The sequence below is a fragment of the Papaver somniferum genome, chromosome 2 (assembly GCF_003573695.1).
Source record: "Papaver somniferum cultivar HN1 chromosome 2, ASM357369v1, whole genome shotgun sequence".
NCBI classification, from domain to species: Eukaryota; Viridiplantae; Streptophyta; class Magnoliopsida; order Ranunculales; family Papaveraceae; genus Papaver; species Papaver somniferum.
Genome location: NC_039359.1, coordinates 62,589,406 through 62,661,494, shown reverse-complemented (window position 1 = coordinate 62,661,494; position 72,089 = coordinate 62,589,406). Strand labels below are relative to the sequence as shown.

General features: G+C 36.9%; 5 protein-coding genes, 1 long non-coding RNA gene and 1 other non-coding gene across 8 annotated transcripts; 4 read left to right on the top strand and 3 right to left on the bottom strand.

Annotated features, from left to right (window-relative positions):
* Positions 1-23,368: 23,368 nt before the first annotated feature.
* On the bottom strand, positions 23,369-25,803 carry LOC113353414 (LOB domain-containing protein 7-like). Of its 2 annotated transcripts, none has more exons than XM_026597020.1 (2): positions 24,797-25,803; positions 23,369-23,840 (listed from the first exon to the last, which is right to left on the bottom strand). In XM_026597020.1, the coding sequence occupies exon 1, from the start codon at positions 25,719-25,721 to the stop codon at positions 24,840-24,842; it is 882 nt and encodes a 293-aa protein (XP_026452805.1). In that variant the 5' UTR covers positions 25,722-25,803; the 3' UTR covers positions 23,369-23,840; positions 24,797-24,839. The 2 variants fall into 2 exon arrangements, with proteins under 2 accessions (XP_026452805.1, XP_026452806.1); XM_026597021.1 differs by having other exon boundaries at positions 24,802-25,803.
* A 6,591-nt stretch (positions 25,804-32,394) lies between these two features.
* LOC113347834 lies at positions 32,395-34,062 on the top strand. The gene is made up of 2 exons (XR_003359283.1): positions 32,395-32,589; positions 32,721-34,062. It is a non-coding gene; the product is annotated as an uncharacterized LOC113347834 (long non-coding RNA).
* A 6,199-nt stretch (positions 34,063-40,261) lies between these two features.
* TRNAL-UAG lies at positions 40,262-40,341 on the top strand. Its single transcript has one exon. It is a non-coding gene; the product is annotated as a tRNA-Leu (tRNA).
* A 470-nt stretch (positions 40,342-40,811) lies between these two features.
* Positions 40,812-41,735, bottom strand: LOC113351206 (probable ribose-5-phosphate isomerase 2; the record flags this gene model as incomplete). Its single annotated transcript, XM_026595235.1, has 1 exon — positions 40,812-41,735. A coding segment is annotated over one exon (849 nt), but the record flags the coding sequence as incomplete, so codon positions are not given.
* A 494-nt stretch (positions 41,736-42,229) lies between these two features.
* LOC113351205 lies at positions 42,230-45,861 on the top strand. Its single transcript, XM_026595234.1, has 4 exons — positions 42,230-42,260; positions 42,600-42,679; positions 44,477-44,825; positions 45,137-45,861. Exons 1-4 carry the CDS (start codon positions 42,230-42,232, stop codon positions 45,859-45,861), a joined length of 1,185 nt encoding a protein of 394 aa, XP_026451019.1.
* Positions 45,862-55,080: 9,219 nt separating this feature from the next.
* LOC113351204 lies at positions 55,081-55,659 on the top strand. Its single transcript, XM_026595233.1, has one exon. It carries the CDS (start codon positions 55,081-55,083, stop codon positions 55,657-55,659), a length of 579 nt encoding a protein of 192 aa, XP_026451018.1.
* Positions 55,660-62,761: 7,102 nt separating this feature from the next.
* On the bottom strand, positions 62,762-64,079 carry LOC113351203 (bromodomain-containing protein DDB_G0278469-like). The gene is made up of 3 exons (XM_026595232.1): positions 63,996-64,079; positions 63,211-63,757; positions 62,762-62,781 (listed from the first exon to the last, which is right to left on the bottom strand). The coding sequence occupies exons 1-3, from the start codon at positions 64,077-64,079 to the stop codon at positions 62,762-62,764; spliced, it is 651 nt and encodes a 216-aa protein (XP_026451017.1).
* Positions 64,080-72,089: the final 8,010 nt, after the last annotated feature.

The window sequence follows — 72,089 nt, the reverse complement described above, 5'->3', positions numbered from 1 at the left end:
CCACTCCCCTTGCTAAATATATGACACTTATGTAAGATGTTTGATTGGTGGGCTATGCCTCTGAGTTAGGTCTCAGTAGAATGGTGTGATCCAAAATTCTTGGCTGAGTTAAAGTGTTAAACAGGCACCTACAATTTCTCCTTTACATCAATTTTTTTTCTTTCTATATTCTGAGTTAAACATCACCTATAATCTGTTTTTTGAACGCTAATAAATTCGACTATATTTATAATATTGTATCACAATTATTGAAAATTAAACTCAAAGCTACTTCCGAGTATAATTTGTTAAAACCATCGAGAGCTTGACTCAGCATAATATCAATTTACTCCATCATCCCAGATATTTATAACAATATCATTAATTTATTAGCTTTTATCTAGGAAATTGACCTTTAAGGAGCAATTCAACGAACAAAAATATGATACTTAAGTTGATCTTCATTCTGTCCAAGCTCAATTAGAAGACGTGGCCTTTATATAATTATTGAGAAGGGGAATAAAACATTAATAAGATGAGCTCTCCATGAAATGTTCATGCTAAATAAAATTTTGTGATTGATTGTCAGTGGTTTAAGTAATTTGATTATTGTGAATTTTGGCATTCAAATTTCAAAACGAAAAAAGAAACCCTGCTTTGGCATAGTAATAATTAGTTCGCAATAGATGTTAGGTTTTGGGTATCCAGACCAATTCAGGAATTGATAAAAATCAAGTCATGTATCGGCTTAAATCGGAATGGAACAAAAGTCCGTTGTCTGAGACTATTCTTCGCAATCTCAAACTTGTTTTTCATTTCAGCTTTATTTTATTAATATTCATCCTGTAAATCACCTCGTACACAAAGCTTTTTCCATTAAGAGTTTACTTGGGTAACTTTCTTTTTGAAGCATGTTACTGGGGTAACCGATTAACATTCACTATTTTAATGCTTCAAAGAAAAGAAACAAAAGCATTCATTATCTTCTACACAAAATTGGTTAAAAAGACAAAAATCAATAATTCCTGGGTGAAATGGACAGTTAGATTTTGATACTGTTTAAATGTAAAAATAGGCAGGATGTAACCAGTTTCATCGTGCCCATTTTCAAATATTTTTTTTCTTATTTTTAATTTACACAGGATGTATCAAGTTTCATCCTTACTATTTTTTAAATTTAAGCTAAGATGATTTATATTTTTTTTTTGCCATTTCACCCAAACTATTTTTTACTCGTCCATTTAAACCGTGATTTAAAAATATTTGGAAAAATGACCCATTTTCGGTTTCTTCTATGACGTCCGTAATCAACATTTAAATAAATAGTTAATTCCGATGTCTTCTCCGATATGAGAACGAGTAATATTTATTAGTCATTATGTAGAGATTGTCTTGCACCCACGGGTTGACCTAGTCAAAGATTAGTGCAAACATTATAATATGGATTAGATATTAACATGACACAACTTAACTTTGTACAATGCCATCTGGGAAGTTCGTGAAACTTATTGAAAAAGCGGGGGTCTAACAACATCACCCAATATTTCGCTTAGCAATTTATATAGACTAACTTCGAAATACTTTCTAGAGAATCAACTAGACAGTCAGACTCAATCTAGGTAAAAGTATCTCAAGGAGTTAATATCTCTCTCTTGTTTTGATTTACTCGAGCTAATAGAAATCAACGAGTCTTTAATCAAACACAAGGAATAACTTGGATGGTACCAAAGACCAATATCCAAGGATCAATCAATGAAAATCAACAACCAAAGGTTGGATTACTCTAATTGATGATCTAACGCACAACCTGTATTATTTTAATTATAAAGATAAAACAATACAATGCGGAAACTGAAATAACACAGACACCAGAAATTTTGTTAACGAGGAAACCTCAAATGCAGAAAAACCCCTGGACCTAGTCCAGATTACGCACACTGTATTAAGCCGCTACAGACACTAGCTTACTCCAAGCTAACTTTCATGACTAGAAAAATATATTTAATTACACAAGTTTAATGAAGTAGATGTACAAACTTGCTTCGTATTCTAAAGGAAATCAAAAAGATTATGGTCTCGGTTTTCATTGAATATCTTAAGTATGGACGGATTTTAACATATATAAGGAATCAAGGTGGAACCGATCCTAGCTTACGTTGAGAGTCAATGTGGAAATGATCCCTACATATATTGGTAGTCAAGGTAGAACCAATCCTAACTTGGTTTAGGTATCATGGTAGAGCCGGTCCCAAACGGCAAAATAGATTTCTATAAGTCACGTACACTTTAGGGTTTGTGTGATTTGGAAACTGAGTTTGCAAAATAGGTGATGTAGTTTTGATTGTGGTAGTAAGGATTCGATTCTCGGACTCTTTTGAAGATTTGGTTTCAGAATAACTAAAGAAAATACTAAGACAAACTAATTACTTTTGAATTTTTTTTTTTATCAAGGAGAGAAGATTCTAGGGTTTTGGATTCCAGTACTTCCAATATTTGTAAACTCAATAATAATTTCTTTGACAAAATACTCCTACTTTACTCAAAACAATTTTGAACCCAATCTTATGCTTTGGAAGACATAACGTTACAAGCTCTTTTGGTGACTCTTGTCACTATTCTAAGGCCTAATTCTCCTTCGCGTATAAAAGATCGGTAGAAACTACCCAAAACAATTATTATGAAGCATGTAAAGAAGAGAGAATTTTTAATCAATTAAAAGCACAACAATGGAGTATTTATTATCAAAGAAAATAATTACTAAAATTCACTCATGAAAATAGTTTCCTCCAAACCCTAAAAAAGAAATTTAGCTACTCGTAGATCGAATATTGAAGAAGATTTGATTAATCATTGTATTAAAAGTAACAGAAATTTGCTTACAATGATCTCCAGTCGCTAAAGGTCTTTAGCCACTGTATTAAGCAGCTTAGCTACTAAACGGCTGTGGATGAAGGTCTTTTTGCTACTGAATTAAGTAGCTTAGCTACTACACGGCAGTGGCTGAAGGTCTTTTTTCTACTGAATGAAGCAGCTTAGCTACTACACGGAAGTGGCTGAAGGTCTTCTGCTGTTGATTAACGATATGTTTCTGCGACTGTATATAGCAGGCGATGTTCTTCGTGATCTTCAAGTTGTAGCAGCAGGTGAACTTTCTATGGTTTTTTATTTCTCGGAGTCTAGCTACCTATTCTTCTCAGGCTCTCCGTATATCCCCCAAGGTCTCGATCAACCTCTATTTATATAGACAGCAACCCTAAAATCCCCGAAAATATAATTATTCTTTCCTTTGGGAATAATTCTCGGACTTTCCATGTTATTCTCCTCTACGCGGTTGCTCCATCTATCTCTTTCCTTCAAAATTATCTTCATGACGTAACAAAATCCTAAAGAGAGTAAGTCTTCCATATAATCCCACGTAACTTCCATATACAGCCGTAACTTACCTGTTTCAAGAAAATCTTCCTTCTTCTTCGAAAACAAGACTGTTACCGTATCTGTTTGATCCTAACATGCTTAAATAAACCCAGTTCCATAAGAAAATCCGATGAAATTCCGGCCAAATCCAACCCAGAAGATCTCAACAGCCTGTAAAGCTTTCCACACCTCTGTTTTCTTCTCCCGGCTTATCTATCCCAACTGGATCAAATCCATCGAACATACACAACCTATTTGTCCAAAACAGGTCCATTACAATCGATTCCAGTGATTGAATCTTTTAGAATCACGACTGAAAATTCAACCCTAATTATGTACCGTGAAGAACACTTTTCCCGCCAAAATTCATTTCCATCTGTTTGCTTCAAATCATCATGCTAGCCAATTTTGATTGCTTCTAAGGCCATTACCATCCATGTTTAGTCCTTAGGAATAAACCCATTCAATTCCAGCGATTTAATCTCAATGTAACATCATCAATTCTTAAACCCTAAATTTGTTCCTCTATTCTCGCCAAAATTCGAAATTCAAATAGAGAAGATGACCTTCCCCTTATCCAACAGCGGTGTCCCTTTAGCAATTTGGGCTACATTAAGCAATTTCTGGGGGTGCGAATAGCAATTTTTGGGGTACAAAGATGATTTTTGGGCTGTAAATAGTGAAAACTCCTGGGTGCCTTTATCAACTCCTCTGGACCACTTCTGGGGGTGCCCTTAATACTTTTCTGGGTGCTTTTAGTAGTTTCTCGAGCAGCCATCTCTTACCTCTCATACTCACTTCTTTTCTCCAATTTTTATACATCACTAAGGTTGTCATGCTTTTCAGACAAAACTTGCATCACTTAAGCAGACATGCCTTTCAGATAGAGATGAAGAAATAATAGTAAATAATGAGAAATAAGTTGCCTCTAACAGCAGTTGCACATGGAATGACACCTTAGCCCCTTTTAAGAGACGTTTCTTATTCTTTTGCTCCTAGTACCTAAAACTCAAAATCAAACATAAAATACATAATTTACAAGAAAACTTAGCAAAAACAGCATAAGTATAGATAAATATTAAGGTGTTTTATACACCTATCAATAGGAAAGTTCAAGATGTTGACATAATGAGTGATTTCAACATGTGATGAAATATTATTTCTTAATTGTTCAAAGATATTCCTTGATACTCAAGATGAGATCCCAAACCGAAATAGTAGAGAATCTTTTTAAGATTCTCGAAATTAATATGTTTTACCAGCAATCAAAACATATATATGGAAATATATATTAGTTAAGTGCTAGTTAATATTGAGTTTTCCATGGAGATTTCGGTTATACAGATGAATATTGGTTGGAATTCATAAAACCGAATTTAGGTGTTTTATTGCATATTTTTTGAATATCTTCTGTTATGGAAATTCCTTGGTGTCCAAATCACCTTGGTCTATATATAGTGAAGTTTGTTCTTCTTACAAACTTATCTTGAGCCATGAAAAATTCATTTTTCTTGTTTACAGTTTTTCCGACTAATAACATTCTCGTAATACTATCTTGGAGAGTAGAGTAACCTAATTAACTAGGCGAAATCTCTTACGTCCGCTAGTTTAAAGATGTATTTGGGATCATGAAGTGTAAATTAGTACTATTGGTGGGAAACTCGAATTGTATTGTTATTTTAGCTTTTGATTATTAATTTGATTAACTAATGATAGTTATCTCTTGATTTCCACCTGGTTTGATTATTCTTGAGATCCTTTTCTTCTGACATAAAGTCAATAAAATTAGATCAAGAGTATATCACTTACTTATGATCATCCATTGTTAATAGACTCTGATCTGTGTGTTATCATTCATAAGTCAAGAATCAAGTTTGTTATTTCGCAGGTACAGAAGATTATTGAAGATTGAAGACAAGAAGACTTTTTCTTATTGGTTTTGTATCTTCATGATTTTCTTTGTGCATGAACTTGATCGTCTAGGATCCGTCTAGATCATGTTATCCTTTGATAAACTGATTATTTACTAGTTCTATTTAGATCGAAAAGCTATCATTTGAGTGTGCTCTTCAGTACACAAATCTGGTAGTTTTGTTTGACTTGGTCTGGTTAACTTGTTTAACCCGGATCATGGAAGATCTAATACTCAACAAATAAATTTAATCCATTTTAAACAAAAAAGCCTTTGTCACACTCAAAAAAATATATCTCTGATTGATTTCTTGAGATAAAAGAGTGGTTACCAAACATATTAGTCCTTTATTGTTTGGAGGACGATCTAAATGGTTGAGTGCTTAAAGTATTCAGATAGACTGAAGAAACTTAAGATAGTGGACTCTATCTTAAGATTCTTGTGCATTGTCTAGATTGGTTTTAGGTGCAGGTGTACTGAGGAAACTAGGTAACTAGGGGTTCTTTACTTGGTCTCAACTATACGAAGTTGGTAGTGTCTTTGTATATCGACTTTATTCTGAGAGTATTCAAAAATGGACTAGGTCCCGGGATTTTTCTGCATTTGCGGTTTCCTCGTTAACGAAATCTTGCAGTGTCTTTACTTTTATTTTCCGCAACTATAATTCTTAGCTTAGTTATAATTAAAAGTAAATACACTGTACGTTAATTCAAGCACTTGATATTGATCTTATAGTTGAATTGGTCTTGTACCTTGGTCTCGTACTTTCTCCATAACCTTGGGTCTTAAGTCCACGTCATCATTTGTTTTTAAATATAAGCAAAATTCGTTAGATAAGAGCTTCTCCAATGGAATGTATGTGAAGATAAAAGTATAAATCAACATAAGATAGACATTCATTTTTCTTAAACTTCTTCTCCAACCCCAACTTCTCAAATCAATGCGAAGATGACATGGCTTATTTTTTTAAGACATCCTAGTAAGCCTTTTCTTAACTAAATTAATTACAATATATTAAATAATCATTTTTTAGCTCTAATAAAATATTAAAATCACTAAAAATAAAATTTACATTTAATCAAAAGAAGATAAAAAACAACACCGTTGGAGATTTAAAAAAAAAGTCACCCTAAATTTAAGAAAAAATTGGAATGAGGATGTCTTATTTATGTTGTTGGAAAATTAGGCTAAAAGAGAGGATGAAACACTAAGATAAATATTGTAGTTCCCACTTCAAGGCTTGATTAATTAAGATTCGTTTAGAAAATTATTTAGACCGTCCCAATAAATTGGCGATTACAAACGGGTATATGAATTGTTATCGTTAGGATACAATGAAGCCCTGTAACAATATCATTGGATTCAAGGTTTGTACCCTTTGAGCAAACCAAGAACACAATATTATAATAGGATTATGATGATGCTTAGAAGAGAGAAAACAGAAAGTATTTGATGTTCTTCGTTCTTGAATGAAAATCAATCATCACTAATAGGGGACTTATGCCTCGTCATTTCCCATAGAAATCAATAGTGCATAATGGGAATGAACATGTCTTATGTGAACCATCACGCCCTTTGGATATGCCTCTTCATCTCCAACTAACATCCAATGTGTCTATTCGACACAGGACGCTCCCCAGTCGTTATGGCAAACCAAAACCAAAAACTATTTTATTTTCTATGTTATTGAAATTATCCAATATGTGTTGCCACTTCGAAAACACACACAACGACCATCGGAGAAGCTCTAAGACCATGGAGATTGGAGATGAACTTTAGGTGAATTTATCAATATTATTATTTTATTTTATTTCTATCTTTTTAAAATTTAAGTTTATAAAATTTAGAGAAATGAAAAATATATATATTATATTAATTGAAAAAGTTCTATATGATCCTATCCACTGATTTATATCAAATCCACATGTTATAAAATTGATAAAAAGATCATAAATATAACGAAATAAACCTTGAGAGCTAAACAGTAAGCATTGAATCTTGAACATTAAATCCGAAACCTAAATTTTAAAGGGTATTTTTTTCACACGTGTAACGTAACTGAGTTGGATGGAAAAAGTGATGGAGTGAAGTATTTTCCAAACCTATCCACGATGGGGCGTTTCTTCAAAATTTCCATTGATTTTGGGCATTTTTCTTAGTTTAAATTTGCCGAACATTATTAAAGAGACAAAAGAGAAAAAAAAAAAAGTAAAATACAAAGAAAGCCTAAGAATGAAGGCACAAGCTCCAATGAACTTTTATCGATTTATCATCAAAATAAGAGATAATATGTATCCCCAGATATCTTCATACGAAGGTATGAAAAAACTTCTACAAGAGCCCACAAACTTTAGGTGGCGGAGTCACCAATCATTTAGTGAAATTTCATTGAAGTTGTTTTTGTACTCTCTCCGTACCTATTATATAGGCGGAGAAGTAGTATTCTCTTATAATAAGAAAATGTTTAGTTTTCATAAATTTTTTTCTATTTTTCAAATTTATCCTTACTTTGTTCCACTACAAATATTATTTTATATATCTTTATCTCACATTTAAAACTAGATCATATGATACTCATACATCATTAATAGGGGTGTATGTGAAAAAAACAATTTTGAAAGTGGAGTTCCGCCTATCTAATGGTACTACAAAAATTTTAAACTCCGCCTATATAATAGGTACGGAGGGAGTACTATTTTTGCAATTTCCTCCAACATTTTGAACATTCAAAGTTTAATTAACTGATTCCAATGAATGGTCTTGAGGCAAAGCTTTCTTATGGAACTGATATATTGGTCGACCAAATTTATAAATGGGATAACAAGAGAAAATTTTACGGAAACTGGATCATTTGTCCAAATATTTTTAAAACATGGTTCAAATGGACGAGTAAAAATTAGTATGGGTGAAATGGATAAAAAAGATTTAGCAAGGATGAAACTGGATTCATCCTTGCTTAAACTCAAAAAATAGCTAGGATGAAACTGGATGCATCCTGTGTAAATTAAAAAATAAAAAAAAATATTTGAAAATTGATAGGATGAAACTGTTTACATCCTGGTTATTTTTATATTTTATCCATTTAAACAGTATCAAAATCTAAGTGTCCTTTTCACCCAGGAATTATTGATTTTGGTCTTTTTAACCAATTTTGTGAAAATTCTACAAGTTCAGCTTTCCATAAAATGTTCGTGAAGAATAAAATTTGTGCCTAAAACTAATGTGGCCCTTATATACTGGAGTTTCGACTCCATAACCTATCTTCCTGGGTGCACAATAAAATAAAGTAATTTTTGTGTGTGGTCTATTGGGTACGATTTTAACATGTAAAGTAAAAATCCGGAAATATCCATGGATCCCTATTCTGCGTGTTTAATTTCAACTTAACCACAGAAAATGACTATTTAGTGTTGTTAAATCGTGATTGGCGTCGTGTATTGTTTTTCATTTTCAAGAATCAGAGTTGTATGTTGAATCGAATTGGAAATTCATGATATATCTCTGAACACACATATATATACATGTTTGAGTTATAGATTAATAAATTTAAACATATGTTATTAGTATTGTAGTTGTGAATAATGAAGAACACACGACACAATTTAACGTCCAGATCAGTGGCTAGGCACTTGATTAGGTAGGCATGACTCTTGAGTTTTGTGTTCTTCTACAGGCCAAAATGTTTCCAAAATATTTGTTTTTGATAAAAATTATTTGAAAGCACATATTTGAACTTGTCTGATCAAATGGTTGTGGCTCCGCATGCAGTATTTGGTCAACTCCTCTAGTTGCGAGGGAATTTATTTCTGCTTCGAAATCCCAGTGGTTAGTTCGCAATAGATGTTAGTTTTTTGGTCTCAAGACCTACCCTGGCAAGTGGAAATGGTAAATATTGAGCCATGTGTCTGCTTAACTCAAATTTGAACAGTGGTTGTCAATTTCTGTCATTTTCGCGCTATCACACATGTAGTCAACATAGGCATAGTAGATAATTCTGATTTTTTATCTATTAATGTGATAAAAAAATTTTTTTTGAGGATAATCGAGTAGTCTGATGGTGTTCATGCTCCCTCCCACTGCGAAGATCAGGATTCGAACCCTTATAATTGCTGAAATTCTTAAATGAATGGGATTTAGGAGTAGTCTAGGGACCACTGTACCAAACTATAAAAAAAATGTGATAATTTTTATTAATATTTATTTATGGGCATGTGTCAATGTCCATGTTTTTCCTATCCATACTTATTCTCTAGTCCCTAAGAGCAATAGCAGTGATGCGAGTATAACCAAAGAGCAAAAGCTAAAAAAAAAAAAAAAATGTTGGTTTACTCCGTGATTCCACGTTACGGTGTAGGAGTAAAATTTGGTCGACCGCATGTTTAATCAACGCCTGAAACCAAGCGAAAATATAATCTGCGTCTTATATATATTCGGGCGAACATATTCCACATTTGAGTTGGGCATACATAATATTAACGCCTTGTGTGGAGTGGAAGGTTAAAGTTATCATACGACTTTATAGATTATGCGCACACTTATATCACCGTATGATGATGGGGCACACATTATATCACCGCCTGACGATGGGGCACACATTATATCACCGCCGGATAGAGGATTTAACGTTTTTCTGAATCAAACGAACTTTTAAAGTTCATCTTTGATCTGGCGAACATTATATTCACGTCTAATGGGGTGTAGTTTATATGTTTGTCTCCCTTGAACGTAACTTATATCTGCGCCTCACCAACTTGCGGATGTATAAGATCCGCCTCATCTCGAACGTTATTTATATCTACGCCTGATATCGGACGTACTTTTTAACTCCGCCTGACCAAATATAATTTTGGTCCAGATTTTAATCCAAACATACTCCGAAACGGTAAAAAACTCGACTATATTTAATTTTAGTCGATCCATTATGATTGGTTTCTCGATCAAAATTATAGTTTTGGTCATCTATTATGGACGCTCTAAGACCTGCTCCAGTCTCAAACCAATGAGCCTCGTAAGAGATGTTTTTCCTTTATGGTCGTCAAAGGCTATAAGTGAAATGATTTTTTGACATTTGTCCGAAATAAGAAAAACAAACAAATAACAACAACTGAATAAAGAATTTGTCAAAGAACTCGATTTTTAATTTTTCATTAATTATAAATGAATGAAAAATAAACACATGCCCAGGTACCTTATTTTAGGTTTGAATCAATTTCCGAGAACGATTTTTTTTGGCACCACTCTATTTTTGAGAGGGACCATTTTCAAAAGTTGGCATATCTTGGCCCATAGGAGTCACTCATCATCTCGGTAAAAGCAGTTCAAAGTGCGGTTTATAATATCTGGCGGTTTCCTCGGACATTCCAAATATCGAGTGTTTAATTACTTCAAAGAAACTAATCCCAATAAATTCAATTGAAATCGAGTATCTACCATATAAGAACTTTTTTTCTTCCAAATTAATATATAACAAGCACGACCGTTGCCACGGTAGGAGTGCCGACCGAAGAAGAATCTGGAAATAGGATTTGTCTGCGACTACTTTCGTCCTGTTTAAGAAAAGATGATATTTTCACCTCGTTTCAGAAAAAGTGATACTTTCTCTCCGTTTCGGAAAAATTGATACTTTCGCCCCGTTTCGGAAAAAGTGATATTTTTTCTGAAACGAAGCGAAAGTATCATTTTTTCCGAAACGGAGCGAAAGTATCACTTTTCCCGAAAAAGAACGAAAGTATCACTTTTCCCGAAACGGAGTGAAAGTATCACTTTTCCTGTAACGGGATGTGAAAGTATCACTTTTTCTGAAACGGAAAATTAGTCGATCCATAAATTAAAATATGGTTTGCATGATGTGTTATGCATCCTTTGTGGTGGTTTGCATAATGACTATGCATTCAATTTTCGAGAATTGTGCCTAAAAAGAAAGTATCATATTTCTTGAAAGGGAGGGAGTACATCGTTTTATTAGTTGCAACGGAAAATTAGTTGATGCATAAACCAAAATTTTGATACCTAAAGTATTATGTATCCTTTGTGGTGGTTTGCATAATGGATATACATTTAATTTTCTAAAATATGCCTAAAATGATAAATACCTCCAAATTTTTCATAAAAACTCTAAATTTGATATTGTTGTTTGTACTTGTTGCTTAGAGTTTTTTTATAACCTTTCCAACGAGATAAAATTTGTAAATTTCCAAAGCACGGATTTTTAGATATGTTATATTAAAGTTTGCTTTCCAATTATACCCCTGAAAAAATAGGGTACACAAGGAGTTATAGTAATTGGACAAAAAGGGAGGGACATTTTTGGTTTTTCGGCCCTAACCATTTCCAATCTTTTTGTGTCAATTGATCACTTACATTTTCCTGTAATGGGATGTGAAAGTATCACTTTTTCTGAAACGGAAAATTAGTTGATCCATAAATCAAAATATGGTTTGCATGATGTGTTATGCATCCTTTGTGGTGGTTTGTGTAATGATTGTGCATTCAATTTTCGAGAATTGTGCCTAAAAAGAAAGTATCATTTTTCTTGAAACGGAGGGAGTACATCGTTTTATTAGTTGCAACGGAAAATTAGTTGATGCATAAACCAAAATTTTGATACATAAAGTATTATGTATCCTTTGTGGTGGTTTGCATAATGGATATACATTTAATTTTCTAAAATTGTGCCTAAAATGATAAATACCTCCAAATTTTTCATAAAAACTCTAAATTTGATATTGTTGTTTGTAGTTGTTGCGTAGAGTTTTTTTATAACCTTTCCAACGAGATAAAATTTGTAAAATTCCAAAGCACGGATTTTTAGATATGTTATATTAAAGTTTGCTTTCCAATTATACCCCTGAAAAAATAGGATACACAAGGAGTTATAATAATTGGACAAAAAGGGAGGGACATTTTTGGTTTTTCGGCCTTAACCATTTTCAATGTTTTTGTGTCAATTGATCACTTACATTTTACAAACAAGTGACCATATAAAGATTTTCCCTCGCTTCGCTCGGTCGGCCAAAAAGGAAAAAAATAACATATTTTCTGCGAAAATAAAATGAAAAAGTAAATAAAATATACATATATATTCTCCACCTATTTAATGTGTTTGCCCGCCACACCAAATCAAAAATACATCGCCGCGGGGGGGAGCCCCACTTCGCTCCGGGCACAGCAAGTACAAAATGCATCGTCACAGAAAGGAACGCAGCCCCGCGCACACCAAATAAAAAATGCATCTCCACGGGGCAGGGCGAAGCCCCGCCACACCAAATAAAAAATGCATCTCTACGTGATGGGGCGAAGGCCCGCACACACCAAATAAAAAATGTATCTCCACTGGGCGGGGCGAAGCCTAGCGCACACCAAATAAAAAATGCATCTCCACTGGACGGGGCGAAGCCTAGCATACACCAAATAAAAAATGCATCTCCACGGAAAGGGGCGAAGACCCGCGCATACCAAATCAAAGATACATACCCAAGGGGCGTGGCAAAGCCCCGACGGGGCAGGGCGAAGCCTTGCTCACACCAAATCAAAAATGCATCTCCACGGGACTGGGCGGGGCGAAACCCCATGTACACCAAATTAAAAGAAATGAAATGTCCGGTGCGTAGAACGGGTACAAATCTAGTAAAACTAATATACCGATCAAGACCGTACATGTATCCTTATTCAACCCTTAGTTAAAAGAAAGGCTGAATTGGGGGCCCTGGAAAAATAATTGGGGACTCCTAGCTACAGGACAATAAAGGTCATGAAATAGTAATTGGGAGTTATTCCTTATCCCCAACTTTTTTAAATGGCTAAAATACCCCAAATCACTAGTGGTAATTAAGTTAATTAATTGTTAATTAGTTTAATTAGATTAAAATCAGATTTAGGGATAAAATTTTGATAAAAGAAAAATTGTATTTTTGTATTGTGGAGAGGAAGAAGTTGAGTTTTTGGGGGATTCCAGTAGAGGAATCATATTGCTCAAAATGAAGGAATCAATCTTCAAAATGAAGAACCCGAAGCTCAAAACAATCAGGTAAACTTCCTATACTCTTCAAATTGTATGAATGATGCCCCAAGTGGTCGATTCATGTACACTATGAGAGTGAGGGTCGTTAAGTCGACAAGGTATTAAACGAACGAATCTAAGGAGTCGTCAATTACTTCACACAACCTTTGACGACTCAAACCTGCAACTTTTGCAGGTTATGAAAAATCATCAACCAAGTGTAATATAATTGACGACTCCAGCTAGTTAGGTCATATAGAGTCGTTAACTTAACATGTTTAGAACCCAACGACTCTAAAACTTTTTACTCTTTGAAGATGTTACTTTTAGGGTCGTTAATTAGGCATTCCTATATACTGACGACCCTAGCGAGTCATTTTATAGATCAAGAGTTGGCAAGCAAAATTTATAAAACCAAAAAAGACCCTTCAACATCGTTAACGACTATACATGACGACCCTTCAACATAGTCAACGATTACAACCATTTGACATGACGACCCTTTCTATTTTTTGAACAGGGAACAAATTTTGTATCATATAGAATCGTTAGCGATTTAGAAATCTCTAGACGACACTATTCTAGGGCAGAAAACCAAGTTTAGGGTCGTTATCTACAACACCCTAATGGTTAACGATTTTTTATCAATTCAACATGCATATCAAAAATCGTTAAGCAATAAAAAACCGTGGTTAACGATCCTGGAACTGTAACTGCAATTTTGCAGTTGAAAAGCTAATTTTTTTAGTTCACTTACGACGATGAATAGGTGAGAATTTTTTTTTCTCAGAAGTCATTAATGGAATGGGAAACAGTGGGAGAGATGGAGCTGAGGAGAAGAAGAATGAGAGGAGAAGAAGTTATTAGAGAAGGGTAAAATAGTTATTTCACCATCATTTTGGAAGCCCCATATATCTTTTGGTGTGGGTATAAAATGTGTCCTGGCCCCCAATTCAGTCTTGGTTAAAAGGTCTCGTGGTGTTGTTATATGAATGTAGGAATTGGAAAAGAAAAGATAAATTTATAATATCGACTTTCCATGAAATGCTCATGCTGGATAAAAATTTTGTGACTGAAACTAATGTGACTCTTGCACAATGAGAGTTTCGATTTGTCAATAACTTGTAGCAAAATTCGGGTAATGTTTCATCCAATCTTTACAACCTAAGCAAGAAACATGTATACTCAAATACAGACACCGTAAAATTGTCTTTGCAATATTCACGCAGGGGTGAAAAAAGTCATTGACTTGTTCTCTCCTTCTCTTTCCGCTCTTTCCAAAACCTCAGATCCGAACAAGGATCTCATTCGTCTTGCTTTTTAGTTTAGTTATTTGCTAGGGTTTTCAGATTTTTCTCTTTTTCTTTTTATTAGATTTTTTTTTTAAAAAACCTGCTGAACTTAATGGAGTAATAATTTTTATAAGAGATGGAAATCATGCATTGATGGTGGTAATGTTGTTTTTGGGGTTAATGGTATACAGTTCCGTGTTTTGATGTCAAATTTTTCAAAAACATCAACTGAAATGAATGCTTAAATACCTAATCTTTAATATGTTTTGTTTCCGTTGTGATGTTTTGGTGTTGGGATGGTAATGGTATTTTGGGATTGATAATAATGGTGGTAATGGTATTTTTTTGGGTTTAATGATATACGTTAAAAGATCATTCTGACCTTGTTGAGTGTGGTCAAGAGATGGATGTTGATGGTTTTCAGGGGATGGTAATGGTATTTATTGGGGTTAGGGGTATTCAGTAAAAGACCATTCTGATTTTGGCGATAATAATCAAGATAGATTCATTTATTGTGGTAATTTTGAATCTGAGTGAATTTGTTTTATGGTAATTTTGAATCTGAGTGAATTTGTTTAAGGCCCAAAGCATGCCAAATCCCATTCTATTAACCAAGTCAGGTCAAGCCGGCCAAATGTGCTACGAGCTTTTTCTATTTTGAAGTTATGTAATAACTAATTTAATTCCTGTTTTTAATTTGGAGACTAAATGATATAGTTTGAAAAAATCTTAAGCAATTAGTCTTCTAAGTGTACGTATGATAGAAATGAAAATAATAATTTTAATCCAATATATAAGCAAAATACACAATAATACGAATTGAAAACTCTTAAAAGGAGTATGGGTACTAGCGGGGTTATTTAGATAGATACTAGGACGGGGTATTAAATTTTAGGGAAAGCCCTGATTAAGCTAAGCAGGCCATGCGGCTCATAACGAGCTGTATGTGTATAGGTAAATTCGAAAGCATACAAGCAGGATGACTAGTTTTGGGGTATTACAGCCGGTTATTATTTACAGCCCTAATTCAATTAAGGTAAAAATCTGGAAAACCTATTGATTTTCTATGTGCCTGAATTCTGTTTTAACCTAGCGAAGGGAATGATCTGGTAGTCTAGATTCACTATTTTGGAGTCCTGAACTTAGTCAACATATTTGACTTTAACTGTTACTCCCTCCGTCCCACTCCTAAGTGACCTATTTGATTTTAGATTTTGTCCCAATGATAAGTGACCTATATCACTAAACAATGAGATATTCCGGAATTATCCTTTTAGTTAATTATAAATAATATATGAAATATGTATAATTTGATAGGCATGTTTATATTCGTTACGTAGGTGTTTTAAAATGCTTTTCAATTGTATGAAATTTGCGAACATCCGTGGAGTATTTTGAGAGATAAACCATTTTTAAATTTCACTAGTTATTATTCATAAGGGTATAATTGTAAAAAATGATTAAAAATACAATTTTCCTTGCTTACCTTAAAAATTGTGCAAATTTCAAATAGGTCACTTAGGAGTGGGACGGAGGGAGTACTACATAATATGAATTTCAAATAATACTGGATACTAAAAGCCAAAAGATATGACGAATTCATCTAGATAATAGATATTCTCCACTGATGGCAACTTCATTAGCAAATAATCCAAATTCTAGAGATCCATACTATTATTTATTTTATTGAACCGGAGAGAATTATGAATAATATACAAGCTTTTTAAGCAGGGCTGAATTGAGGGCCTTGAAAAATAATTGGAGGCCTCATCAAATTTATACACACTCCATTTATTTTAAGGGGTTCCAAAATGTAGTGAAAACACTATTTTGCCCTTCATTAATAATAAAACTTAAAATTCTATTCATCCTTAACCCTACGTATCCATTTCATTTCCATATTCTAACAAAAAAATTGGAGTCTCATCCACTCTCCCTCTCCCTCTCTCTTACCTATCTTTTCTTCCATTATCGGCACGAAAAAAAAAATCAATCATAGTTAAAGGATCGTCAATCCGAAAATCATGAAACCTAACAATTTTTATATTCCTGTAGAGACAATGAAAAATCGTTAGGGCATATGAGGAGGAAGATAACGATCCAAATTCTGATTTTTTTTTTTTTAAAATTAGAGTCGTTAGCGTAATATAGAAACATATGAGGATACTTTGAGAACGAACCTTTTTTAAAAGTTAACGACACTATGCAAAAAAAACAAATAGTCTCTCTATCATAAAAATGGAAAGAGTCGTCAATTTACTCGCACTCTCCTGGAAGGGTCGTGAACTTACACCTTTTTAAAAGTTAACGATTCTAAAAAAAAGTTTGCCTCCACCGTTGTTCTCCGTCCTCCTAATCCAGCACTCTCTCCCACCCAATGTTCTACCACCCATACGTGGCTTTATTAACAACTTGAAAGAACAAGCAAATAAGGAATTATTGGAGCAATTAGAAGGGAGGGTCCCATTTAACTAGTTTGAGTGAAACTAATTGATTTTATTAGCAAAATGATGGTTGTTCATTTTGAACAATCTGACACGTGCTTAGATTGTGTTTTGAATTGGTCTTAAAATAAATGAGTCGTCATTTCAAACTTGAGCATCGTTACGAACTATGATGGAGTCGCCATTTGAAATTTGAGGATCGTTTAGGTGCAAAAATTTTGGATGACGACCCTTATTTGAGTCATCGGGATTTATCATATGGATTTGCGAATCTGTCCATTAAGTTAACGATTCTAAATGACCTAAAAGATGAAGTCGTCATCTTTTTCAAATTTGGTTAACGATTTTTCATAAATGCATATTGGAGTCGTCAATCTTTGCAAACTTGATTGATGATTTTTAATAACTGAATATTGGAGTCGTTTATTTCTGTGCCAATTCACTGACGACTCTCAAGGGTCGTTAGTTTATTATACTCCCGACCTAACGACCCTCACTCTGAGCAGTTCCATATCGACCATGAATCGACCACTTGGACCACCATTCAGATAATTTGAAGAGTATAGGAAGTTTACCTGATTGTTTTGAGCTTCGGGTTCTTCATTTTGAGTATTGGTTCCTTCATTTTGAGCAAAAGGATCTTCATTTCCACCATTATTCAATGCTTTCTCTATTAACATGTCTTCCTCTCTCTCCAACACAAAAACATAATTTTTCTACTATCAAAATTTAATCCTTAAATCTAATTTTAATCTAACAAAATTAATTAACTTAACTTAATTACTAACTACCACTAATGATTTTGGGTAGGGGTGGTTTAGCCATTTAAAAAAATTGGGGATAAGGGATAACTCCGAATTAATATTTCATGACCTTTTTTGTCCCGTAGCTAAGAGTCCCCAATTATTTTCCAGGACCTCCAATTCAGCCCTGTTTTTAAGATACTCATTTTTATTTATCATTCTTTTTTCAAGTAATCATCCCAAAAAGCACCTCACGCACTTTTCTTTTCCATTAAGAATTTTTCCGAATAACCAAATTAATACTCATTGTTTGTTGTTGACTCAAAGTGACTAACATATGGGTAATTACAATGTCTTTCTTCTCTAGTTTTTAATCATGTGATTATAAGCATATAGTCTCTTATAAACGCCCTGAATGGAGAAAAGGGAAAAGGGCCTTAAATGGTAAGGGAAAAGCCTAGACAGAGTCGGGCCCTGTGCAGTGCACACTCTACACCGTCTCAGGCCCAGCTCTGAAAAAAAGACAGGATATTTTATAACATCTACAACTTTGCCATGAAATTCTGAATTCAACAACTTATTTGTTGTTCAGGTCTGGTAGATGTAACCAAAATTGTGTTTGGTCCCGAAAGTAACAGTTCATTTTGGAGTTCTTGACTTTGACCACGTATCTGACTTTGACACAAAATCTAAATTTCAAATACTACTCTTTATCAAAAAGTGTGACAAAGTCATCTTGATATTCACACACCTTCAATGTGTGCCGCGATGTGCACCATGAAGAAATCCAAGGGCTATTAGAATAGTCGTGGAGGAGATTAGCAGGGAAGGTGGGGTCCATCACCTTTTTTTCTCTTACACCAAAATCACGGTGTACCTTTTCGGTATACCAAACATTTTCGTAGAAAGAAATGTTTTGTTTTGTTTTTTTGGTTTCTTCAGTAGATTGGATTGACGAATATAGCCCCAGATTATTTTTATTTTGGTCACACATTAGGGCACATTGCAGTAAAAGGGACTCAGATGACCTCTTTGCTTTATAATAATAAAGATATAGGGGAGAAGCAATATATTTTATTTATTTATTTATTTACTTGGTGAAACAGATAGATTTAATTGATTATATGTTGCTAGGAGGATCAGAAAATCCGACTCCACTTAGTCTATCAACTCTTGCAGACTTAGATAAAATATCTGCGACTTTATTTTTCTTATTCGGCATATAGATACATTGCCAAAAAGTAAGCTTTAGTCACTGCATCAATAACTATCTTTGAGTCCAGTTCGAATTCTACCTTCTCGAGATTTAATTCCTTCGTCCATTGACATGCTTCCCAAAAACCTCTGCATTCTGCTCGGTCTGGACCTGATGAGTCTACTAGATAAATGCATTTGGAGCCCTGTGACAACCTGCAAGTAACCCGCAATTCATTTTGTTTTTTTATCATTCATTTTGTTAATAATCATCTCAACGAGTAACCCACAAACTTTTTTTTTGTTGTTGTTGAAATATGTGATGTATTAAAAAAGAAAGGAGAACTGTATAATATAAGATACAAGAATCTAAAAAACTCCATGTTCAGGAAACTTAGAGAGAAAAGACCAAGAGAGACTCTAAGCATATATTCATCAAACGAAAAGAAAGGCCTAATGTGGCCGTCAAACAAAATAAAATAAAATTAACCAATCAAACATTTAGCTATCCTTTTTCATCGAGTTTTTTTTTTTTGATACAATGTTTGCACATAACTCAATAACTTTGGTCATTCGAGGGAAATAAACTCCTTAAATGTCAGCAAAAATATTAAAAATAAATAAAAAATCATCGAGATTTCATTCGAGTTATTGATTAACATTCATTGTTTGCTATGTTAAAATAAAATAATAATTAAATTAATTAATATTATCTCAAATTAGTGATCAACATTTTAAGCAAATACGTAATTCCAATGTCTATCCGAATGAATAATCATGTAATAAAGTCAATTAAACAACTCAATATGCCCATATGAATATTTATGTTTTTCCCAACTTATATATATGTTTTGATGGGTAAAGATAATTTTATAAAATGAATGTTATCGTTTAGTATCTATTGTACACAACCCATACAAAAAAACCTACCAAAATGAATCAATTTTACCCAATTTATTTTTATAAATGAAACCAAAGTAGCTTCACTGGCTTCCCACTAACCATTTTTACAAAATTGCTCTCAAACTTTGGCTGTGGAAATGCCCATGAAATAATTTTCATGTGAAATAAATCCTTTAATCTTATTCTTACTCTTCTTCATCAGTAGAACCAAATTGGATTGATATTTGTTTGGTTTTCGTATTATTTCTTACAGCTTCCTCCAACATTTCCCCAAATGAGTTATCAGGAAAAAAGGCTTTCATTTTGACTAATATAGTGATTGATCAATCAAATGATCTTTCTATATATCTTCCGTGTTCAACCAATCGAATGATCTTTCCACATGACTTACATAACAGGAAAATTTAAGAGATAAATTTATAAAATAGGCTTCCCATGAAATGTTCATGACGAGTAAATTAATTTTATGTGACTGAAAATTGATAATAAAATTTATGGGACCTCAATGTAGTTGACATCCCCTATCTCCTTACCTATTTATTCTTGCAATGAAGGCTTTCTCAAGACAAATGAATCATTGTGAAAACATTAATATGTTAACTGATATGAAAATATCTATAAAAAGATTAATCACTTATTGTTTGCAGATGACTGCTTACTCTTCTGTAAAGCTAATCAGGTGCAAACAAACAAGCCGCTTCAGTTGATAGAAGACTTCTGTGCCTATTCAGGTCAACTTATAAATTTTCACAAATCTGCAGTTTACTTCAGCAACAATATGACTCCTCATTCTTGTAGGAAGAAACAAGAAGATTCTCTTTTCCACCCTCATTACTAAGATGGAAAACATACTTTCAAGATGAAATGGTTTAAACATGTCTGAAGCTGGAAGATCAGTCATGATAAAAAAAAAATGTGACAAATGCAGTACCAGTACACCATATGATCAGTTTCAAGTTACTAGATAGCAAAATTTCAATTAAACTCTACTCAGCAAAAAATTTGGAGAAAAAAGAAGACTAATAGAGGAAAGCACTTCATTAGTTGGAGGAATTTTAATAATCCAAAAGAAGGAGGACTGAGTTTCAGAGATTTGCATTTATTCAACAGAGCTCTTTTGCAAAATCTGCATGGAAATTATGTTCTGATAATACTTCTAATACTTTCAAAATGGTCAAATTTTCAATGTTTCAGATAATTATAATTCAACCTGGTCCTGGAAAAGTATCAGCTCTGAACTGGATTTCATCCAGAAATTTAGCTACTGGAGTGTAGGAAATGGGAAAAAATAATGATATGGCACCATAGATGGATACCTGAACTGGATAACCCTCTTATGCCTAAGGCTGGAGATTCTCACTCTCAAAGTTATACGTATGTCCATCAACTATTCTCTGCAAATAATGATAGTTGGGATATAAATTTAATTCTATCACTATTTGATTCTCAACCTGCTGCTTTAATCCTTAATATCTCTATTCACAATCAACAAGAAGACAGGTTATTCTAGAATGTTCGTTATCCAAGGAAGTTTGGTTTGCAGTCCTGGGAATTCATATTTCGCAAGTGAGTAATCTAGCAACTTGGTTTTCCGGTTGGTTCGATAATCTCATAGCCAGACAGATTCAAGAAGCTGAAGTTTGCAAATTAGAAATTGTAGCTTGGTGTATATGGACTGCTCGGTGTGAAAAGATCTTCGATGGAGCTACCTTAACCCTTGAAAGCATCATCCAGAAATACAGAAGAGAATTTGAAGTCTTAGAAAACAAACTAGTTGCAAATCATAGACTTCTTGTTCCTCAAAACAAGATTAATCTTCATTGGCAACCAACTTTTACTGGATTTTTCAAAATTAACTATGATTTCCCATATCTTGCAGATAATAAAACTGGAGGCATTGGACTGATTTGTCGTGATTTTTCAGGTAGGCACCATGGCTCAAAATGCATCTACTAAGCTGGAGCAGCTAGTCCAGATCAATCTGAGAGTAAAGCTTTATGGGAGGCAACGCAATTGGTAATAGAAAAGAAGCTGGAAAAGGTGGTTTTTGAGCTGGATATAAAGCTTGTAGTGGACGCAGTTCTGGGTGTTTCTCTTAACATCGACTGGAGATTACACAACTTAACCTTAGACATAAAATATTTATTACGCATTCATACCTCTTAGAAATGTTTCTATGTGCCCAAAGAGATAAATAAGTAGCAGATTCTCTTTCTAAATTTGCTAGAGCTCAACGTATTGGTGGTGTTTGGCTTTTGGCTCCTCCAGATGAAATTCTTAATCAACTTCACGAGGATGCAAGCACTATTTGATTATCAATTCAATTTTAGTTTCAAAAATAAATAATATATGATTCCCATTGTGCTCGACTTCAATCTCAACTCAATGAAGGTAACTTTAACAGACCATTAACGAATTAACTAAGGATATGTTTCTCCACTCAGTTAACAATATTAAGATTATGTTTTTAAGTTTGAAGCATGATATTGTATCAAATCATCAATGAAATAAAGTTTTACAACTTTCCAATAGTAACTTTTTGTTTAATCATAGAATTACAACTTATTCAGTCCTCAATTTGTCAACTCAAACTATATGATTTGGGATTTTCAAAGAAGAAACCATCTATATAGATGTTGAATTATTGAGTGAAAAACAAGACTGAATTAAAGAGATACGAGTTCTGCGAGTATGCAAGTACAATACATTTCACAGAAATGGTGTTCATGTTGAGATTATTAGTCCCATATTATATGGGTAATCTAAGATCCTGCAATTTATAATTTATAGGGCCTCTCCACTCATTGCCAATTGATTTTGAGTTGGACGCCCGTATTCTAACATGGTATCAGAACAGGCTATTTGCAACGAGTCATTAACCACGCCTTTACTCCGCGTCATCTGATTTATTGTCCACGTGTTAGACCCAACGAGGCTACACGTGAGGGGCGTGTTGAGATTATTAGTCCTATATTGTATGGACAATCTAAGATCCTGCCGTTTATAATCTGTAGGGCCTCTCCACTCATTTCCAATTGGTTTTGAGTTGGATGCCTGTATTCTAACAGCTCACATGGATATTCTTCTTTCGGTCCATTTATATTAACCCAATACAGACTGATTCAGAAGAATACCGAGACATTAAGGATCTTGTATAGTACCTACTATTAATACACATACATGTATAAACTGATACAGATGCATAATATATACGAGTATTTGTTTGCTTTGCAGTCGTGGAGTATTTTGTAAAGGATAATATAATAATAAAACTTCTCGGAATCAGAGAATATTTGAACAAAGGTCAAAGAATTAAGAACAACAATGTCAGAAATGGAAAAGCTTTATTACTCTCAAAGCATTTCTCTTTAACTGGAATGTAATTTTTCTTTACTTTAGTTTTATTTCTCTTTGCTTTTTGTTTTGCTTCTTACTCCTTGTAAGTAGCTACTATGTACATTCTCCCCTCTTCTAATAAATTCTCCTTCTTCATCAACAAAATAAAATAAAATAGTAAAACTTCTCGCGTTCTAAGATATTGCAATATGCATAGTACAAAAATCCCCTGAAACTCGATAGAATTATAACATAAACAATAACATCGAGGAAAATGATTATACAAGCAATTAAACATAAAATAATTACTATTTTTTTCTCAAAATAACAAGACATATATCCTATGTTTGATTAAGCTTTATTATGAGTACAAAGAGGTAATAAAAAGGCATTATCTGGTGAAACCTTCCTTCTTCAATTCCAAACACTGATGCTAACGTTCATTGTTCATCTCTAACATGCTAAGTGTACAGCTTTTAAGAGTAAATCAAAACAAAAGGTGAAAGAAAAATGTCATCACTGCTTGAATCGCGACACCATTACTTCCCTTAGTAAGGCTTTTCTCCACTTGTTATCGCTTCTGCCAAGTGACTGCTCTCTTCTCCGCTTGTTCAAAAATGTTCACTGCGAATTATCATATCATCACAATTAGAACAACTTCATTTTGCACATAAGAACTTCATTTTGAACAAGTCAGTTTAGAATGAGAAATTCTCTGATTTAGTCCAACAAAATTCATGATGAGTAAATAAATAGGATGTAAAATTTTTTAATCTAAGAATCATCCAGATTACAACAATAATTAATCACTCGGCATGCATCACCACTACCACCACCATAATATACACCACTACCACCACCATAATATACACCACTTTCTTGCTAGCTATAGTCCCACCTCGGGACCATGCTTCCGTTTTGAGCAATATCCCACTTCATAAATAGAGGCGGTGCTACGTAAGGCCTAACTGGATCAGTTTCCTCACTTACCAATTGTTCTTTTTTTTTCTTTTTCTTTTTTGGACTAGTTTTTTTTTAGTGAGTATATGTTGGCCACTCTGCTGACAGTGGTAAAGAAAATAATCTCCATACCTAAGATCCTGGTTCAGCCCCTCCTGACATTGACTTTACCAAGTTACCGTCCATCTTCGAATTTCCCACCGTGCACAACCATGCATACAAATAAACAATAATGGGGCCTATATTGTTACCACCACTTCCATTATATGCACATTCAACAACACTAGATAAACTGTAGAACAAAACATTTGTCACAGAAATAACCCACATTGCCATTATGAATTTGCATTAAAGATGCAAAAAATAATGAAAAGATAATTGTGTTTTCTTCTCAAGTTTCAATTAAAAGCATGAATATGCTTAAAAGCTCCTCAATTTACTTCTTAATTAAGAAGATTCATATTTTCCTATATTGGTAACAATCTTTATTCTATTACTATGATTAACTCTCGAAAATCCTAATGTTATCATAGTATAATTCTCAATTTAATGAAGATATATAGCATTTAAGTAATCTCTTAAAATAAATGATTTTCACAAAAAGAAAATGTAAAACTTACCGTACCAATTTGCTCCTTGGAGGTACAATCTAAACCAAGCCATTCATTGAACATCAGGATCTTCAATGGACGATTGTTGTTCCTGATTATGATCATCCATTACGGGAGACGAACTGAAAATCGAAGACGGGGTATGTTTGCTTTCGATCATATTCAAAGCATCATTTTGATTAGCTAATGACTCCATACTCCATATCTGATTAAGAACAGCTACATCGTCATAATCCTGAATTACCACTTGATTTTCTGGAATAACATTGTAAGGCTGCCGTTGATGTTGCATATCTTGAAACTGCTGCAACATATTTTGATGATTATAACCATCTAAAAGATTTTGATTATTAATAATTCCTCTGTCCTCCTCATTATCGCTTGGAAGAGGAGGAACAACATTAACATTAACGTCAATAACGGATTGAGCTTGAGCTGCTGCTCGGCACATAGCGATTTGATGATGAACAAGATCGAGTTCCTCTTTGCAACGAGCAATCTGAAATTGAAGATCACGAATTAAATGAGCACAACCACCAACAGGATCTCTAGCGCGAGCCTCAGCTTGAAAAATCATTGAACGCATCGCTGTTTCTTTCTCTACCGGATTATCTAAGCTTTTAATAATCTTACAAATATTACTAACACCAAATAGTTTATGAGTATTAAGAAATTCTGTTTGATGTGTTGGTGGGAAATAAGGTGCTAATAAACAATCAGAACTGCATTTTTTCCTCTGGTATTTACAAGCGGCGCAAGCTGAGGAAGAGGAAGAAGAATGGGTTGTGGTTGTTGGTGATGGTGTTGATGAAGAAGAAGCAGAGATTTTCGTGGTTAATTTTTGTGAACAAGTATTTAGTGATGCTTGAGATTGGAGGTTTCTCGGCATCATTTCTGGCGGAGGGAATATTGTTAGTTGTTGTTTTTGAGGCATGTTTTTTGGGGGATTATGATGATTATTGATCAAAGTTTTACTGCGAAGAATAAGATTAGGGTATTCTTTTATTGATTAGGAACAGAGATTAAAAGAGAAGGAATTGATTAGTTGCTATTTTTGAGATTTTGAGAGAGAATTGATTTGTGTTTAACAGATTCTGTTACGTGTGAACCGATATTAAGGGGGTTTGGGTTCATCTGGAACGTGTTTTACTGCTTCTGATTTTCTATATTTACCCTTACGATATATTTTTTTACTTTCCTTTCATTGTGAAATTTGACAGATCATTGTTGCATGTGAAAAAAATCAACAAATATATATACATACGCGGTACAGAATAAATAGAGAGAAGTTCACAAATTTGGTGCACTTTGAATCCAAGAGTTTGGGAATTCAAAACAAAATCTTTGCTTGAATGTCACAGCTAAAATGGATCGTGCGAGGATTTTCGAATCAAGGTGCAGCATTAATAGTGCTCCCAAAGATGAAACTTCGGGTGCAGAATTAAGAGTGCTGCCATAATGGTTATATGTGACAATTTTAAATGGGTTTGTTTGGAGTGTGATATCATTATGGACAAAATTAATACCTATGTCATCTTTATTGGTCATTGTGTTGCAATTGATTATAGGTGAGATTTGATGTTGCCAATTTAAATCTGAAATTATGTCTTCGATTCTAGGATCAAAAAGACTTGGTAATTTTTAGTTTTAATTTGTAAGGGGAATTCCCGGTGGAGTGGCAAAAATTCAAGAGAGCTCATAGTTGCACCTTCTCTTCATCTGAATGTTAATTTAATCTGAGATTAATGCCAAGGCTATCCACATTGTGCATGCAATATCATTGCTCGAGAGATAGAAGATCACAAGAGGTATATATTTAATAGCTAAACTTCTCTCTGACTGAAAAGTGTGGGATATATACATTTAGGAAATGCCTCCATGCTAAGGCCAAAATCATGTTCATTATCAAGGATTCAAGTGTGTCTTCTGTTAATTAAGTTCTTAATGAAGTCTCCAACTAGTTTCCGCAGTGCCATCTCAACATCAGGTCCAACGTTGGAATTAGATTGACATGTGCAGCCTTACAGCTTAAACTTAACTTAATTGCATCACTTGGAAATCAACTTTTCTTGGTCGAACGAATCCGGCTAACTTTCTACATAGCCTTTATAATATAATTGTACAAACTTTCGGAGGGTAAAATTTGCGGCCAAAGTGCCGGATCGGCAAGATGATCATCAAAGTTCTCTAGATTTTCCCAATTGCTTGAATAAAGCATCCAAACACGGAAAACATAGCTAATTACCTTCAACGAAGGTATATCCTCTTGATTGTCGGCAGGTTATCTTTTACCTTCAAAGAAGCGATAACCTCTTGATTCGGCAACTTTAAGTTGGTCAATGCTGCCACCAGATTTTAGAAGAACAGGAGTACAGGACAATCCGATATAGCCTAAATATGATCAAGACATGTGATACATAAGCCAGCAAATGCAAACATACACCATAATGTTGACATGTTTGTGGAATTTGTTCCATCCCACAAACAAAAACAAATCTTTCTTTGAAACCAACAAAAGCAATTGTTAATTGCTAGCTAGCTAAAAAATGAGCTCCTAGTTGCACGTCACTTCAGAAGATCTGAAAACTATGGGAAACCTATCCACATCGTGCTTGTTATATCATTTGCTCGATAATGAGTTTTCACTATACGAGATACTTAAAGAGTTAAACATTTCTCTGTATGAAAATGTGGGACTATGCTCCCAGCCTCAACCTCAAACCTATCTACTGCAAATGGGCTTTGCTTGTTTTTCAGGTTTGAGTTCTCAAAGTCTTTTGTGCTGGTTGGCTGGTGTTAGTTTACTTTGCTAATTGCTATCATCTTGTTTTCTAAGAAAGTTAAAAGAAGCACAGGGAGCTTGCATTAAATCTTTGACACCTTCGAGAAGAGCAAGGCCGGCTTTAGTATGGCCATCCCGCTAATGCTAATATTTCCCGTCGAAAAACTGGTGTGTAGTATTTGGTATATTCTCCTCTCGAATTATTGCATCAAAATACTTGGTCTTCCAGCTAGAGTAATATATAGTCTTAACATGTTAAGATCATTAAAATCTTATCAAATCAACACAAAACCAGAAATTAATCATCCACATCACGAAGACACTGCAAAAAGCAAAAATGAGCTCATAAGTGCACATTTTCTTCAGAATCAGAAGATCTGAAAGTTATGGGAACCCTATCCACATTGTGCTTGAATATCATTGCTCGATGGTATCTACACTCCAGGAGGTACTTAAAGGTTTACAGTTTTCTCTACACCAGCATTATGGGACTATACATTTTTGTCAGGCTTCACAAGTTTTGCTTATGTATCACTAATGGGCTCTGATTAGAGGTCTAAGATTCCAGGTTAGTGTCACCAGAACAAGGAAAAGAAACACCAAGGCAACCCACAATTTTAACACGGTATGACAAATAATGTTGGTGATCAGTATCATATATTAAAATTTCATACACATCTTCACAATTTACAAAAGTCTTAAATGAATCTAGGTAACTTTCAACATATCCTCCACACTCACTTTCCGGGGGCACATTTTTTTGGCGAAAGCTCAAGCGTTTTGGCTAATAGGATCATACAAGTTCATCTAACCTCTACCTGTCACAATTACTAACTTGAACCAAGTATATGAACACGGAAAACATCGGTAATCTTCAATTCTTTATATTACCTTCAACCTTTTAACTAGTAGTATATCTGTATGAAGTAATATTTGGTGTAGTTGAGTGCTTATATTGCTCGCACATTATAACACAAACAGGACATGTTGGTAAATAAAAAGTTTGCATCATTTGCCAGATAAACAACCACGCTCTGGACCAACTAGCTAAATAAGGGCCCTTTCCTTTGTACATGCAGTTCATTTCATTGCATCAAGCCTCCAGTCTCTGGCCTATGTGCTTAACTAGGTGATCTCTTACAAAGCTTTTTTCTCATTTAATTCTGAATTTCTGACGACTTTTATTCAAAACCTGTAATCAGGTAGTAGTCTGACAATTAAATTAAAGATGCAGATGAGCTTGCATTAAATCTTCTACACTTTTGGGAAGAGCAAGCCAGCACAGTGCCATGGTATAATGCTGCATTATAGTAGTTGTCCCCCCAGCCAATTCTTTCTGCCTCCGCCACTGAATCTATTGATTGATTGATAATTTTGTGTGGCTCCTGTAAGCTATTGTAGCATAACCAATGCCAAGAATACTCCAAATACTCCAAGGATCCTATGTCTGACAACAAGGAAGCAAGCATTTACCCACCAAGTTGTATTCCGAGGGATGTTTAGTTTTGTTATTGAGTTGTTGCTTTCTCGGTGATGTGATTCAAATCAAATAAATTGGTCTGTTTTCATTGCAGTCTCTCGGGATCTCATGTACAATAGGAATGATCTAGGAGAGGGATCTTCTTGGTCATTTTCAACCCAAGTAGCTGTAGCTCTTCTAAATGGGTTCTCCACTCAAGAGTGCGTGAATTATTGGGATCAAGATGGGCTGCATCATTGTTCACCACAACAGGACAGTTTTTTGGCCGAGTGGTCTAAGGCGCCAGATTTAGGCTCTGGTCCGAAAGGGCGTGGGTTCAAATCCCACAGCTGTCATTCTCTTCAATCTTCTTATTGATTCTTTTTATTTTTCTTCGCAGCTCCATCATAACATGCTACACAATACACGCGCAAAAACCATCTCCTCATGCTTGGGCTGGAATTGCCGGGTACACCGCAGTTATATAATTCTTTCAACAACTTGACGCCTGCTTATGTCCCCTGCAAGTCAGAAACCACCTGTGTGTATGTATGTGTCGACATATTCCTTCCTGTTGCCGTTACTTCTGCTGAATAATTCCTACGTTCACTACATCTCTGGAGATGAATATTTCGGATCATAACGATATGTAGTTTATTATGTGCTGCTCCCTAGTTACACAGAGCTGCAACATTCTCATAACATAAAAGCAAATTGTTTGAGCCTATATTTTATTATATGTCGGCAATTTCCCGTCTTTTTCATGGGGTGCTAAACAGTTACCATACTTCCCGGCCAAAATCTTTAGGTGCAGTTTCAGCTTTCCCATTTAAACAAGAGAAAGAAACTTTATTTACCAGTATTATCTGTTACATGAAATGGATGAGCTCATCTTACCAAAAAAGGATGCATAATCCTCACTGCCGCAAAATAATCTGTCATACAAATGTTAACAAAGTGCGTAGGAAATGGGATTAGATTGATCAAGAAACTGAGAGAGATACAGACACAGTATTAATACTGTCTGACATAAGCTAAGACAGGACATCTAAGATACAGCTAAGAATACACCTGACCACACAATATGTGACACATGTCACAATGTTACAGGACGGATATATAACAGAAGTTACTGTCTCTAACACTCCCCCACAAATGATGCACTATCACTTCTCAAACTGGGCACTAACATAGTGCATCATTTGACCTTGTAGCCTGAAAAACAGATCCTTTGGCAAGCCTTTTGTAAACAGATCAGCAATTTGATAAAGAGTAGGAACATGTTGAACCTGTACAAAACCTTCAGCTACTAAATCTCTAATTTTATGAAAATCCACCTTAATGTGCTTGGTTCTGGCATGGAACACTGGATTTGCTACAAGACTTCTGGCTCCAAGATTATCACAATATAAAGTACATGGAGTAGAAACTTTAAATCCCAACTCATTTAGCACATAAGAGACTCATTGAACTTCAGTAGAAGTAACTGATAAGGCCTTATATTATGCTTCACTACTAGACCTAGAGACAGTAGGTTGCTTCTAAGAAGACCAAGCAACTAAATTAGGCCCCATAAAAACACAATATCCAGCAGTGGATTTCCTTGTATCTGGACAGCCAGCCCAGTCACTTTCACTGTAAGCAGAGAGGATTGAACAATCTCCATGTAGAAATTTAATACCATAACCCAAAGACCCCTTCACATATCTCAATATTCTCTAGACCAACTGCAAATGAACATCAGTTGGTTGATGCATAAATTGAGACACATAGTTAACTGCAAAACTCAAGTCAGGTCTTGACATAGTAAGATACTGAAGACCCCCAACTAGAGACCTGTAACTAGCATCATCAGATAGAAGAGTGCCATCATATAAGGAAACTCTCTTGCCTGGAACCACTGGAGTTTTACAAGGCTTACACTCCAGCATATCATGTTTCTTTAAAAGTTCCAGAGAGTACTTATTTTGTGTCAGTAAGAGAGAATGAGTAGCAGAATCCCAAGTTGCTTCAATGCCCAAAAAATAGTTCAATGATCCCAAATCTTTCATAGCAAACTCAGCCTGTAAGACTTGAATAAACTTTTGAATCTGAATATCAGACACACCTACCAGAATTATGTCATCTACATATACCAGAAGGACCATCTTCAAACCATCTTGAAGAAAATAAAACATAGAATTATCATTAACAGATTGGATGAAGCCTTGTTTTAACATGAAAGTATTAAATCTGGAAAACCATGTTCTTAGGGCCTGTTTAAGTCCATAAAGAGATCTTTTTAACTTACACACATATTCTGGATGGTATGGATTCACAAATCTAGGTGGTTGTTTCAAGTACACATCCTCTGAGAGAAAACCGTGAAGAAAAGCATTGGATACATCCAATTGCCTCATGAACCAACCATTACTAACAGCCAAACTGAGAACACATCTAACAGTAGAAAATTTCACAACATGACTAAAGGTCTCTTCATAATCAATGCCATCAATTTGTCTATATACTTGAGCTACTAATCTAGACTTGAATTTATCCTAAGTGCCATCAACTTTTAGTTTAGTTTGATATACCCATTTACAGCCCAATACATTCATACAAGGAACAAAAGGAACTTCCTCATAGGTGTCATTAAAAATTAATGCTTCATGTTCAGATTTCATAGATTTAACCCATCTTGGATCCTTCATTGCTTGAGCAAAAGATTTAGGTTCAACTAAAGAATCAACAAGAGCAGTAAAGACAGTTGGAATTGGATGTTTTAGATCAGTTCTGTGAACCCAAGCCACCCATTTATCATCTAATCCTTTCTTCTTACTAATATAAGATTTAGATCTTGTATGCATAGAAGTAGAAGGAGAATTGGTAAGTACTTGTACTGAGGAAGAAGATGAAGTATCTGAAGGAGCATGTAAAGCAGAATCAGCAGTTGAAGTAGCAGGTGGCAAGGCAGGAAGAAATGAAGTATCACAAACAGGAGTTGTAGTTGTTAAAGAAGTATTCTTGCTTGCAAAAGGAAAAACACTTGTAATGAGCCTCAAGCTCGTCAACGCTATTAGACCACTCAGAAGACGACTAAGCCGTTATTGACCCGATTAATTAAAGATGGATGTTAATTAATAGAAATTAACATAACAACGATCTAGTTACGAAATTAGTATCAGTAAATAGTTCTCAAAAAGTTATGCGCAATAGACTACTCGAACATGTCATTCGGATACCGGACGAAGAAGATATCATCAAAATAGTCGAAGAACAAAATAATCGTTTTACCACTAAACCGCCCGGCTGCCCTTATCCATTTTTGGACGCCTCAGTAACTTTCTTGGTCTTATCCCTAGACCGATCGTAAGGAAACTCATTTCTCTTTTCTCTTTATCTTTCCTTCTTCTTTCTTCTTCTTCTTCTCTGTTCTTCATCTTCACTTCTCTGTTTAATCCGACCTCAGAGATTTGAGTGTTTATTTGTACGAGAATTCTTGTAGATATTTTTATCCTTATCGGTTGAAGACGAAGGTGATGGTTCTGAGGTTGTTTAGTCACAGGAAGAAGCAGCAAAAGGGTAAGATATTTAGGGTTTCTGTTTTGATTGAATTTCTTTATGAAATTAAGTTTGTTTGGTGTTGTGTTTCATGGTTTTGCTGTTAATTAGAGTAGGAAGAGTTTGATAAGGTTTAATTTTGGTTTCTTTAGGAAATTAAGATTAGGGTTCCCGAGTTTGAATTATTGATGAAGAAGGTGGGTTTAACAGTGATGAATCGAAGAAGAACTGATGTTGTTTCAAGCTTGTGTTTGTGATTGAAATTGGGTTTTGATTCAGGGCTTTGTAAAGAGGAAATAAGAATTTAGGGATTTGAAAAGGGTCTAAGATTGGGGGTTTTCCCTGATTCGGAATCTACTATGAATTGGGTTGACATAGGAGAAGATTCAGTGAAGAATTGGTGTTGTTGGAATTGGAGTTATCATGGTTTGGTCTTTGGTGATAGGACTGTGTGGTTGTTACAGGGAATTATTGGTTGGTATCGGGAGGAAGATTGAATCGGTGTACTTGAACGATTATGTATGTGTGTTATTTTGGAGATACTATGGCTTAATAATGGAGCTAATTATGAACTGCCTGAGTTGGTAATGATGTTGCTGATGAAGCTCAAGTGACAGGTGAAGTTGAGTTAGTGGATTTGATTTATGAGATTGCTGACTTGAGGATTTTGGTAATGAAACTGAGACTTTGGTGGTAGTGATATTGATTTAGTATGTGTTGGGCTGGTGCAAGTATAATCTGGAGATGAAGTCAGTTAATGAAGATGAAGATGATGTTGAAGATACTTTGAGGATGTGTTTGTTAAGTTGAGCCTAACTGAGATGTTGATGGTTGGTAACTGTAGTTGTAAATTGATTTATAGGGTGTGAAGATGAATTAGATACTAGAGTTGTAAATGGTGCTTTGCAGCGGCAGTAGAGGTGAAGATGAGTTTGGAACTGGAGTTGTTGAAGTTGCAAGAACGGTATTGATGACGCTGTTCTGAAAATAAGAGGTTCTGAAAATAAGAGGTATGGATGGATATTGAGTTGGTAACACAAGTGAAGCTGTTGATGATGAACTGGTGAGAGCAATGAGGAGCCGAGAGTGAGGTGTTGTGAACTGAGTTAATGATGGACTGTGGTAGCTGCAAATGAAGTTATAAGTTATAATGAAGGTGTTGGCTTGGGAAGCTAGTTTGGTTGGTGTTAAAAGAGATATGTAAATCTCAGTTTAGGAAGTGGATTGTGTTGTTTGGAATGAAACTTATGAAGAGGCCTGAAGAGTATGTGGATGAGCTTTAGATGATGGCATTGATGATATAAAGATTGTTTGGTGTTAGAATTACAGTTAGAACAAATTGTATGATTGAAAATGTATTAGATTTCTGTTGTATTTAAATTATAAAGTTTTGTTAGAAGGAATAGATTGAATTTAAGCTAGGATTAGAGTCCCAGCTGTATGTGAACCTTAAGCATGTCTGACTGGACTTATTCAGTTTGTTTTAGTTTTGTATAGCTGACTCAGTGTCTGACTGATTTGGATCGTTGACTGAGTTAACCCTAGAGTTAACCTGACTTGACCTGACCTTGACTAGACTCTGACCTAGACTTAGATGTTGACTGTCAGGTTGACCTTGGACTGTCAGTTTGACCGTTAGTGACTGTTAGTTGACTAGGATGACTCTATTTTCCTAAATTGATATTGTGGACCTCTTATGGTCCGAATTAGCCTTTGGAGTCTTCTATAAAGTTGTGGGCGTTCTTGAGACTTAGCTAATGGACTATAGAACCAACCTAATTGGATTGGTAAACTCTTAATTACGTTCAAGGTAGAGAATGAGATACCATAATGGGCTTACAACCATTAGATGGTTCACTAAACTTATAACTAGATTATTGTATGAGATTGATAGGAGCCTTGTATGATCCTTAGAGTGATTGTGTGATTAACAGTTAATCTTTATTAACAACGATCAAATCAAAGGTTGAACCGGTGGATTGAGGATCTCAAGGTAGGCGAGGCTTGTCATCAAAAGAGGTGGGAATACTTTAAATCTTTTGCAACCATTGTTGTTGTTTCTTTTATAAAAGTCCTTGTTTAACAAACTCATGCATTGCCTGATTGTGTAATCCATGCATTGTTTATTTTAAATTCCGGAAGTACTGTTGGTTCTTTTAATTTTTCCATTGCCTGGAAAGGAATTGTAATGCTTTGTTGGTCTTTATGATTGTCTTTGGGAAATGAGAATTTCCAACTTTGGTATATCGGATACGCTCCTTCGTTATTTTACTTTTGTGCTTTATTCGGTGTGGAATTGGCATCAATATTACGGGTGTGTACATTCACCCACAGACTATATAGGTGGTACGAACATCAATATTACGGCGTGTAAATGTCGCCACAGAAAGTTATCAGGTGTGTAAATGTCACCGCAGAAACTAAAGAAGGAGTTTAGGTCCATATAAATGATTGTTTATTTCAGTGGTTTGGTTGTCTTCTAATGTTTGGGAAAACATGTATTGTTTTCCAAATCATGTCAATGATTACTTGAAAGTTAAATGTTATTCCTATGGGGCACCCCTTTTAGGGATAATATGCTCTCCCATTCTCACTTTCAGTTTCAGAGACAGATCAGAGTTGCGCAGCGGAAGCTTCGAGGAGTTGACTTCGTTAATTAGTTAACTTCTGCTATATTTATTATGTTTGCAAACCAAATGATTATTGTATATGTATCATTTGAGAGAAGTTCTTGTACATGTATATTTCTGAGCGGGGCTAGTTTTGGGTTAAGTTTTGTAGCAGATTTCTTAATTGAATGTTTAAGTAAATGATTTAGATTTTTAGTGCCTCTTATTTATCTAATTTAATGGATTAGTCAGCTGCTAGCTTAGGGGGCGCTACAACACTCTCATTGAACTTAACATTAGTATTAGTATAAACTCTATGAGTCGGTAATCAAAGCATCTATATCCTTTATGGAAAGGACTGTAACCAATGAAAACACAAATAACAGATTTTGGGCTCAACTTATCCTTTATGTAAGGATTCAAATTTGGGAAACATAGACATCCAAAAATTCTTAAAAATGAGTAATCTGGAAGTTTGTTGAATAAACCTTTTTAAGGACACTTGTAATTCAACAACGTAGTAGGAGTCATGTTGATCAAATATGTTTCACTGAGAAAGGCATCAAACCAGAAGGACTTGGGCATAGAAGCATGAATCAAAAGAGTATTGCCTATTTCAGTTATATGCCTATGTTTTCTTTCAGCAGCTCCATTCTGCTGGTGTAAGTGAGGACAAGAAATTATAATAGAAATGCCATTTGTATCAACAAATTCTCTAAACACTCCCTTCGTTAATTCTAAAGCTCCATCACACTGATTTTTTTTGATCTTAGTACTCAAAATATTTTCCATTAAATTTTTGAATAAAATGAAACAAGAAACTGTTTGACTTCAACTTCATTGGATAAATCTAGTGAAACTTACTGTAATCATCCAAAAACATAATGAAAAATCTATATCCCAAAGTGGAAGAAACAGGGGAAGCACCCCATATATCACAGTGAACTTAGGTTAAAAGACAAGTTGAAGTAGATTGAGTACTAACAAAAGGTAAACAAACACTTTTACCCAGCTGACAAGAGGTACACACAGACTCAAAAGGACTATTTATGAGTTGTATAGTTGATGAAGAAGCTAATTTCTTGACAATATTGGAAGAAAGATGACCAAGCCTGTGATGCAAAACAACAGGAGAAACCAAAATAGCAGCAGCAGCAGCAGTGTGATGAACAGGTATCAAAGGAAAAGTTTTGGGAGGATACAAATTGTTTTGCATAAGTCCTTGAGCCAGAATCTGATTACTCTGTAAAGATTTGATGTGATAACCCCAAGGAAAGAATTCAAAAGAAACTTGATTATCAACAGTAAATTTTGCTATAGATAAAAGATTGTGCTTAATGGAAGGCACAAATAGCACATTATGCAAATCAAAAGAAGTAGTCTAAGTAGCAGAAGAAGATGAAGAAGTAGTTAATTTACTAGAGCCTATTAATGTAATAGGAATGAGCTTACCATCCCCTAACATAACTTGATCTGCACCCTCATATTCTTCAGCATTATCAAGAATACCATAATCATTTGTCATATGTCCAGTTGCTCCAGAATCTGGTATCCAAATAGGACCAGTAGGACTAACACTCCATTGGCCACCAGTGTAGAGAAAGCATTTTGAGTTGCCATATTATATTTTTCAGTAAGATGCCATGGATTTGATGAAGTAGAAGCTCCTTGAGACATTGCAATACTAGGAAAAACATTATGACTAGGACCCGCAGCTTTATTACTAGGACCTGCAGCTTTACTACTAGAACCTGCAGAATATATTGGTGGAGACTTTGGAGGATGTGCCACTGCAGCATACCTATATCTACACCTATTTGCAAAATTTCCTATTTGACTACAAATCTGACAAGGAATTTCATTACAGTCCAACTGCTGATGAATATGGGGATTAAATTCACCCTTCTTGAAAGTAAAACCAGGACCAGGACTTGGTGAACTCATCTTTGGAGGATAACCAGATTTCTTGAGAGTAAAATCATGTTCTTTATACTTTTTAACAAAGAAAGCGGAATTTGTTGGATCTTTAGTCAAGAATGAAGATGATTCATCATCTTGATCTTTCATCCACTGCTCATGTGTAACTAGTCTAGATCGTAATTCAGAGAATGAAAGAGGTGTTTCTCTATTTTGAATAGTAATAAAAAAGTGAGAGTACTCACGACCTAATCCAGAAAAGGCATACATCACAAGATCGGAATCCGGCACCGGTTCACCAATTTCAGCCAGAGAATCAGAGATCGACTTAATTTATTGTAGAAAATCAAAGATAGTAGAATTACCTCTCTGAATCGAATGTAGTTGCGATCTCAGCATGTTCTTTCTAGCAAAGAATTGCTCACTGAAAATTTTAGCAAGATGATTCCATTTTTCTCTAGCAGAAGCTTTTCCCAGCAATTCAGTGGCTAATGAAGGAACAACATTAGCACTAATGCAAGAACCAACAAAGTGATCTAAAGATCTCCAATCTGTAAATTTTGGATTTAACATTGGAACATTATTTTGAATCAAAAACGGAGACTCAGAAGGTATAGATCCATCAACAAAACCGAACAAGTTGGTACTGATCAAGATCAAGGAGAGTTGATCTTTCCAGACCAAAAAATTGCATCCATCTAGCTTTGTAGACACAAAGTTAGAAATATTAGGAAAAGGTAAAGGATTTACATGAAAATTAGATTGAGGAAAATTATAAAACGAAGAATGTTAAATGGTGGTGGTGGTGGTCGTGGATTCAGAGACGATTGCAGAAGAACTGGTGTTGGGAGACCGGATTAATTTGTCATCGAGGATAAATTGATTTGTATTGTTGGTGTTGTTGTTGATGTTATTGTTGTTGTTGTTGTTGGTTGAAGAATTCATTGAATTTAGGTTTTTCGCACCATTAATGGTGGTTCTGAGTTTGGGTTTTGATTTTAGGTTTAAGAGGATCGATTGGTATCTGATACCATGTAGGAAATGGGATTAGATTGATCAAAAAACTGAGAGAGATACAGACACAATATTAATATTGTCTGACATAATCTAAGACAGGACAGCTAAGATACAACTAAGAATACACCCGACCACACAATATGTGACACATGTCACAATGTTACAGGACAGATATATAACAGAAGTAACTATCTCTAACAAAGTGAGAGGTATCTTTCCTGAAATATACTGAGCTCAATGGTTAAACTTCATTGTGAAAGTTTCTTTCTCTTTCTGAACACCATCACCCCCTTTGCATACCCTCACAAGGTACTTCAGATTTACCGACTAATGAACACAACTTTTCTCTTGTTTCCTATGAATCTTATTCCTACCGAAAACATTGTTTCTTTTACGAAACAAATTCAACAACTCAACATTAGACACTAAAACTAGAAATGAAAGCATTAAATATCAGCTGAGAACTAAGAATCGATTAGATTTACAATAAAGCTAGCCTATGAGCCTAGGACTACTGGGAAAGCTCTCAGTTTCCCGCGATATTTCCTGCACATTCTACTCAGACTCCATTCTTTACTTTCTTTTACTATAAAATAGGTTTATTAAATTTCTCCACTAAGACGAAATCATAAAATGCACAATCAACCAAATAATAAAATGCTAAAAGAGTAATTCAGAAACATCCCTTGTTTTCTAAAATCAAAATGCTTATAGTTTTTTACTGTTTCTTCCTCCTAATTAACTTGAACTTGCTCTTTCACCGGAATCCCATTTTCTTTACATTCTTTTCTCCTAATACTTTTAATGAAACTAAAGTATTCATGTGACCGATTGCTTGGGAAATAGTACACTTGCCAAACTCACATCTATTTTGGGTCTGATAGATGAAGCTTTTGGATCGTAACTATAAATGTTGCCACTCCCATAACACAATATCTTACTACTCTTCATAAACTCAAAATACAGCGACATATAACTCTCGATGATAAACTCTTTACTCCAGCTCAACTCATTATTATCTCCATTCCTATTCGATAACCATATATCAACGCAACTGTCATGATCACAATAATAAACAACACTTAGGAAATCCCCTAAAACCCTTAATCTACAAGCATAATCTGGATGAGAATTCAGTGTCAAACAAGATGGTGGTGTAAGCTCACTAAACTTTTCATCATTCAAATCGAAAGCAAGAAGGGTTCCTTGGTGGTGGTTCAACCAATGAAGAGCTCCATTTGCAACCACACCAGAAAATAGTGGTTCAGCCAAGTCTATCTCTCCCACATTTCTCCATCCATTGCCACTGCCAAGAGTGTACACCTGAATAACTCCATCATCCGAGATTCTAACAACCTTGTACTCGTTGGTTGAAGGAATATACCCAAATCCAGTCCACAAGTAATATCCTTGAATATTTGAAAGCATGATATATTCTCTTGTAATTGGATTACAGATATAAGCAGGTCCACGATAAGAATAATCATCAAAAGTGCACCATTTGTTAAAGAAAATCAAACCATTGCATGAACCAACAAAAGAATATTTCCCAAATGGAGGGATTAAATTCATCCTTGTTTTCCTACTAAACAATGTATCATCATCATATTCAATATAATAAAGTTCTAGCATCTCTTGAGCATGACTCAACTCTTTATCACGACTCATGATAATAAAACTCAACCTACCAGAATCATCATCAGCAAAATTGAGATGATTTAAATGCATCTGAGAGAAGGATGAATCATGAACAAGATTTCTCAATGATTTACATACCAATTTGCAGCATATAACCGATTCAGTAGGTAACGTAGTTAGAATTTATAATATGGTCTCTTTTGGGAGAGTGTTAAACCTCACCATCACCCTTTGATTAGAGAGGAGTAACAGTAACAGCAGAATCTCTAAGATTTTTAGGAGGTATGGGGTATGATTTTGGAGAAAAAGGAATAGGTTAAATAACGACTCTGCACAAGATATTGCAAAAATGGGGTTGGAGTCGTTGGACACTGTTAAGGGCTTAGTTTTCTGAATTCAAAGTATGTCGGTCTATGTATCCAATTCCCTAGAGCCTATGGGTAAGGATAACTGGTGGTTTATAAAACAACCAAATTGTTAATTCAACTAAAAAAGAAAACAGAACAGAACAGGACAGTTTGGCCGAGTGGTCTAAGGCGCCAGATTTAGGCTCTGGTCCGAAAGGGCGTGGGTTCAAATCCCACAGCTGTCATCTTTTTTTGTTTTGTATTTTTTTTTTTTATCATTTTTTTTATTGTGCTGTCATCTTTTTTTGTTTGTATTTCTTTTACCATTTTTGTTTTGTTTTGTATTTTTTTTTTGATTTGATAGTGCTTGACAAAAATCATTAAAAAACCATGGCTGCAGAACAATTTTTTTTCAACGATCCATCCAGTTTTGCTGAAACTTTTACTACTTGATGTGATCTCAATGTTCACCGAGAACACCAGATTTTGTGCGTTTTCGAGCTTGGGCTCTTCGTACCTTCCATTCGAGCAAGTTTTGTAGCTTCCATTTTTTCCAAGTTAATGCCACGTCAGATTTGAGACTAGCAAGTACTAGCAACTCTTACCTAGCATTCCAATGTCAAGTGTAAGCCAACGGCCGCTTGGAAATGGTAATATTTTTATAAAAACTTTGTAAATAAAACTTTTATTTTAAAAATCTAAATTAAAAATAAAATTGCAATAAAGATTGAACTCTTTTATTTCATTTTCTCTCTAATACAAGTAGATTGAGATTTTGGTTCCTGCTCATTTATTTATTCCTGACAGTGATTCCGCATTCACCAGCAACAATAACAGTAGTAGCCATATCAATAAACATCCCATGCTCCACAACACCAGCAAGTCTCAAAATCTCATCACTAGCCACCTTCAAATCACCAATCTCCCTTTCAAAATACAAATCAACAATATAATTCGCATTATCAGTCAAAAACGGCTTCCCCGTCTCCGCAACCCTCCTGAGCTTCGCAACACAACCCGCATCCGCAAACAAATTCTGAAGCCGTGTCGCCGTAAAATTCCAACAGAACGGAACAATCTCAACAGGCATAGCTAATCCGCTCCCACCTAAGTTCATCACCATTTTAGATTCATCAACGATGACGACGAACTTCCGGCAAGCTCCTTCAACCATTTTCTCTCTGAGTAACGATCCGCCACGTCCTTTGACAAGATTGAGATACCTATCGACTTCGTCTGCACCGTCGATGGCAAGATCAAGAACTGGATGAGCATCTAAATCAGATAACGGTATACCTAGTGAAATCGCTTGTTCTTCAGTTTTTTTGGAAGTTGGGATTCCGGTGATGTTGTTGAGTTTGCCTTGTTTCAGTAACTCTCCGATTCGATTCACGGCGTAGTAAGCTGTTGAACCGGTTCCTAATCCTAATACCATTCCCGATTCGACGTACTCAACAGCTTTGTACGCTGCTATCTTCTTTAACTCGTCTTGGTTTAGAACCGGTGATTCTGAAATCGTTGCCACCATTTTTATTTTTATTTTTGTTCTTTTGCTTAAACTTTCTCCTTGGGCTTCTTCACAAGTGAAAGAAAATGGAGAACGATTCAAAATCCTTAAATTGAGAGAATATCTAGACAAAATTTATTAGGGTTTATGAAATGGATGTGAACCGCTAGTTTATAGATATGATAAAATCTCACTTTTCGAAAAAGAAGGGTGGTGGTGATTACGTATTGGACCAAAAGGAAAGATAATCAAAAGCGGCAGAACAGAACACTCAGTTTCGACAAAGTTAAATGGAGGATATAAAGGTTGTATACCAAAAAGTAAAAAATGAGGATTTTGTGTCGAGGTCTTAATAATCTAGAATGCACCGGACGGGAAGTGAATAAATACAAGACTGCTTATGGGAGTAACAATTTGTTTGGGGTGTACCAAATCCAAGATAAATGTTGTTTTGTCTTATTTGTATTTTGGTCCACTATTAGCAACCTTGAATAAATATTCCTTAAACTTCAAAAAAAAAAAAAAAAAGAAGAAAAGAATTATACGAAATCAAATAACTACACCTCCTAACCATGAAAACGAATGGTATATGTGTATCAAATCACTCAAGGAAACAAAATTAAAATATGAAGGCAGTGGAGAAGACATTAGCTCAAAGTATGTTGAGACGAGAGATAAAAGAGAATACAAAACAATTATTCGTTACCTTCAAATGGTGCTCCTACTATCAACTCTAAACTGCTTCCTCTCACACACAACACTTCATTTAGCAAATCAACCAAACCATTCCTCAAATAACCTTATTTTTCAACTGCCAAAAAGAACAGGAAAAATGAAGAAAGATGTCTAGGTCTCCCCATGTTACAAAACAAGAGTGTCAATGCTGTTGCCTAAGGTGTCGTCATTTATTGTATTTTGTTGAAGGTTAGAGTATCTCATACGGTGCAATTTGATCCTTTTTATGACCATGTTAAGGACATTTTTTTTGTGTTTAAGGTATTTCTCGAGCCCGTCAAAAATATGTTTATCATGTAAGACATTTTTCAATTAGTAGAAGTGGAATGTTGACGTGTGCTGTGAGCCTCAAGTGACATGAATGTTTTAGTTTTATCATATGTCCTGATTTTGTATATTCTAATTTCTAATTTAACCTAAGAAGAAAAATTAATTTGCATATTCTAAGATTTCTTTGACCAACTGGTAAAGAGCTAGCACATCAAAAGGTTTAGATAAACCAGAAAATTGGTCAAAAACACCAAAACACAAAATTTTTGGATGAAATAGATTCTTAGTTTTTGATATTGTTTATATAGCCAAACATCAGAAATATACTGTTTATATAGCCAATTTGGATATTTGGCCCAGGAAAATTAAAATAAAAAAATATGTCTTACCTAAAATACTCCTAACCTTCTAAACTCTTCTTTTCAAAGAGAATTTATTTCTCTTTTCAAAACCTCCCCGTCCCGGCAAAGCTCGTTTATTCCTCACCTGCAGAATTCGATCAAAGTTTCAGAACTCGTGTCTTTTTCAGATCTGGTTGATCAATCATGGTGATTAATGATTGTTGAATAGTTTGTTGAATCGAAGTTTCAATTGGAGTTTCAACTGTTGAATCGAAGTTTCATCTAATAGCGTCGAACGGTAAATTTCAATTGAAATAATTTTGATTTGGTTTTTGTCCAATTGAAGTTTCTCTGTCGATTTTGAAGTAATTTTTAGTTGTTGATGATTTTTTATGAATTTGAAGATTAATCTTTGTTAATTTTTGATTTTAGTTTTTGATTTGGAATATCCAGGGTTTAGTTGATTATGTGACATTATTTGGGTTTGTCTCGAATCATGTTTTCTAGGGTTTAGTAATCTTATTTTCAATGCAATATACACAGATGCAAACCAATTTTGGGTTTAGGTTATTATTAGGATTTCTCCTTTACGTTACACAACCACAGAGATGTTATTGAAAGACCTAGAGATGTTATTGTGAGCAATTGGAATCAAAAATACCTTACACAACCACAGATTATGCATGCAGTTGTTGATGCTTATGTTACTTTCAATATTGGTGATGAACTCTGGATTGATTGATTGGTTCTTGTTTTTTTGGGTATTTACTGATGATAACTTGGTTGAGCGTTAGAGGCTTAAGGGAAATAGAACTTTGCTAGTAAGTACATAGTAACTTGCTGAAGAAGAAAGTATTATATGGAACTGTTTAGAGCAGTACTCGTAGTCGTAGAAGTACATAGTAATTTATGACAGCTTCTTTGGTGGTACATTGTGCCAAAATGGTACTTTGATGGTACACAAATGCAAACTATTTTTGGTTTTAGTTAATTTATAGGGCATTGTACACAGATGTTCGTTTATTCGTGATGAGCAAATCTGGATTCCAGGGAGGAGAACATCTGCGTTAGGAGATGTTGCTGTAGCGAGATTATAATGGTTGTTGAGAGAGTGGAAGAGATGTTGGAGTATGGGTTGTATGAATGCAGTAAGATGTTATGCAGTTAAACAATGTTTGTATTTTAACTGCATAAGCAGTTATGCATAATAAGTTATGAAGTTCACCATGTTTGCTTTTACTGCATAACCAGTTATGCATAATAAGCTACGCAGTTCAGCATAGTTGCTTTTACTGCATAAGCAGTTATGCATAATAAGCTACGCAGTTATGCATAGTTGCTTTTACTGCATAACCAGTTATGCATAACAAGTTACGCAGTTATGCATAGCTGCTCTTACTGCATAAGCAGTTATGCATAACGTTATGCATAGCTGTTTTTACTGCATAACAAGTTATGCAGATACTCTAAACAATGCATAACAAATCATGCAGTTAATTTTGGACTCCCAAGACTTCCAATGTGAAGGGTCACTTATTCCTCAAGGCCTATAACGGGGAACATAAATGTTGTGCTGGTTATAGTGATGGAACAAAGGGTGATCCGGTTACGCGCGAACTTATCAAGAGTTTGATATTTGAGCATATTGAACAGAATCCCAACAAGAAAGCCAGGGATATTGTTAGAGAACTCAAAAGTGATTATGGGTTGGAAGTGAGCTACGATCAAGCGCATGCCGGGAAAGAATTATGTTTCAAGGAATTGTATGGCGATGACATTAAATCATACACTGACTTGAGATGGTGGTGTGAAGCCGTGAAGAAACACGATCCAGGTAGTAGGGCTGATTTAGTTGTTGAAGGTGGCGAGTTTAAGAGTTTGTTCTTAGCCTTCGATGCTTGCATCTCTGGTTTCGAATATTGTCGCCCGGTACTGTTCTTGGATGCAACTTTCCTAGCTGGAAAATTTAGGGGTTGTCTTATGGCGGCTACCGGGAAAATGTGAATAATGGTACGTCTTCTTTTATTTTTGATGTCATAATTTTTTTATTCATTAGACTGGATGAACCGGTTTCATCCTTAACTGGTGAAGTCAGACTAGAGAATGAAACTAGTTTCATTCTGTATAATAGCAGTTTCAGTCAGTTTGATATGATTTTTTATTTTTGTGTTTGTTTTGTTTCTGTAGGAATATTTCCTCTGTCATATGGTATCGTATCATCTGAAACTGTTGAGAATTGGCATTGGTTGTTGAAGAAACTAGAATCTATCTTGGGTCCTCGTGTACTAACTTTTATTTCGGATCGCCATGAGGGTTTGATCCAAGGGATTCGTGATGTTTTCCCAACTTTCTATCATGCTTGGTGTTACCAGCATTTGAAGAATAATGTCCGCAGTAAGACCAACAAGAAAAAGGGAGAGCATTTTGTTGCGATGGGTTTGTTCAAAGAATGTTTCCATTCATCGACTCATGAAGGCTTTGATCAGGGTATGCAAAATTTGAAGGATATGGGATGTGATGGTCTTCAAAAATTCTTGAGGGAGATTCCAGTGGAATGTTGGTCCAATGCACATTGTCTGGGCTGTCGTTATGGCGACATGTGTTCAAACATTGCAGATTCCTTTAACTCTTGGATCAAGGAAGCAAAAGGTATGCCTATTGCAACACTTGTTAACTGGATCAGACTTAAAATTATGGAACAGATGAGTACAAGGAAGAGGAAGGGGGCGGCGTATAAAGGATTCATTTGTCCCAGGCTAGAGAAAAAAGTGTTGTCTTTCATTCGTGCTGGTGTCCAGTGGAGAATAACCAAGTCTGGTGACATGGAGTGGGAAGTTTTTGATGGAAAGCACACGCATGCTGTTAATATTGCGAAGTTTCAGTGCAGCTGTGGGGTTTGGTTTACTGAGTAGTTCCCTTGTGATCACGCTATTGCGTGTATGCATTCAAATAACATCAATGTTTACGAGTACATTAATCCGTATTTCAACATTGCTAGCTTCTGTGCTTCGTATGATCTTCCTATCAAGCCCATTCCTGATTATGACAAGCCTATTGATGTTGCTACTGGAGATCTCGTGAACCCACCAACCGTCGTAGGAAAAAAACATGGTAGGCCGAAGAAGAAACGGATTCCTAACACAGGTAGTGCAAGTTTCAAGAGACCAATTACGTGCGGTAACTGCCATACTCAGGCACATCATAACAAGACGACGTGTCCTCATCCTCCTGCGAAAAAGCAACGTTAAGTACCTGATTAAGAACATCTCCAGCCTTCATTTCTTCTGTACAGCTTTTTACCATGATATCTTTATTAGTTTATTCTTCTCTGCAGCCTCTTGTTACACATTTAAGATTCATTTACCTTGAATTATATTTTCGCAACTAGATAATGCATAAAAGGTCATGCAGTTATTTTTGGATCTGCATAAGATGTTATGCAGTTAAACAATGTTTGTATTTTAGCAGTTATGCATTATGCAGTTCACATGTTTTCTTTTACTGCATAACCAGTTATGCATAATAAGCTACGCAGTTCAGCAGAGTTGCTTTTACTGCATAAGCAGTTATGCATAATAAGCTACGCAGTTATGCATAGTTGCTTTTACTGCATAACCAGTTATGCATAACAAGTTACGCAGTTATGCATAGCTGCTCTTACTGCATAAGCAGTTATGCATAGCTGTTTTTACTGCATAACCAGTTATGCAGAACAATGCATAACAAATCATGCAGTTAATTTTGGATCTGCCTAAGATGTTATGCAGGATAGATATGATTTGATTTTTTAAATTTGATCTTTGCTGTTGTTGATTTGATATTTTAATTTTGAGTAAGAATTTTTTTTCTGAAGCAACATGCAGGATAGATATGCATAACAAGCAACATGCAGGATAGATAATAAGTTATGCAGTTCACCATGTTTGCTTTTACTGCATAACCAGTTATGCATAATAAGCTACGCAGTTCAGCATAGTTGCTTTTACTGCATAAGCAGTTATGCATAATAAGCTACGCAGTTATGCATAGTTGCTTTTACTGCATAACCAGTTATGCATAACAAGTTACGCAGTTATGCATAGCTGCTCTTACTGCATAAGCAGTTATGCATAGCTGTTTTTACTGCATAACCAGTTATGCAGAACAATGCATAACAAATCATGCAGTTAATTTTGGATCTGCCTAAGATGTTATGCAGGATAGATATGATTTGATTTTTTAAATTTGATCTTTGCTGTTGTTGATTTGATATTTTAATTTTGAGTAAGAATTTTTTTTCTGAAGCAACATGCAGGATAGATATGCATAACAAGCAACATGCAGGATAGATAATAAGTTATGCAGTTCACCATGTTTGCTTTTACTGCATAACCAGTTATGCATAATAAGCTACGCAGTTCAGCATAGTTGCTTTTACTACATAAGCAGTTATGCATAATAAGCTACGCAGTTATGCATAGTTGCTTTTACTGCATAACCAGTTATGCATAACAAGTTATGCATAACAAGTTACGCAGTTATGCATAGCTGCTCTTACTGCATAAGCAGATATGCATAACGTTATGCATAGCTGTTTTTACTGCATAACCAGTTATGCATAACAAGTTATGCAGATACTCTAAACAATGCATAACAAACCATGTAGTTAATTTTGGATCTGCATAATAAGCTACGCAGTTATGGTTGCTTTTACTGCATAAGCAGTTATGCATAATAAGCTACGCAGTTATGCATAGTTGCTTTTACTGCATAAGCAGTTATGCATAGCTGTTTTTACTGCATAACCAGTTATGCATAACAAGTTATGCAGATACTCTAAACAATGCATAACAAATCATGCAGTTAATTTTGGATCTGCCTAAGATGTTATGTAGGATAGATATGATTTGAATTTTTAAATTTGATCTTTGCTGTTGTTGATTTGATATTTTAATTTTGAGTAAGAATTTTTTTTCTAAAGCAACATGCAAGATAGATATGCATAACAAGCAACGTGCATGATAGATAATAAGTTATGCAGTTCACCATGTTTGCTTTTACTGCATAACCAGTTATGCATAATAATCTACGTAGTTCAGCATAGTTGCTTTTACTGCATAAGCAGTTATGCATAATAAGCTACGCAGTTATGCATAGTTGCTTTTACTGCATAACCAGTTATGCATAACAAGTATTGCAGGAAACTGATTTTCGGATGGTTTCTGATGAATCTGCTACTGTTGATGGTTAGGAGACGGTGGAAGAAATCGATTTCTGATGGTTTTTGGTTTAGGGAAACAGTGGACGAATTTGTTCCTCTTCTAGTTTGTGAGAAGATGAAGAAGAAAGATGTTGGCGGTTTTCATCTGAAGAGAGAAGGAGAACGTGGTTTTGTTGAGGAGACGGAGAACGTGCAGTTACAAAAGGGTAATTGGGTCAGTTTCAATTAAAAAATTGAACTGTCCATTTGACCCAGACGAAACTTCTACCAGTCCATATGGCCCAGAAAACTTGTGTTTTTGGCTATATAGCCCATTTCCTGTAGATAAACATCGTTGGGTAACAGTGCATTAGTGCGTAGAGTTAAATTTAATGGGATAGAAATTCACCGAAGGCTTGAGCATTAAACATGTAGTCGCAGGAAATCCCACAACTAACATCCCTTAATGATTTCTATAGATCTAAATATATTTCTTGTAAAAATGATGATAAGAGTGCTAAACATATAAAGAGGTACAAGGATTTTTTACATGGTTCGATCAATGTGATCTACATCCATGGTTTTTCACTATGATTGTTGGAATTATATGAGTATTACATTTAGAAGCTCCACTAATGAGTTTTTGGTAGATGTCTAGATCTAGTTTTGGTGATGGAGGATGAAAGAGAAGATGAAAATAATAATACATATCCTTTACAAAATGTGTCCCTCTTTCTCTCTACTTCCTTTTATTTTATATAGGTGTACTTAGTGGATGACAACTAATATGTAGTGGAGTACAGTAAATAAACCCCTTTATTTCGGATATGGGAGCGCAACTCTATTGATATTGAAGCGCGGCTCTACTGATAAATGACCCGGACTCTTGAAATGGATAACGACGCGCATCCTTGATATTGCCTCGCTCTCTTAATGTTGACGCACATTTCTATTGGTCGAGCGATATTTTTCCCCTACAAAACAGTGGAGATGTCTATCTATTTCCACCTCGAAATAGTGAAACAACCATTAGGTACAAATCAATGCTAGACCATCCTGAAGTTGAAGATTCATACTCCAAAACGGATTTGTTTAGCTGTTCTTTTTAATTTTAAACTGTTAACAATTTTCCAAAAACTAGCTTTTTAATCTAGCTTTAGGTTTTCTATTAACACTAATCATTATTCCCATTTCCACTCAATTTCAACTATTCTCTCAACCCTTTTAGTCCTGCTCTTAACTCCTGTTGATACATAAAAAATGATTCCCCTTAACCAGGTTAGCGTGCCCCAAAGAGGGAAAAGGACACACATGGAACATGGGGACTAAGGCCCAAGTCCACCAAAGAAGTATTCATGAATCGGAAGGGACAATGAAGGAATTAACAAGGAAGAAGGAGGTTATATTAGAGAAGGGATGGCGTTAGTAATAATTAAGGAGGTTTAGGACACATGACAAGATGTCATAAAAAGAAGGGGCTTTTGGAAAGTTTATATAAGAAAGGACAAGGTACAATGGAAAGACAACTCTCTCTCATACCATTCTAAGAAAAGTGAGGTCATCTTGGTAGACTAAGATGGGTAGAACCTAAGGAGAATTCGGGTATTAACATTTGGCGACCACACCCGGAGGCTCGTGTCTAGTCTATCATAATGCATCCAAGCGATACTAGACCAAACGCGACTAACGATCAGTTGAATAATCCTCCTCCTAACCTAGAGGGGGAGCGTATAGGGATAATGACGGACCCAATCTTACAAGGAAGAAGACCTGAGGCGACGCAACTAGAGGGAGGAAACACGTCACTCGCGCAACCTACTTTAAAGGAAATGCAAAAAGAGTTGGAAAAACACATCCGCAGGGAAAGAGAGTTGAGAAAATTAATAAAAGAATCTAGCAACGAGCAAAGCGCCAAGGAAGTCTTAGAAAGCGCCAAGGATAAAGGAGAAGATCACGGGATGATGACGCAGGAGGCGATGGCCAAGTTTTTCGAGACAAACTACAAAGTGGTAAAACAGAATAATTACGATTTTATGGCAAGCCCTTATACCCCTGAGATAGTGGATTATCAGTACCCAGAAGATTATACCTCACCAAAGTTCAAAGTGTATGACGGACACGGAAATGCGCGAGAGCATCTTAGTCGATTCATTGCTTCTATGAATGATCGAGCCTCTGATGGAAAATTATGCCTACGGGAGTTCCCGAAGTCGTTGTCTGAGATGGCCTTCTCTTGGTATGATAACCTAAAACCTGGAAGCATCATCTCATGGACGGACCTATCCACACACTTCCTCAGAAAATTTTACTCCGCAAAAAGGAAAGTCACGACCATCGACTTGAGTAAGTGTAACCACCGGTTAGGGGAAGATGTAGGGAAGTATATCACTAGGTTTCGACATTTCGCGCTGGATTTCCACGAGGACGTTAAGGAAGATGCACTAGTGGAGATCTGCGTACGAAGAATGATACCATGCTTCAAGAAAAGCCCAGTGAACTTCCGATTTCCAACCTTCGTCGAGCTGGAAGAAGCCGCAGCACGAATCACCGATCGTGTTGAAGAAAACAACTCGGATTATGTCTATCGCAACATAGTCAACACTGTCTCAACAACAACAAGGAACACCCGTACAACCAACGACCAAGAAGGATGGGGCGCGCAAACGAATCAGTCATATAGGGATCAACCGCTTCCTCCTCGACTGCCCTGTAGTAAAGAGCAGATCATCGGGATCCTGGAGCAGTGGGTGGCGGATAAAGAAATTCAGCTGCCTACAACAAGGGCGGACCCCAACGATATCCAGAAGAGCAATGCCAGATATTATCACTTCCACCGCAGAGTACAACACCCCACAGTCGACTGCTATAACCTAAGAAGAATGTTTCAGAAGAAACTAGAAGTGGGAGAAATCGAAATGGGAAATTCCGAGGGAGGAAAAGTGACTCAAAATCATGTAATGATGCTCTCTCATGATCCCAACGTAGACGAATGGCAACCCTGGGAAGAAAAGGACGAAGAAGCATGCGAGGTCACCATAGAAGGCTCCGCATTTACAAACACAGATGGCGTCGCTAGCAAATTCGCGGGCATAGTATTGGCTCAATAGTTTTTCTATTCACTAGGTTTTAGCGAGGATCAAAACAGGGAAGCGGCCAAAGCTATTGCAACGATTGCGACAGGAAATCCTTACGATTCCCTCCCCAAAGAAGCTATCGTATTCACAGACGAGGATATTTGCTATCCAGGAGAGCACCTTAGACCCTTGTACCTGACCGCGCACATCAATAAGATTCCTTTGAAGATGGCCTTCGTGGATGGGGGCGCATCTCTAAATTTAATTTCTACACACACACTAGACCTTCTCGGAGTGCAGCAGTCGGCAGTCAAAATGTGAACCACAACGGTGAAAGAATTCGGAGGACATACTCAGACGACCATCGGGATCGTCCATTTGGTTATGAAGATTGGTCCCATTCGCGGGCTTACCCCTTTCTACGTACTGGAAGACGACACGACATTCCACGTACTGTTAGGACGAGGGTGGTTACTCAACCACAAGGTGGTATTGTCAACGTACCATCAGTGGGTCAAGACCATAATAGGGGGAAGGAAATTTCGGATACCAGCCACGAGCCACCCCTTTGACCCGGAAGAAGCTTACATGGCAGACACGGTTTTTTATGATTTGGCTAAGGAAGCGGATGAAATCCCCGAAGTAAAACTTACCCCGCTACCAAAATGGAGCAAGGGAGAGAATACAGAGCCAACCAAGTCAGTCTTCATTCCATCCAGAATGACGTTCCCCGAGGAAAGAAAGCGGAAGCACGAAGATCAACCAAGGTTTTAGCGTTTCTCAAGACCAGATGGGGGACACGTGTACCTTTTATAACAACTAACCGGGGGATCATCTACCAGCACGCAAAACTTAGACACACCCAACGTAGAGGCCCCATTAGACGACCATAGCCTAAATGAGCTACCTTACAGCACAATCGATGATGGAGAATTACAGGAACTACTTGGTGCGAATACACAGTCTATAGAAGAACGGGCTCCTAAAGACCTCACCACGGATGATGTAAAAGAAATTAACATTGGAACAGAAGATGACAAGCGACCAATCATGATCAGTAAAAGTTTTGACGTGAAAGAAATAGAAGCATTGATCGCCTTGCTCAGAGAATACAAATATGTTTTCACTTATGATTATGATGAAATGCCAGGTCTGGACAGCAACCTCGTATCTCCTTGGAGTCTCTGCTGAATTCCATCCGATAAAACAAAGAAGCAGAGAGTTCCCGAGGGCAACCGCTCTCGCAATAAAGGAAGAAGTGGAACGCCTGTTGAAAGCCAAGTTCATCAGACCTATTCAGCACCCGACCTGGTTAGCCAACATCATCCCAGTGGTGAATAAGAATAGAAAAATCCGGTGTTGCATGGACTATAGGGATCTCAATCGGGGTTTCCCCAAAGATGATTTCTCACTGCCCAACATCGACTTAACGCTGGACGCGACCGGAGGCAAGACGCGCTTCTCTTTCATGGATGGATTTAATGGATACAACCAAATAAAGATGGCTGAAGAGGATGCAAAAAAGACCGCCTTCCAGAATCCATATGGGAACTTCTACTACGTGGTGATGCCCTTCAGACTAAAAAACGCAGGTGCCACGTATCAGTGCACCATGACATCCATATTCCACGATCTATTGCATCAGGCAGTAGAGGTATATGTGGATGACATCGTAGTTAAAGATGGTGTTCGAAAGATGTAGGAAGTACCAACTCAAGATGAACCCGCTCAAATGCGCCTTTGGAGTTACACCCGGAAAATTCTTGGGATTCACGTTAACCGATTAAGGGATTCGGGTAGATCCAAGTAAGTTCGAGGCGATCACGACCATGACACCACCGAATAATTCCAAAGAGCTCCAGGCGTTTATAGGACGGATATCGTATATACGACGCTTCGTGCCTGGTTTGGCTTAGATAATGACGACGTTCTTGCCTTTACTAAGGAAAGGGACATTCTTCAAATAGGAGGAAACTCAACAGGTCGCGTTTGAAAAACTAAAGCAGTGCCTCGTCAGCCCCCAAGTTCTCAAACCGCCAATAAAAGGAGTGCCTCTTTACTTAAACACGACGTTCACAAGTTCAGCCATAGGGGCAGTCCTGGCACAAGATATGAGAGGAAATGAATTATCGCCCATCTACTATGTGAGTCGGGTTTTAAGAGACGCATAATTGAGATACCCACGAGTAGAACAATCATGCCTAGCCCTCATCTACGCAACACAAAAATTAAGGCCATACCTCCTGACACATAAGACGATCGTTGTGGTCGTAAAAAACCGCATAGCCTACCTCGCCTCTAAGCCCGTCCTAACTGGGATAACGGCCCGATGGCTGTTGAAGCTATCAGAATTCGAACTGGACTATAAGCGACCTAAAGAAGTACGAGGGAAGGCCATCGCTGACCTAATGGTCATGTTTCCTGGAGAATGAGATGATGAGATTCATGATCGGGTGCCGGGAGAGGTAGTTGCCGCTGATATTAACAAGCCTTGGACCATGTTTTTCGATGGATCTTCATATGATATTGTCGGGGGAGCGGGAGTAGTGTTCGAAGCACCACAAGGAGAATTTCTATCGCATTCATTTAAGTTGGACTTCCCTTTTAGTAATGATGTAGCCGAATATGAAGCTTTGATCCTAGGGCCCAGGATGGCAAAGGAACTTGGTTTGGGAGGCGTCGAAATAAAAGGTGACTCGAGATTGGTAACTAACCAAGTCAACAGGGATTTCCATGTCAAGGAGCCACATTTAGCTCCATACTGAGCAGAGGCTCAAAAGTTGATAAGTCAGACAGGGTCGACCCTAGATCATACAGGAAGAGGCAAGAATAAACACGCAGATGCCCTGGCAACACTAGCTAGCAAGATAAAGTTGAACGATAAGGAGGAGGGTACGGTAACGGTTAAGAGGAAGGAGCTTCCCAACACCTGTAAAAAAGATATGGCCTTCGAGGAGGCGGACGATTGGAGGCTAACTTACATCGATGATCTGGCCAAAATGGAGGAGGACCGTGTAATACCTACCTGAACACTGAAACAATTCGTACTGATCAAAGGAGCCTTTTACTACCGAGTAACAGGGGGAGATCTCGCTAGGTGCGTAAATAAGAGGGAAGCGGAAAAAATACTCCAGGAGCTACACGCGACAACATGTGGGAAAACTGCATCAGTCCACATATACAGAAATCTCCAGAGGAGAGGGGTATATTGGCCCAGTATGTCAGAACAAGCAGCGGCCCTCCAAGACGGTTAAGCTGATTGCCAAGCCCCACCACAACCCGCCGAAATTTGCACAGTCGACGGGGTAGATTGGAGGCGACCATACATGGATTTCATCCAAAACGGAAAATTACCCAGTGACAGGAAGGCGACCCTAAAAATCCAAAATAAAGCGGCACATTTTTTCATGCATGAGGGGACTCTCTACCGTAGAATCTATAGTAACGTTATGCTAAGGTTCTTATCAGACGAGGAAGCCGCCGAGGTAATGACCCGGTCCCATAATTCAGAACATCAAGGAATGCGGAAGTTATTTCTACAACTCTATGAAGGCGGGTTTTACTGGCCCACTATGGAAAGTGATACCGCGGAACATGTGAGAAGATGCCTCAACTCCCAAACACATGGATACCTAATCAGAATACCTCACACCTTACTGCATAGCGTGGTAACACCATGGCCGTTCCACAGTTGGTCTTTACACATTATAGGGAAGATCAACCCGATGTCCTCAAAGCGCCACAAGTACATAATAACCGCCACTAAATACAGCACGAAATGGGTTGAGGCGATACCTCTCAAAGACTATGCCGGGGCGACTATTACAGCATTTATCAGGGAATACATTATTTACAAATTTGGCGCGCCCATGATTATCATGGCAGATAATGCAAAGTCATTCGTGAACAAAGATGTAATATATTTGCTACGACAATATAATGTGAGGCTTCATACGTCAACCCCATACTATCCTCAAGGGAACGGCCAAGCCGAAGCGAGCAATAAGACGCTCATCCGGATCTTGAGCAGGACAGTGGAGGATCACCCCCGAGAGTGTCACGAACAGCTCCCACCCGCGGTATGGGCATACAAAATCTCGAAACGAAGTTCCACCGTGGCGTCGCCATATTCTCTGGTCTACGGGGAGGATGCAATTTTACCGCCGGAGATTGCGATTCCATCTGCTAGAGTAGCAATGGCTAGTCATAAGACACCAGACGAAGTGAGCCACTTTGCCCATTTAGATACAATAGAAGAGAGGAGAGCCCGGGCGGAACGGTTCTCTAAGGCATACAGGAAGCGCACATCGAACTATTATAATCAGAACGTAAAGGAAAGAAGATTTGAGGTAGACGATTTGGTCCTCAAGATTGATCCTAACGTGCAAAGAAATGCTAGTGCAGGGAAATTCGCCGCGAACTGGGAAGGACCCTTCAGAGTAAGGAAGGTAGCATAAAGAGGGTATTACAAGCTCAGACGCATGAATGGCACAAAAGTCAAGTCACCCATCAATGGTAAATGTCTAAAGAAGTTCTATGCATAAACAGATCAATGTATAACTTGTTTCGAATAAAAGCCGATTTTGATATATGATTCCCAACGTCTAACAAAGGCCGCAGGAATGCCAATGGCGCCCGATCGGTTGACAGATTTACTAAAGGTTGCGGGAATGCCAATGTCGCCCGATCGACTGACAAAAGGCCGCGGGAATGCCAATGGCGCCCGATCGGCTGACAAATTTACTAAAGGTTGCATGAATTCCAATGGCGCCTGATCGACCGAAAAAAGGTTGCGGGAATGCCAACGGCGCCCGATCGACTGACAAAAGGCCGCGGAAAATCCAATGGCGCCCGATCGGCGGACAAATTTAATAAAGGTTGCAGGAATGCCAATGGCGCCTGATCGATCGGCAAAAGGTTTTGGGAACGCCAATGGCGCCCGGTCGACTGACAAAAGGCCGCGGGAATGCCAATGGCGCCCGATCGGCTGACATATTTACTAAAGGTTGCAGGAATGCCAATGGCGCCTGATCGACCGACAAAAGCTTGCGGGAATGCCAATGGTGCCCGATCGACTGACAAAAGGCCGCGGGAAATCCAATGGTGCCCGATCGGATGACAAATTTACTAAAGGTTGCAGGAATGCCAATGGCGCCTGATCGATCGAAAAAAGGTTGCGGGGACGCCAATGGTGCCCGATCGACTGACAAAAGGCCGCGGGAATGCCAATGGCGCCCGATCGGCTGACAAATTTAGTAAAGGTTGCAGGAATGCCAATGACGCCTGATCGACTGACAAAAGGTTGCGGGAACGCCAATAGCGCCCGGTCGACTGACAAAAGGCCGCGGGGGTGCCAATGGCGCCCGATCGACTGAAAAATTTACTGAAAGTTGGAGTGCCAATGGCGTCTGATCGGATGACAAAAGGCCGCGGGAACGCCAATGGCACCCGATCGGATACACAAACTAACTAAAAGACCCAGGAATGTAAACTACACCCGTTTAACCAAGAGAAACACAAAGGGGGAGTATCCGCGTTGCACATACACCCCGCTCTCCCAGTTGTCTGTTGAGAAAAAAAAAGAGGGGGAGTAGGAGCGCTTACCATACACCCCGCCCTCCTAGTTCCCTGTTGAGAAAAAACAAAGGGCGGAGTATGCGCGTTTTACACACATCCCGCCCTCCCTGTCCCCTGTTGACAAAAACAAAGGGGGGAGTAGGCGCGTTCCACATACATCCCGCTCTCCCAGTTACCTGTTGAGAAAAAACAAAGGGAGGAGTGGGCGCGTTCCATATACACTCCGCTCTCCCAGTTCCCTGTTGAGAAAAAACAAAGGAGAGAGTAGGCGCGTTTAACATACACCCCGCCCTCCTAGTTTCCTGTTGAGAAAAACCAAGGAGGGAGTAGGCGCGTTCCACATACATCCCGCCCTCCCAGTTCCCTGTTGACAAAAACAAAGGGGGGAGTAGGCGCGTTTAACATACATCCCTCCCTCCCAATTTCAAGTTGACAAAAACAAAGGAGGGAGTAGGCGCGTTTAACATACATCCCGCCCTCCCAGTTGCCTGTTGACAAAAACAAATGGGGAGTAGACGCGTTTAACATACACCTCGCCTTCCCGATTTCCAGTCAAAAAAAACAAAGAGGGTAGGCCCGTTTAACATACACCCGCCCTCCTGGTCCCCTGTATAAAAAAAAGGGGGAGTAGGCACGCTCCACATAAATACCGCCCTCCCAGTTGGAAGAAAAAAAAAGTGGGAGGAGTAAGCGCATCTAACATACATATCCCGCTCCCCCTACATCCACCAAAATAAACGAGAAAGGGGAAGGGGGGAGGATCAATACGCCTTATCACAAGTTTCTACCCAGCAACCTTGTTAAAATAAGGATGGAATAAACATATCTTTAATTAAACCCTCACAAAAGAGGGAGATAAGGGAGGTAGATGGAATGAAATACATTACATAGAATAATTTCCCGAATACAAAGGAAAGCTAAATTATTTTTTTTAACCAACGACAATAAGTCGTCTTTCACTCATTCATCATCTGATAAAACACGTGGCAATGAGAAATGTCTGCATCTAAAGACTGCACCATTAAGAGCGCTTCCTCACGCTGATCAATAGCAGTAGCCAACGCATAATCGGCTTCATTAGCCAATTCAGCGAGCTCCTTTATTTCGCTGGGAATCTTTGATTTACGAGCAGCGGCTAGCACTTCCTCTCGGCCATGATAAATCGCGCGCATCTTGTCCACGTGCACCACCCGAGAAGCCAACAACATACCCTTCAAAAGGAGCAAACGCCTCAATTCACCATGGATATCAAAGGAGAGAACAAGCGCGAAGACCGCTGCAAGAGTTAAAGTATACTCGTGCAAGTGAGGGGAAGCCCGCTCAGAAATAGATAGACGACAGTCATCTATGGCTTGATCTATGCTGGCCATCATCACAACGGACTCTTCAAAAAGCTGATCGGCAGCTTGGCGGATCTTAACCGTCTCGTCCAATGCACGGTGGATTTGGACATATACGCGCCCCTTCCCTCGAACCCTCTCAGCCATCTCGAATATATCGTATTGATCGGAAAATTGGGCCTGTTTTGCATCCCCTGTCAATCTCCCTCCGCGCCTTAAGCGCTTCAATCCGCTTTTACTAGCAAAAGTCTTGCGAGTTCCTCCTCTTTGTATCGAGGGTCAACCAGCGAGGGTATCGGTGCCAGCGAAAATACGTAACCATGAAGAACATACGCCATTTAGAATAAAAGGAAGAAGCAGACAAGTTAGAGTTCAAAGAAGCTAATATTGCATATTTATAGAGAATCAGGAAAGCATTAACGATTACAACGACCGCAAGATCACGACTGACACGTGAACAGTATCGAAAGAGAGCCGTAATTCGATAAATACGAAAAAATAATAATGATAAACTAAAATTCTTAGTCTGCCAATAATGAACGGCAGCGAGCAATGTCTACGTCCAGAGACTCCACCATTAGGCGACTGTCGCTGACCTGCACGTCAACCAAGTGCAAATCTTGATCATCCTCGTGAAATCGTTTAGTAATAGCCTGAATGATCTTATCCTCGGACCCAGCCCCTTGGGCAAGTGATAGAGTGTCCTCATGTTCGTCATATTCTCTGCGCATTTTGTCTTGGTGGAACAAACGAAGAGTCCATAACATTCTTGCTTCCTCTTTTAGAACGAGCAGACGTGCTAGTTCGTCCTCAACATAAGGATGAGGCACAAGTGAAGTGGTCGTTGTTAAAACCAGAGAATGACCAAGGAGCATCCGCATCTCTAGGTTGGAAATCCAGAGGCGACAATCTGAAATAGCCTGGTCTATCGTAGCCACCATCGCCAGGAAATCTGCATACAACTGATTAGCCGCGCCATGTGCAATAACGGTACCATTAAGAGCACGTTGAGTCTCTGACGATACCCGACCCGTTGGATCCGTGTCTAACTCGGCTTGATAAGCTTCAGACATCTCCTTAAACTTGGTATTCGTGCCATGTCTGTTAGTAATCCTCCGCTCCCGTAGCGCTTCGACTTCAGCCTTCACGAGCAGCATACGCTTCATTTCATCATGCTTGAACATCACAAAGGTTAACGCAGGAATAGGCACTAAGACTAGCACATACCCGTGGAGAGAGTCAGCCATGCAAGCCAAGTAGCCCACAAAAGGAAGAAAAAAGAAGAAATTAAGGAATACGATGAGGAGGCACCAGTTGTATATATATAGGAGAGAGAGACCATTCACGAGGCAGTAACCGGCAATCTTCTTCATGCCCAAAGACATGCGTATGTTAACTCGATCATAAAAGTATGACTATAAGGTTATCTTATGACTAACCTCATATTCAGGGGACTAATGTTGATACATGAAAAATGATTCCCCTTAACCAGGTTAGGGTGCCCCAAAGAGGGGAAAGGACACACATGGAACATGGGGACTAAGGCCCAAGTCCATCAAAGAAGTATCCATGAGTTGGAAGGGACAATGAAGGAATTAACAAGGAAGAAGGAGGTTATATTAGATAAGGGATGGCGCTAGGAGTAATTAAGGAGGTTTAGGACACATGGCAAGATGTCATAAAAAGAAGGGGCTTTTGGAAAGTCTATATAAGAAAGGACAAGGTACAATGAAAAGACAACTCTCTCTCATATCATTCTAAGAAAAGTGAGGTCATCTTGGTAGACTAGGACGGGTAAAACCTAATGAGAATTCCGGTATTAACAACTCTGATTTCAATTTTCATTCCTGGCTTCTTGGTTTTCTCGGCACCTCAAATTCTATACATGATTACTCTCTGTTAGAAAGTTTAATCTTTATTGCTTGGCACATTTGTAAATGTAGATGCAAAAAATCTTTGAAACTCTGCAGGTTAACGAATCTGCAATGGCTAGACAGATTTCAAGGCATATAAATAATTGGCATCATATTCTGCAGATTTCTTATAATGACTGTCATGTAAATATGCAGTAATATGTTCAACACTTTTGAACTTCTCATACTCACACTACGGGAAAAATCATCATTGACGACACAAGATAAGAGTTGCAGTACCCCTACGACAACTCCATTTCATGCATTGTGGAACGGGGGTATTGTAGAAAGTCCAAGTTTTTCTACAATGGTTAACAAGTGTTGTAAAGGGTGATGTGATTCATGGTTCGACAATAGTTTGTCAATGTTGTGATTCTCTTTCGATTTTTTTTGATAACCTAACACAACTCTTGCTTGTATTTTAGAACAATCGTGGACAACATAAGTAGCATATCGTAGAAACATATGCAACAACAATTACCAGTATTATGAATAATATTTGCACAACACTTGTATGAATTGTCGAACTATCTTGGACAACACAAACTTATGTTGTAATGTAACTGTTTCAAAATATCTAGTTTATGTAGTTGAAAACCTTTTCACGATGTCTATTAGTATTGTGAATACTCCTCTGACTACACTTCCTTGAGTTGTATAACTATTCTGAACAACACCTGCTGATGTTGCAAGATTTCATTTTACAATGATTGTGGTATGAAGTATAAATTGTTAACACAACACTTACTAGTATTGTGAATATTACAGTCAGTACACTTGTTAGCATTGTAGAAAATTTGTTTTTACAATTATTGTCATGGGTAGTAGAAATTTTTAACACAACACTTATTAGTATTGTGAATATTACAGTTAGTAAACTTGTTAGCATTGTAGAAGTACCTTGATACAACTATACTATGTGTAGTAGGACTATCTTGGACAACACATAGTTATGATTGTAAATAAACTATTTTACAATACTTGTGAATAAGATCAAACCCATATTTCAAAATATATATTTCACTTTTGTCACTACTATTTGTGAAATGTAAAGAAACAACTAGATTAAACTGAAATGTAAATAAACAATTAGATTAAACTGAAAGATTCATTCAAATTAAACCAAACCCAGAGTTAAAGCATTCACATACCAATGTGATATACACAAAACATACAAAAAAGTGGCAGTGATATGTTTGTTACCAAAAGTTAAGTCTCCAAAAAGATCACAGAAGATTAAGAAGTCTATTGGTAGATTATTCTATCTTTGGGCCATGTGATAAAATTTGAAACAACATCATGAACAGTTCTGACTTCTGAAGTAGCTTGGTAGACAAGATCATCATCCACATAAGAAACCTTCACACATATAGTGTAGGCTCCAAGACCGATTGGTTTTCCATGTATCTGCTTACTTGGATCTGTTTCAGCAATTTCAGCCTCTGCAACCACCTCGTCCTCCTTGTACCAGCTTAACAACTTGCAAACTTGGAATCTCTTTGGCACTTGAACCTCATTTTGTTTCCTGACATGACTTGGAGTGGTATCAGTTGAGTCTCTTTCATTACAGATAACATGTCTGCTAGTGCTAGCCTCATGATTGTTGCTGGGACTTAACATGTGAGAGGGTAAGACTCCATTGCAGACACATTTTGGTTTCGTTCCCTATATTAAGATCAATCAGCAATATGAGGGGCATTATCGAGTTTAAGTTTATCAAGAAAAGGAGACCTAATAAAAGACAAGTTAAATTCTCACCTCTAACTGCACCACTCGATCACTCAATGCTTTATAGGATTCTTGACACTTTTTAATCATCATCTTATAGTGGGACTGCGCAACAACCTTTTTACGTGTCGCTCCAAAACCAATTCCTTTAAGTCTCCCTTTAGTTTTCTTGTCCTCACCAAAGGCCTTTGCAAGAATATCATCTGTCACGGATGATCCACAATCAGCATGATACTTTTCTCGGGATTTTTCAAGTTTTTCCTGTGTAAGCGTGTAAAACATCAGATATTTTTGACTTTTTCAAGCACACACAAATAAAACAAAGTAACATGAGAAGATTTCTTACCAAAGCTTCTACAACACCAGGATGTGGTTTCTTTCCTTTGCGCTGTTTATGACCAACTTTCCAGATTATAGCTCTAACAATCTCTTTGGTTGTGTTTTGCTCTTTTTGCTTCCAAATAAATGTATCAATACATGAGTCATCAAGAATAGCATAACAACATGGTATTATCTCAGAATATTTCTAAGATAAAACTTTGTAGAGAACTTCAAACAATTATATTTTTAACGATGCAATAGCTTTCACATGGTGAATATAAAGACTGTAGAACATACCAATTTCACCTCCAATCGGGCGTAACCTTCTCGACTTATGGTATGTGGGGTGGTGTGTTTTGAACGATTTTCTTGCATTTTTATTCTTCTGACCTGAATAGAAAAGTAAAAAAATCATTTGACAGAATTTAAAGTTTTTAATACAAATACATAGGCATTCTATATAATAGAAATTACTTACTCTGAATTCAATAGAGTCTACATGTTTCACAAACTCTTCCCACTCCCTAACTGTCATGGTCATGGGCATTAACTTCTCCAGCCGTTTCTTTTGTTCTTCCCCTTGTAGCCGATCCAAAGCGTCGAGTACCAAACCAGCTTTCCTTGACCTTGCTTCTCTAAGATAAGTTCCCATCTTGCTGAAATAATAGTCTTTGTAATACTCAGGCACAATGAATCGGTTCTACAAATAAATTTAAATAATTTAATTAGAATACGCTATGAATTAAATAATTGTTGACTATGACTTAAATAATTATTGACGAATGAAAAGAGTTAAAGAGTTATCAATTGCGAACCGAGACTATCTTCCATATGTTTTCTTTGCCTTCATAAGGGACAAGTCTCCAATCCTTGTACGTTAATGGAAGTTTCCGAACAAGTACCCCTAGCACACTGGCAAGTTGCACAGATGGATCACCAATCGGTTGTTCATTAGCGTTGAAGGAAATTGTTCTTTTCGGATCAGCAGAATATAACTTCAGTGCATACATCTGGGTTGGACCACGTGGAACATATTTTCTTTTCTTTGCTTATTTTCCTTCTTAACCTTCCTCATTATCATCATTACCATTGTCATTTTCTTCTTCCAATTCAGGCTCATCACCATTACCATTATCATTCTCTTCTTCCACATCAGGCTCCACATGATCAGAGTTATCCTCTTCCACAGCTTCCTCCTCCTCTTCCTCTTCTTCTTCATCTTGAAAATCTGCGAGAGTGTCGTGTGGATCCCTAAGTTGAACATTCAGACATGGGCCTGTGATGCTTGTGTCAAGTTTCCGCTTTACATTATTTCGCCCCACTCCAGATTTTTCAGTATCTCCTTCAGAGCTTTTTGATTGGGACTTTGTAGTTGTGGTCTGTGAATGTTGAGCACTTTCAGATTGCACATTCTTCTTCCTAGTAGCCTGTCTCTTTGTAGTTGGTGATGACATTTTAGCACTTTCAGGTTGTCGACGATGCTTTGGAGTTGTTGCACATTTAGTTAGAGAAGAAACAACAGCACTTGGTTCTAACTTCTTGTTCCTTTGTGATGATCGCCTACTTCCAGGTGAAAGAGATGGTTCTGCGGACTTAGTTTGAGTCGGGGTTTGCAGATTTGAAGTGAGTGAAGCACTTTCAGTTGGGGACTGTTGAGTGTTCTGCTTGTTTTTCATCTGCAAAAAGTGTAGCTTAGTTAAAATGAGAAGGTAAGTAGTTTGTTATGAAATTGAGATGAAAAGTCTTTACCTTTATCGCAAACTTCTTGTTCCTTGGTGATGATCGCCTACTTTCAGGTGGAAGGGATGGTTCTGCAGATGGAGAACCTTTATCAGTTTTGGACTGTTTGTTTTTCATCTGCAACAACAATGCATATAGGTTAGTTAAAATGATATGGTGAATAAATTTATTTACACTGAAATTGAGATGAGAAGCCTTTACTTTTATGGCCAACTCCCTGACCAGCTTTTCCTTTATTGTTTCCTTGTTAGTCTTCATTATTGCAGTTATGCCTTGCAAAAATATAATCAAAGTGGCTAAACTTCATGCTTTGGCACAAATATAATCAAATCATACACCTAAAGAGAATAAGGCTACACCTATCAAATCACAAATTCTTACGAATTCTAAATTATACTTCATGCATCACAGTGGCTAAACTTCTGCACTAGTACTCCACATATCTTTGCTACTACAATTATTACACTAAAGCTGTAGTCATGAGCCCATGAAGAGAACCTCCCCATTAACATGATTTTTTATTCCCTGTTGCTAATGGGAATCATGGCCATCTAGGGTTCTCTGTATTTTCTAATTGAAAGATGGAGAGAGGGATTGTAAATAGGAAGGAAGAAAAGGGGGGATTTTTTGTTATAACACAGAACAAAGACCTAAAAAACTAGAACATGAGCTGCAGAGACAATCATCGAAATGAAAATCATCATAAAAAGACCTAAAATCGAAAATTCCCAAAATTAAATAGGACCCAATACCAATTTCATCATGGAAACAACAAATCCTAAATTGCATGTGAAAATCTGAACATTTTATGTGAAGAAAAAAAAAACTCAAAATTACTAAAATAGAAAACTGGAACAAAGAGATTTATTTTCTTAAGATTTGAGAGTATGAGAGATTACCCCTTCGTGAAATCCTTTTCTTGAAAATTTGTTAGGGTTTTCTTCAAAGTTGAAGAGCTCTGAGATTAATACATAGTTATGGTTTTCTGAAGAGTTTGAGTGATTGAGAGATTGTTAGGGTTTCCTGATGAGAGATTGTTAGGGTTTTCGGATAAGAGATTTTTAGGGTTAGAGCTTCACAGTTGCAGACATGGCGATAGGTGAGAGATTTTTTTTTTTTGGTGAGAGAGTTTTCTTATTTTTGTGAAGAGTGAAGAGAATAATGATTTTGGGCGCGTTGTGAAAATACTAGGGGGAATTAACATGGGATAGGACACATTGCAGTGGTCAAACATTAAATATTGTCTGAAAATTTCTTGGGTAGACACGTGATCAAATTTGGGCCGGATCTGGGGCGGGAAAAGTGGAATATTCTGATTGGTCTAAGCAAAAGCATACGGATTGGCAAAGAAACACAATTTTTTACAAACAAACACAAGATTCCCACCGTTAGATTTAGTAGCAGTTGCTTCCCCTAACTTTGGTACGTTGGATTAGACAAAATTACAAAAAAAAAATTGGTGGTAACACTCTAAGTAACATAGATATAACCTGGCTCCGAGCTCGAAACCTGGCGGTAAATGGTAAGTGGACTATTCTAAGTCAGAGACTTCGTAAAAACGATGAATCCGTCTATCTATTAATAATATCGGTGCCATTAGAATATTCCTCCAACCCTTAAACCTGTCCGGTTTTGGCAACTTCGAGATATAACATGGCTCCGAGCTCGAATCTGGCGGTGAGTGGACTACTCTAAGTTAGAGACTTCATAAGAACGATGAATCTGTCGATTCATAGGTAAGATGCTTTCATAATATTCCTCCAACCCTTAAACCTGACCGGTTTTGGAAATATCGAGACATAACATGGCTCCGAGATCGAAACATGGCGGTGAGTGGACTACTCTAAGTCAGAGACTTCATAAGAACGATGAATCTGTCGATTCATAGGTAACATGCTTTCATAATATTCCTCCAACCCTTAAACCTGACCGGTTTTGGAAACTTCGAGACATAACATGGCTCCGAGATCGAAACCTAGCGGTGAGTGGACTACTCTAAGTCAGAGACTTCATAAGAACGATGAATCTGTCGATTCATAGGTAAGATGCTTTCATAATATTTCTCCAACCCTTAAACCTGACCGGTTATGGCAACTTCGAGACATAACATGGCTCCGAGATCGAAACCTGGCGGTGAGTGGACTACTCTAAGTCAGAGACTTCATAAGAACGATGAATCTGTCGATTCATAGGTAAGATGCTTTCATAATATTCCTCCAACCCTTAAACCTGATCGGTTTTGGCAACTTCGAGACATAACATGGCTCCGATATCGAAACCTGGCGGTGAGTGGACTACTCTAAGTCAGAGACTTCATAAGAACGATGAATCTGTCGATTCAATCAGCAGAGATTGAGAAGATTGTTTCAAACAGCAGCACTGGCTGAGCAGTTGATATGGCACGCGACGAACAAGAGTAAGGATGGAAAGATGCGTCATCCAACAGATTCTTTGGCTTGGAAGCACATAGACAAAAAGTATCTCGAGTTTGCTTCAGATCCCCGTAATTTGCGTCTTGGGCTTGCTTCTGATGGATTTAATCCATTTGGTGATCTTTCCGCAACCCACAGTTGTTGGCCAGTGATGCTCGTGGTTAATAATTTTCCCCCTCAGTTGTGTATGCAAGGTGACAACATAATTCTGAGCATGCTGATTCCAGGAAAAAAACAACCGGGTAATGACATTGATGTATACTTGAAGCCCTTGATTGATGATCTTTTTGAGTTGTGGGAGAAAGGGGTGCAGGTATATGATTCGTTTTACTGAAACAGATTTTAACTTGAAGGCGTTATTAATGTGGACAATAAACGATTTCCCTGCATATGGTAATTTATCTGGATGTACGTATAAAGGGAAGGCAGCCTGTCCTCTTTGCGGTGAAAATACACTTTCAAACTGGTTGGCATTTAGTCGTAAAACTGTCTACTTGAATCATAGGAGATTTATTCGTCATAATCATCCTCTTCGGAAGAAAAAAGACTGGTTTAATGGAGAGATTGAGAGGAAGGAAAAGCCACCTGTTATGTCTGGTGCTGCGGCACTTGAATGTCAGAATATTATTACAAATGATTTTGGGAAAGCGGAGAAGAACGAGGAGGAGATAAGGAAAAATAAAGAGCAAAAGAAGAAGAATAAGGGAAAGAGTAGTGCGGCAGCAAGTGCAAATGTAGGTAATTCTAAATGTGGGAAGCGGAAAAGGGATGTTGTTGCTGATGCGGCTATTTCTGGTGCAAATGATGATGAAACTGAACTTCGGGTGTTTAACAAACGGTCAATATTCTTCGACTTGCCTTACTGGAAGGTTAGTTCCATAACTTCAAACTTACTTGTTAATATTTGTCTATGGGTTCTTCTGCTTTGCACCATGTTAGCCTCTAAACTTCACATTATCAAAAAATGCAATCTAAATGGCACACTCGTTCTTTTGATATAGTGTTTGGGAAGTATAATGCATCTGAGTACTTTTCCCAATGTGATAAAGCATCGGCAACATCAGTTTGATTGCACCATAATTGACACATAATAGTATATTTTCAGTATAATGAGCATTTTGTTTCTGTTTTTTTCAGCATGACATTATAATATAATTAATTACTTACCTAAGATTCGACAGCATGACATTATAACTTTCACATAGATTAAATGTCTGATATTTTATTTCTTTATAGAATTAATTACTAATGTTAGGTTTTTCCATCTTCCTAGGATTTATTACTACGGCACAATATTGATGTTATGCATACAGAAAAAAATGTTTGCGAGAGTATTATTGGTACCATATTGAATGTAAAGTCCAAAACAAAAGACGGTCTAAAGTCCCGCAATGATCTGAAGAGTATGGGAATAAGACCATAATTACATCCAGTAGAGATAAATGGAAAACCGATCCTTCCACCAGCACCATACTGTTTAAATGACAAGGAAAAGGCTATATTGTATAATAGGATGAGAAATTTAAAGGTTCCATATGGTTTTAGTTCTGATCTTAGAAAGCATTTCTCAAAAGATGGTTGCTTAGGTGTTCTTAAGGCTCATGATTACCATGTTCTTATGCAACAAATATTACCCGTTGCTTTGCAAGGACTTTTACCTGTAGGGCCAAGGGAGGCAATTTTCAGGTTATGTTCTTATTTTCACGAAATATGCCAAAGGGCAGTTGATCTCCATAGATTAATAAAACTTGAAGTAGAAGTTGCTGAGACTTTGTGTATGTTGGAGAGGTACTTCCCTCCGTCACTTTTTGATGTCATGATGCACTTGATAATTCACCTAGCTCGAGAAGTGCGATTATGTGGACCTGTACAATATCGTTGGATGTATCCATTTGAAAGGTATGCTAATTTAATTTATATTACTTATGTTTTTTGGTTTCGTGTAGAAAGTTACGCCCTTTGTATCTTAGAGATACTAATATTTAATTAACTAGTAACTGTTGCATACCCGACTTTCCTAGGTATATGAAGACATTCAAAGAATATGTAAAGAATTATGCACAACCTGAAGCTTGTATAGCCGAGTGTTATCTTGGAATGAAGTGTGTTAGGTATTTTGATATTCGTAAGGCCCAAGCAGCTGAAACAGGAGTAAAGCAAAGGCGTAACGAAAACACTCAAAATGGTTCCACACCGGCAGCACGTCCTCTTTCTAAAGGTGTCCAAGTGCGTATGGATAGTGAGAAGTTAAAGATAGCTCACAGATATGTGCTTTTTAATACACCCGAAATTGACCCATATATGATGTAAGTATGATGTTCACGTTTATTAAAAATAGTCTTTCAATTAATACTTCATTTTCTAATTTTAATTTTGTCTTAGAATGCATATGGACGAGTTAAAATCTCCTGCTGGGAGGGCAATTACTAGTGAAGACCAACTCAATTCCATACAGTCTGACACATTTGCAGATTGGTTTCAACAAAAGGTATGTTTAGTCCACTCTTAGTCAGATTATGCATCTTAGTATAGTTTAAACGCTTGGACATTTTGCTGCTGCGGAAAACTACTACAAAAAACACAAATGCGTGTGATTTTGTTTCATTCTATCACATAGAACAATCCATGTTAGGCACACCATCATATAAATATAACTTCTTATGCTTAGATAAAAAATTTAGTTATATTCTTATGTCCTGAGATTATACATTTGTAGGTTAAGACGCAAATTGAACAAGGCATTCCAATATCACACACGGTAGAATGGTTGTCATATGGGCCGTTAGAAAACTGCATATCATATAAAGGCTTGCTTATCAATGACACTAGGTTTATTACGAAGGATGTTAAGAGAGTCACACAAAACAGTGGAGTTTCAATTGAATCAACAACCTTAGTTGCAGGATTGTCAGAAACTAGTGGGTTCTACGGTGTTTTAGAAGAAATTCTTTTGTTGGACTACAATCATATGTTTCAAATTCCAATATTCAAATGTGATTGGGCTCACACCAATTTTGGTGTGAAGGTAGAAGATGGCTTTACATTAGTCAATTTAAAGCAGCATAAGAACCAATACTGTAACGATCCATTCATTTTAGCAAAGTAAGCGCGACAAGTTTTCTATTCTCGAGAGTCAAATACATCTAACTGGTATGTGATGGTGAAACCATCGCCTAGGGGTTTCCATGAATTAGAGGAATACAATGAAAAGCATGACACAAATTTCCAACCAGTGGATACTTCAACTCTTGGTTTCTAAATGGATGACGAGAGCGAGAGTTACTTAAGAGAAGATGGGGAATATACCATAGTGGTTCCGACAAAGAAGAAGAACAAAAAGAAAAAGAAAAACAAGTTCACAAGTTAGATCAGTAGTTTATTGTTTTTACGGTATTGTATTCTTACTTTAGCAATATTTGGTGTTATTTGCCTTCTCAGTAATCTACTTCAACTGCTATTCTCAAGTTTCTTGCTACAGCTGAGTGTGTAGTTCTGTATAAGTTGTTAATTAATAGTGCAAGATATTTCTTTGTGAAGTATGCTTCTATTGAGAATGAGTATGGAGCAGTAGCTGCTATCACTCGCCACTTCTATGGATATTTGATGTATCCATGCTACTGCCGCACATGGGGTGTTTTTTCGCTGATATCAGTATTGCAGTGTGTGCTATGTGACTGCGCGTATTGTCTTGTGTATTTATCACTTATCAAAATCTATGTTCTATTGTTGGTAATTCAGGGTTGCTTTTGTTATCATCATTTGTGTGTGAATATCGGTTTGGAGATGGTAATGTTTTTCAGAAACGTGCAGAGTGCAGACCACTGTTCTCATATGTACAGGTTTGCAGGTTGTAAGAATGCAGCTTGCATACTCTGGTTGTATTTTCTTTACTAATACTAGTATTTTTCTTGCAAAAAGACAGTTAACAGCTCCATTTGTGTGCTTAGTTATAAAATGCTAGCTCTGTTACTTTTATAACACCATTTTTAACTCCGCCAATGTAAATGATATATCATTTCATTGCCGGTCTCAAATCCGGATGAAGGAGGAGAGAAAATGAGACATTTCAGTTGTTATGGTTGCTATATTTGCCCACTTAAATTCTGCCTTGGTCTCAACTTGTGCATATTTTCTCTACATATGCTTATATTCGTATATATATGCTCCCTCCCTTCTAACTTATAATTTGATGGTATACTTTTGCCATAATTCCCCAGTTGCATGCTTTGCTTAAAGTGGGTGGTCTTATAGAATGTATGTGATTATTTACAGAGAAGAATGTATATAGTTACAGAGAATACTTCACGCTCTTTGCGGCTCAGTCGCCTTTGAGCATTATATTTTGTTTTACAACGCTTATGAAGGGTTTTCATAATAGTATATTAAAGAACCACCAACTTTACAGAACTTGTGATAGTGTAGGTATGGTTAGTGGTGTAGACTTCCATATAGGAGGCTCATGGTCGAATCCCCCAAACCTAATTTTTTCCCACATTCTATATTTTAACTTCAACAACACTTATAAGTGTTTTTATACGTTTCTATTAAAAAAAAAAAGAAAAAACCTAAACTTGTGAACTGTAAGGATGGTTGATGAGCTATACATCCATGCATTAGGTTCATGTTCTAATCTCCCCTCTAACGTATTTTTCGTTATCATATTTTTTTGTTCTTCAACAACACTTGTGAGAATTGTGATAGGCTAAGTCACTACACTTATGAAACAAAGTTGTTATACCTAAATGTCGTCACAACAGTTTTGCTAAAGGAGTTGTCGTTTGTTTTCTTAGCGCAACCCCTTGTTCCTAAGGGTTGGTAGTGATGATATACGACAACTCTTTCTTTGAAACCAGTTGTAAAACATAGGACTTTCTACGATGTATAGCGAAGTGTTGTAAATCTCCAGTTGTAGATGTATATTTTTCCCATAGTGTCAGTCCGTAACAAAAATTAACTTTGACGCCTCATTTATTTGGTACGTATAATCTCTATACCTTGGTAACTATTATTATAGAGGAGAAATTCAGATTAATGATATAGTGAAACTTAGAAAACAGAATACAAAGTAGTGATTCGAAGAAATATATCCTCTAGATTATGAACAAGAAAATGATTTACAATTTTCTCTTTGATACGCTCACAATCTCTCTAAACAGTAGTTAACCCTAAACTGTCTACTAAGCTTAACACAAGTGTATACATGCTTTTCTCTCGGTCTGTGTAGTAAACAAACAAACCTCCCTATTTACAGACTTCATCGTACTCAGCCAACAAGATCTTCTATTAGGAATCTATTTCCTAAACTAAAAGTGTTGTCTAAAATAAAACTCTTCCTAACTAGGAATTCTTCCCAAATAAGGTTTCCTCCCTAATTTAGGATTCTTCCCTCAACTTAGCTTGAGGTTTACTAAGTTCCTAAGAGGAGTAGAGATACACATGTATCATGGGTCTCCCTTTTAAGAACTTGAACTCCTGTGAAAGTTAAAAATGAAGGTTAGGGAACTAAAGACTCCCCTTTTCCTTGTTAAACCACTTGGTCTTGCTGGGAACTTGACCTTTACATCCAATTAGAAAAGATTATTTCTCTCCTTGTTGTGTTTTGGTTACTTTTCGCTCCAATATGCAGTCTTCCTTGAGTGGTTCCTCTCTATAAAACTATAAGTCTTTTACTCGAGGTAAGATCACCGTGTCGTCGCCGTCATCATCTGGTAATGGTGGTTCAAACAACTTCAAGTATTCAACATTTATAACCGAGTAAATTCCTAGATAAGATGGTAAATCCAGACGAGAGTCATTGTCACCAATCTGATCGAGAATACGAAAAAATCCATATCTC

Bases quoted from the DNA above. Each gene is read 5' to 3' on its own strand.
- LOC113353414 (XM_026597020.1), bottom strand. From the start codon at position 25,721: ATGCCTCAAAAACAACAACTAACAATATTCCCTCCGCCAGAAATGATG.
- LOC113351205 (XM_026595234.1), top strand. From the start codon at position 42,230: ATGAAGGCAGTGGAGAAGACATTAGCTCAAA. The intron at 42,680-44,476 runs GTGAGCCTCAAG...TCCAATGTGAAG, and splicing joins GTGGAATGTTGACGTGTGCT to GGTCACTTATTCCTCAAGGC. The intron at 44,826-45,136 runs GTTTGTTCTTAG...TTGTTTCTGTAG, and splicing joins TGAAGGTGGCGAGTTTAAGA to GAATATTTCCTCTGTCATAT.
- LOC113351204 (XM_026595233.1), top strand. From the start codon at position 55,081: ATGGCAGATAATGCAAAGTCATTCGTGAACAAAGATGTAATATATTTG.
- LOC113351203 (XM_026595232.1), bottom strand. From the start codon at position 64,079: ATGAAGACTAACAAGGAAACAATAAAGGAAAAGCTGGTCAGGGAGTTG. The intron at 63,758-63,995 runs GTAAATAAATTT...CACTTTTTGCAG, and splicing joins CTTCTCATCTCAATTTCAGT to ATGAAAAACAAGCAGAACAC. The intron at 62,782-63,210 runs GTAATGGTGATG...ATTTATTTGTAG, and splicing joins GGAAGAAGAGAATGATAATG to AACCGATTCATTGTGCCTGA.